This window comes from Spermophilus citellus (assembly GCF_964194105.1).
Source record: "Spermophilus citellus genome assembly, chromosome: 1".
Classification (NCBI taxonomy): Eukaryota; Metazoa; Chordata; class Mammalia; order Rodentia; family Sciuridae; genus Spermophilus; species Spermophilus citellus.
The window spans coordinates 145,608,894-145,679,370 of NC_138182.1; the positions used below are offsets into that span (position 1 = coordinate 145,608,894).

The window sequence follows — 70,477 nt, forward strand, 5'->3', positions numbered from 1 at the left end:
TGTCTCTGGCTCAAAGCGATGGGCTGGTAGGGAAGAACAGGCCTGTTGGGCCAGGGCTTGCAGGGTTGCACAGGTACTTAGAGTCCTGGGGGGTATAGAAGTGAGGGTACACTTCCCTGCTGTCCAGGGAAGCCTAGACCTTCTCCCAGAATCAGGTTGCTGAGTCAAAACCCTCCAGAGAAGGACGGAAAGCGTTCGGGGCAGCCCTTCCCCCATTGGTCATTCCCTATTCTGGAAAGCACTGTGGGTTATCCCTGACTGTCCTCCAGCTGTGAATGCCCTGCTGGCCTCTCCTGAGAGTAATTGTTACTTTTCTGCCAGCCTCAGCACCAATCCCACTGAAGTGCCTCCAGAGACCAGAGCCCTGATCCAGCTCAGTGGGGCCAGTGGGGTGGGTGGCTGCAGCTGCCTGCTACTTGGCTTAATGCAGTCAACAGGCCTGGGCTGTTCATCCCAGCAGGCATGAAGCCCTTGCAGTTGGAGCTCTTGGATCCTTCCAGCGGGAAAGCTGGTCACTGATGTCCCAGCCAGCTCTGGGCCTTGACCTCCAAACTGCCTACCTGGGCAGACAGAGGGAGCACCTGACAGATATGCTCTGCCTCTTCTTCTCATCAGGGTCCAGTTCAGATACTAGAAGGATCGAGCTATACATTGATGGTACAATGACAGGCTAACTATTTGGTCAGCCAAAGCAGCAGAAAATTTAAAAGACATGAAATGGGGCAGCTGCCTCTTTGCTCCACACTGAGAGGCTGGTGTCCCAAACCCTAAGGCCAATGGACAACTGATACCGGGAGGAGCTACCCTGGCCGCATGGCTGCCATTGTCCCTGGCTGAGCCTCCCAAGGCCATTGCTGGGTTCCTGCCCAGGCCAGGATGGGCCGGGAAAACTCAAGGAAATATCCTCAATTTAACCCAGAGCTCTGGAGTCCCTACACACATGCTGCAGGAACCAGAAGTCACCCTGGAGGGAGCACTGCTTCCTCCAGGTGTCTGGCTTCCTTTCCCAGGATGTTCCCAAAGGGAGCCCCCACAGAACACCAGTAGATGCCAAATAAGAGGGGCACTATGGTCAAACACATTCAGAAAATTTGTGATTAAATAAAACGAAGTGAGTTTCCCGTGGGAAGAATATCTGTGCCTTTATTGAACATGTTAATATGCATCTCAGAAATCCAAGAGAAGGGCACAGTGGGCTGTATTTACAGATTTAACCTAAACTTTTTTTTTTCAATGGAGTTTATCTCAAGACTAGGGTTTGTTGGAATCTCTCAGGGAAACTGCTTCTATACCTGAAGCTCCTATCACCTCCCACCCAGGGAACCTAGAGAACTGGGAGAGGCCAATGAAACACAAGGATTTAGAATTGCAGAGGCCAAGTTGGTAGCCATATGTGCCTATTTACATTTAAGTTAATTACAACTAAAGCTAATTTAAAATGCAGCTTCTTAGCCACGTTAGCCCCATTCTAAGGGCTCCATAGCTTCACATGGCTAGGGGCTACCATATTGGACAGCAGAGAGAGCATTTCCATCACTGCAGAAAATTCTGTGGGAAAATGCTGATCTAGCATCTCAGAGAGGCTAGGAGACAAGCCCAGAGCCACACACACACAGATTCTAGGAAAGGGCTGACCAGTCCCACCCTCCCACCCTTGCCCTTGGAATCCTAGAACTAACCTCCCTTGAGCCCAAAGCACAGGGAATCAAACACCAAGTCTGACTCTGCCCAGCAGACCAGACAAGTTTCACTGAAATCGCACCTGGATACCCAGGCTTCCTTTCCCCAGTGCCAGGGCAGAGCTGGCCAGCCCCATGCTCCCACACTTTGGTGAACACTAGGGATTCCTTCCCTGCACCTCCCCAGGCCTCCTGCTACTACAAGGAGAGGTGGGTCCTGGAAGAGGGAGGGGATATACTCCCCTCTGCTATGTTCCTCAGAGGAGTCCCAGTCCCAGAGTGCCCTTTCCCTCTGTGCCAAGGGACAAGGCATCTGCCCCTTGGCTTTAGCTTGACTGAGCAGCCCCAGTTGTGGGATTCTGGGCAGTATCCAGAAGCTGTCCCTGCCAGGGCTCTCAGCTTATCAAATCCCCATATTGGGGAAGGAGGCCACAGGCAACCCCATCCTCTTCTTCATCTAGCCTACCAAGGAGTCTCCGCTCTGCTGCTCCTGTCTTCTTCCAGGCAGATGCCACAATTGCCTGTTTGGGAGATGCAGGAAAAGGCCTGTCTTCCCCACAGACCCCCAGGCTTCTTATTGCCCAGGCCAGCCCTGCACTGAGGCCAGCTGGCTGGGCAGCTGGGGCCCTGTCTGGCTGGCCTCTGGCACGGAAGTGCCAAAATCTCCTGCCCACTGCTCCTCCCAGCTTGGGCTCCTGTGGAGGGACCAGGCACCCCTGGACTTCTGCATAGGGACACTGAGCCCAAGAACTGAATGAGCTGACCCCACTTCTCAGCTCCCTAGGGATCTGGGTCCCATCCAAAGATGGACCAGCAGACCTGATCAGGTCCTCTTTCCACCTGTCCTCAGGCTCCCCATAAGCCTTCCCTCCCAGGTCTATCTGCCCTGCCCCAGGCAAAAGAGACCCTGGGTATTCCCCCTCCAGGTACACTTAGTAGCCTGGGAAGGTAGTCTCTGTAGGAAGCCATGCCCAGGCCAACACAGACACTCTGTGTGGGCTGTCCAGCTCTGCCCAAATGTAGCTCAAAGCACACCCAGCTCATCACTGACCCTGCCCAGACCCGGATACTTAGGAATTCATAGGACCAGCAATAACAAGAAAGCAGAGACCAGTTCTAGCTACCCATAGCTGGGTCCATTTGAGTTGCCATTGGGCCACCACATCACCTAACTCCAGGGGGTAGGATGCCATTCACATTAGAGCCCATGTAAATGGCATTGCCTGTAAGTGTGCCATGTGATCCCAGGTGGCCACAGGCAGCAACCTGGAGCCAGGCTGATGGGATGACACCTCCTGGGGTGAAAGTCTTGCTTTCCAGATTGCATGACAGCAAGTCTGACCTTTCTCCCCACCAGCTCACTGCTGCATCAATCCAGAGCCAACCCAGAGGGGGCATCCCCAGGACATTTTCATGCTGTTCCCTAGTTCTGCATGAGTCCCCAACAGGGCCTCCAGCAGGAAGGGTCTGGGCCTTGTGGCTCTACAAAGCCATTTGAATCATAGGCTTACTCCTGTTCATCACCCTTACAAACACAAAAGCCTACCAAACCAAAGGAAAAAATGGGCAAAGGACCCAGAGAGGTGACATGAGGAATTGAAAGTTAAAAAAAAAAAAAAAAAGACTCTCTCATGTTCAGTATAATAAAGAAAATGCAAACACAGTCTCTCTCCTATCAGAAGGGAAAGATCAGCGTGTTTTGTAACAATACCCACTGTTGGTGAGGCTGTGGTGAACCATGAGCCCCTTGGCTGGGAGCTCCCTACCTGGTTATCACCATCACAAATCAAAGGCACATCCTCTTTGACCCAGCGATTCCACAGCTAGGAATTAGCTCCAGGTAGACTTTGCATATGTGTGAAATGATGAATGTCTAAGATCATTGATGGTAGCATTTTTTATTGCCCCACATGTCAGAAAAAACCTGTAGGAGAGCCAAAAGAGGGCCAGTTAATTTAATTGTAGGTAATTTAAATGCACACAATGGAATACTATGACATTCTTTACATAGAAGGGGATATACCTATGTACTGCTATGAAGCAATCTCCAGGATACAGTGTGAGGTGAGAAGACCAAAGTGCAGAACAGCATGTTTAATGTGCTATTTGTGTGGTGGGGAGAGGGGATGGGGAGGCCTATGTTTGTAGATATTTTCAAAAAAGACAAAGTAATAACAATGGACTGCATCAGGGAAGGAATGGAAATGATTTTAACTCATGTTTGCTTACACCTTTTGAACACTGTCCCATGTACCTGTAGAGGTTTTTTTTTTTTTTTCTTTTTTTTTCCCCAAAATATAAATGAGGGCTGGGAATATAGCTCAGTTGGTAGAATACTTGCCTTATATACACAAAGCCCTGGGTTTGATCTCAGCATATAATATGATAAGATATAATTAAAGCCCCTTGAGGTACACATTGCATATTTTCAAGTCCCCAAGCTGGGGCAAGCTTCACCCTCTCATAGATGTATAGATGTCCCCCAAGTTTGCTTCCATTTCTTTCTGGCCCTAGGAGCCTCCTGAAGATGACATGGAGACAACCCAGTAGAGGTTGGCCTCAATCCTTCTGAGGTGTAAGGGGCTGGCTGGGGAAGCACCCAGGTGGGGTGCTGCCCAGTTTCTGGGGAAGGAAGTAAGGCCAGAAGCCAGAAGCATTCTTGCATCTTGCTGGGAAGGCAGGCCCAGGGCCATGGATCCCAGTGCATTCTGGCAAAGTGTATGCCTGTCCTTCATGGCCCAGGCAAACACATCCATCCTTCCTAGAGGCAGTGCAGCTTCAGGGCTGAGGGCACAGACAGCCTGGCTCCAGGGCGTGTTTGGTTCTAGAGGAGAGAATGGAAGTACACACAAGGCTGTGTGACCTTGGGCAAGTCTCAGCCTATTTCCAGCTTGAAAAAATGGAAACTCAATTAAAATAATTCTGCCTATCTCACCCTGGGCTTGGGCGATAGTAGAGTACATTAGGAGTGTAGCCTCTCTGTAGTAAGGCTCAGCAAATGTCCTTTGCTGGTAAAAGTTTGCTTTGATCAATGTTATCATTGGAGAAGTTCCAGTGGTCTCCAGTTGGCTCCAGGTGGTCTCCTGCGCCTTTTATCCTTGGGTGTTGACCCCAGTTCTGCAGCTCCATGCTTGCATGCATCTGCCTAGCCATTGCCCAGGACTGACACCACTAGCCATAGAAAAGGCCCTGCCTGTGTAACAGGGAAAGGCAGAGGTCAGAGCCTTCCCAAGGTCTAGTAAAATATTCCTAGAAAAGAGAGGAATAAGTCTCTGGATCACTGGAAGTTCTCAGGAAAATCCTGGTACCCAGAAATTGCTAACTAGTGGAACACATAACTGGGCAGATGTGGGCCTTTTTTCCTAGTGCAAGTTCCCTACTTACATCAGATGCTCACGAGTTTAGCGCTCTCTCCTACCTCCTTTCTGGAACATGAGAGCTTCTGACTGTCTTGGTCCACGCTGCAGCCCCCTGTTGCAAGGTGGACTCTCCACCAGGCCTGACCACCCAAAACCAAGGCCAGATGAAGATGGATGGACACTGGCCACTAGATGCTCTAGTGTGAGTGAGCCCCAGAGCAACATCACCTCTGGGTGAATGATGGTTTTGGTCTCCTGGGCCTTTTGTCCTTAAGATGAGGTCCTGCTGAGCTTCCTTTCACCATTCTCTTCAGCCCTCTAGCAAGCCACCACTGAAGAGGTGTTCTGCCAATGGAGCTCAAGAAGAGATACAGCAGAGCAGACCTGGTGGGGAAGGGAGATGTCCGCTGTGCAGTTACAGGCAGCACACCTGGCACACTCGGGGCAGCCTCAGGTTTATAAAAAAGCAAAAATGCACTGAAAAGATAATGCAGAAAGAAGTCCACCTAAAGCTTAGCAGGAGTTACCTCTGGTTACTGGAGTTGCTAATTATTTTTATCGTATTTTCTATACTTGTCTATGTTGTTTCTACAATGAATGCACATTATGTTTAACTTGGTGGTTCTCCACTGGGGTAATTTTGCTTCCAAGAGGACATATGGCAATGTCCAGAGGCACATTGGGTCGTCACTTTTGGTGTGAGGGGTATGTTATGGGTGTGCTGCCGGCATCTAATGGGTCCAGCCCTGGGATGCTGCAAAACATCCTACAATACGCAGGATAGCTGTATGTATAAAACGTTAGCTGGTCCCAAATGTTGATAGTGCCAAGACAGAAAGACATCAGAACCTACTTAACAGAGAGCTGGGGCAAAGAGGCATGAGGCACTGCAAGCAGATCCAGCCTGTCCCACAGCCTGAGTGTCAATCTCTTCTCAACCCCCCAATCCCCACCATCTTAGGATAGGTATTTATGGACGCCCCAGCAGGCACCCTGAGGCCTTCCCAGAGACATGCAGCCCCCCTTTCAGGAAATGGGACCCAGCCCATGCCTAGAGGCTCATGGTGATCAGTGCTCATTCCCACCAACATGGGAATGTTGGTGGGAATGAGCACCTCTTTCCAAGTTTCACCTCTTTCCAAGGCACATCCAGTCTAATAAGCGACCTCGCCTTTTATTATCATTGACTGTCAGGATCCTGAACATTGCTGTAATCAACAAAACCCCAAGGTCCCCAACAGCCCATTTCCAATATTTTGACAATGACAACTTGGATTCGCTTTTTTAAAGGAAACTCTGGTTGGATTGATTAACAAATACAATTATCATTTAACCTTACAACTTGGTTTTGAAATTAACTCACAATAAAAGAAAAAGTCCAGGGGCTGGGGATATAGCTCAGTCAGTAGAGTGCTTGCCTTACATGCCCAAGGCCCTAGGTTCAATCCCCAACACCACATACACACACACAAAAAGTCCACACTAATCTCTCTAATTAGAGGTCAGAATGGAAAACACTGAGAAACAAAAGAGACCCAACCAGCTCACCAGCTGTTTCTGCCATGGAGAGCTCTGGCTACTCCCTGAGGGTCGGAAAAAAGCTTCTTAAAATCAGTGTATCAAGAACTTCACTGAGAGGGGAGGGGGGATAGTAGGGGATAGGAAAGGTAGCAGAATACAACAATTACTAATAGGGCATTATGTAAAATTGTGGATGTGTAACCGACGCGATTCTGCAATCTGCATTTGGGGTAAAATTGGGGGTTCATAACCCACTTCAATCTAATGTATGAAATATGATATGTCAAGAGCTTTGTAATGTTGTGAACAACCAATAAAAAAAATAAAATAAAATAAAAAGAACTTCACTGAGAACAGCCACAGCTCAAAATGATTTTATTTATTTATTTTAATTAATTTCTTTCATTTGAAGCACTGTGGATTGAACTCAGGGGCGCTCTACCACTAAGCTACATCCCCATCTCTTTTTTTTTTTTTCCCCATGAGACAGAGACTCGCTAAGTTGCCCAGGATGGCCTTCTCAAAACTTGTGATTTTCCTCAGCCTCCAGAGTACTGGGGCTACAGGTGTGCACCACTGCACCTGGCTGGAATGCTTTTATTTGTTCATCTAGACTTTCTAGATTTTATATTGAGGGCCCTCAGGTTGTACTGCTGTGTCCAAGAGGGGCCAGGGCAGGTCTCCAGGAGGAGGCGGGGGCCAGTGCTCTCCCTGGGAGCAGCTATGTTGAGTATTTTCAGGAAACAGAAGATACAAACCAACCAGAGCTACACAATCCCCTTTCAAGTCTCCCAGGGCACCAGCTCTTTGCATATCATTTGCATTCAATATATGTGACACAAAAGATGGAAAATCCCCCAACACTTGCTTTGCTCTCACGACTGCAGCACCCAGTGGCAGACAGGAGGTTCTGCCCTTCCTCTAGATCCGGGCTCCCCACATGCAGCCTGGGACCCAACCCACGGGCCCCCCGCCTCGAGGTGGTAGCTACTGTGAAGGTGGTGGTAGCAACAGACACAGGCCTAGCAAAACAAGATACTTTCACATGTGACTCACACAGAGGACCAGAAGCAAAGTTACAGTGTGAAAACCAGAGTGGCTGAGACTCCTAGGGGAATCCCCTCCAGCTCCCGCTCTGCTTTGCTCCTTTTAAAAGCCCTGGCCAAGGCCCAGCACTCTAGAACCCTGCAAGAAAGAGTCCACCTCCCATCTGTGATGGGTAGGGGTATGCCCCACACCCCATCTCTGGCCAGGTCCCTTGATTCATATTCATATTCATATTCTCTCTCTCTCTCTCTCTCTCTCTCTCTCTCTCTCTGTCTCAGTCTCTGAAAGTACCCCATAAGCAGAGAAATAGGCAGAAGGGTATTCAGCCCAGGCCCCACAACTGCTCCAAGCTCACATTTTTCTCAACCTGGCTTCTTCCTAATCCACTCTGCGAGCTATCTCACATGCTTCCAATAAATTCCTATTTTACCCAAGACCACCAGAGCCAATTTCTGTTGCTTACAAGCAGTAATTCTAGAACACACATTCCCTGTGATGGCAGGATGCCCTGAAGCCCTTGGCAAAGGCCACCTGAAGCTCCTGACACACCCTAGGATTTTCTGCCACCCCCAAGAGACCAGCCTGGCTTTAAAAGCTGCTCCTGCCAGCTACCAGTGGCCTGACCTGGGGCACTTCCTTCCCCTGAGCCCCTAGTTCCCTCACCTGTAAAATGAAGCTGTTAATTAAAATCATAGGATTGGGGTAGAGATTAAATGAGATAAAAGAAAAGCTAATATACGGATGAGGACTCAGCCAGCCTTAATTTCCTGTCATATTCCAAGTATACCGATTCTCTATTAACTTTATCTCCTGACTCCTTTGTTCCATTGTTATTGATGCTGTTGTTAGAAGCAAGAATAACATGGTCCATGCATGCATCACCCCGTTATGTGGCAAAGCATTCATTATCATTCCTGCTTCACAGACAGAGAGACTGAGGCCCAGAGTGTGATTTAGAGGGTGGACTCCCAAATCAGCCTCTCTGGGTTCACATCCTATCTCCAGCACTGCCAAACTGTGTGAACTTGGGCCAGGTCACTTCTGCCTTCGGGTCTCTACCTATCTGTAATATGGGTGCCTGCCTCACATACTAGGTAGGAATTATTAAGTTTGAGGTATGTGACAGTGACTTTGTCATTATGTTAAAAAAAATTGTTTATATTTTTAGGAATACATCAAGAAGCATGTAAGAATGGAATGTTGTGATTCTTGAACTTGCTCCAAAATATTTAATTAAAAAGAGGAAAGAGAGAGAAAGGAGGAGTAAGTGGAATAATTGTGGCAAAACCTTCATAATGGCTAGATTGGGATGATGGAATATATGTGGGCTTGTTATATTATTATTTTTACCTTTGAGATTTTTTTTGGGGGGGGAGGGTGTACCAGAGATAAAACTCAAGAGCACTCAACCACTAAGCCACATCCCTAGCCCTATTTTGTATTTTATTTAGAGACAGGGTCTCACTGAATTGCTTGGTGCTTCGCTGTTGCTGAGGCTGGCTTTGAACTCGTGATCCTCCTACCTCAGGCTCCCAAGCCACTAGGATTACAGGCATGGGCCACTGCACCGGGCAGGGGTTCTTTTTTTTTTTTTTTTTAGTTATAGGTGGACAGTTTAGTTATATATTTTATGTGGTGGTGCTGAGGATTGAACCCAGTGCATGCTAGGTGAGCGCTCTACCACTGAGCCCACAACCCCAGCCCAGAGATTCTTTTTTTAATGTTAAAATCTCAAAGATATGGCCAGGTTCGCCTGTAATCCCAGAGGCTCGGGAGGCGGAGGCAGGAGGATCACAAGTTCAAAGCCAGCCTCGGCAACAGCGAGGTGCCAAGCAGCTCAGTGAGACCCTGTCTCTAAATAAAATATAAAATTGGGCTGGGGATGTGGCTTAGTGGTCGAGTACCCCTGAGTTCAATCCCTAGTACCCAACCCCCCAAAAAAAGAATCCTTTTCTGTTAGCAGGTCTGAAATTCCGCTGGGTGTCTGAGGGTGTAAGTGGACACAGGAGGTATTCAGTAAACGTGCACTAATGCTGTTATTGTCATCATTGTTATTATCCAACCAGCCTGAGCCACTGATCCAGGACTTCTAGCTGTCAGGTCACTCTCAGGGACAACTTGCACTATTCCTCCCCAGGGCCTTACCAGCCATGTGTCACTGCTCTGTCACCAACACTGAAGGTGGGGCTAAGGCAGGAGACTTGGGAACAGCTGAGTGATTGCCTGGGCTCTGACGTGGCCTGTCACTCCTGTTAAGCCAGTGTTAGCATTTCATTCCAAAAGACCCTTTCTGGAGTCAGTGAAACCGACGTCTGGTCAGTAGGCACACTTCAGAGTCCAGGTGAGCATGCTTCCACAGCGCCCTGGTGAGTGACAAGAGACAGAGTATCCACCACCAGTATGTAATGGTAGCAGGGTAGGGGGAGGCAAGGAGGAGAAGGGGTTTCCTTTTGAGGGACCTGGAGTCCAGACTTCACCTTCTTTACTTCCCACCCCTACAGTTGAGACTCAGCCTGTTCCAGAGCCAACCACCAGGGGGCGTGGGCACGCAGCCCCTGCTGTTTGCAGGTGGGATCACCAGCCTCCAATGAACAGGAGAGGAGAGGCTGTGGAAGGGGCCACCTGTTCATGCTGGGCTAGGGCTGGTGAATACAGCAAGTTCCTCATCCCCACTGTCCCCCTCACACCAAAACTTTATTTCCATTTCCATTTTTCTATAATAATATTAAATGGTCGATTTTTTTTTCATTATGACAAAAGCAACTCAAGCCCCATACATGAAATGGGTGCCTTAGACTTTGTTTTACATTGGTACATGTTTCAAGATTTCCTGAGCGTCAGGCAGGTGGCTACTCCATTCACCGGTAGAGGAAGATCCCTGACCCTGGGCCCTATTTTCCCCTGGGCACATGTCTGGATGTCATGGCATTCTCCCTAAGTCTCTCAGAGTTCTAGCAGTCTCTTCAGTGCTTTGGTTCCAGAGAAGTGAAATGGGGAGAATCACCCCCCAGCCTTGCCCCACAGGCCCTGGATTTCCTTCCCTCCCCCCTCCACACACCTCCCCTCTCTCTCTCTCTCTTTCTTTCTTTCTTTTTCTGTTCCAGGAATTGAACCCAGGTGCACTTAACCACTGAGCCACATCCCCAGCCCTTTTTATATTTTATTTTGAGACAGGGTCTCTCTAAGTTGCTTAGTGCCTCGCTAAGTTGCTGAGTCTGGCTTTGAACTCGTGAGTGAATCTCCTGCCTCAGGCTCCTGAGCCTCTGGGATTACAGGTGTGTGCCACCTCCCTTTCTGACCATACTGATCTTGCGCTGTTCTCCCTCTGAGGCATGTACAGCGCAGTCTGCCATCAGGAGACATAAGGACCCCATGCCCTGTTCATACAGTGTTATTCTCTAACTTCTGGTTCTCTGGGTGTCCTGGCGGCAGCAGTGAAAAGTCAGGCCCTTCGTGCACCAGTCTCACAGTTTAGCTCCCCAAGCAGCCTGCAAGCTGGTACCTGGGGCGCTTTTGGGACTTTCTGTGGGTGCAAAGGAAAGACCAAGAGAACATTTCCCACGCTGACAGACGCAGTCTGTCTCACGCACTGTAAGTCCCAGGGCTGAAGGGGTTTGAGTGCTTTCTGGCTCAGGGCAGCACCTGGCTCTCAAACACAGAGCGATCCGAGAGCCGCAGGGCCGCGTGGGCATGCGCAGTTCAGAGGCAAGCCAGATTCCCACCTCAGCCTGGGAGGAGCTGGGGCAAGAAGCCTCGGACTTCTGTCCCTCCCCAGTTTGGGGGTCCTAGGAAGCAGGGCTGAGCAAGAGACAGGGAGTGTTTCTCAAACTCCAGAGAGGCAGAAATTCAGACTGATCTCTGAGGACCCAGTAGCTCCTCAGCTTCTCAGTTCTTGCCTTCCCAGAAACCAAAGACCAAGCACTGGCCCAAAGGGTCTAGATGGCAGAAATCTCCAAGCCCCAACTCAGGCCCAAGCCTGGAGCCTGAATCCACCACAACAGGCCAGTCTCTGGGGCCCAGGCTTCTGCAGCTGAGGAAACCCCCATCTCAACCTGTGAATTTCAGAAGGGGAGTTTTCTGCCACAGACCCAGTCCCACTATGAATCAGGATGAGCAGAGGGGCCCTGCTGACGCCTTTCCCATCCCTCACCTTGTCTCTGCCATTCATTCAAGATAAAAGGGGGTTAATCAGCAGTCAGCAGGTTCTGGGCCGCTAGAAGCACCCCCAAAGGGAGAGAATGTTGGAGGGAACAATGCATGGGTCACTGCTCAAAGGGGGCTAGAAGCACCAAAGTGCCCACATCCAGCAGCAAAAGGAATCCCTAGTTTAAAAAGGTACCCTTTCGGGGCTGGGATTGTGGCTCAGTGCTAGAGCGCTTACCTAGCCCGTGGGAGGCACTGGGTTTGATTCTCAGCACCACATATAAATAAAAATGAATAAAAAATAAAGCTCCATCAACATCTTAAAATAATTTTTTAAAAAAGTATCCTTTCTCCTAGACACTGCCGTCAGAATTGGCTCCACATATGGGTCCCTGAGCCCTTCTGGGGACAGGGACATGGATGTAACTCTTGCTTTAATTTCTTCCAAAAACCATGGATGGACTCAGAAGAGAAAAAGGAGAAAAGAGGGAATGGACAGAAGTTCTAAAATTATAAAAACAAAAATCAAAGTTTGACCGGGACGGGGAAACCCTTTCAGATGTCAGTAATAATAGAGTTGTGAACGAAAATAAGAAGAGCAATGCTGACGAGGAAAACCGCAATCCCCAGCAGAGGCCCACCAGTGACCCCAAGGTGAAGGACCCACTTTCACCATCAGAGCGGATACCGCTCCGAGGACCTAGCTCATCACTCTGTTCCCAGACAGACCCACTGGAGGCTGGAGCATGGGGACAGGGGCACCCGAAACAGTTCTTTGACATTCTGTCTCCAGGAAACAGAATGCTTTCCCCCGCAAATAAGGAAGAGGTTGCTACACCAGTGGATAACCATTTGCATCTGAGACACTCAATCACCCATCCAGAAGCCCTGGAGGCTGTGGCTCCGTTTGCTTGGTAGCCAATAGCACCATTTTCCCAGAACTTCCACCAATTGAGGGCTCCTACTGTCCCCACTATCCTCAGCCAAGGAAGGGGGAGATGTCTCTATGGGCTGCAGAGCTGAAGTCAATGTAGAGCCCAAAGACCGGGGTTTGAGTTGTTTGACCTTGAACGAGTCACTTCCTCTTTGTGAGCTGCGGTTTCCTCATCTGTAAAAGAGGGTTAAAAGACGGTACTGTACCTCTCAGGGTTGCTATGAGGATGGGATGAGATAACAGACGGGAAAGCACCTGTGAACAGCGAAGGCCTGGAATGTGTCTGGAGCCCAGAAAGTATTTATGGGCCATCTGCTCTGGGCCAGGCTTTGGCCCTGCCCAGGAACAGCCATGAACAAGGCAGACAAGTCCTGTGGGGGAAGAGGAGAAAGTGGGTGAGCAGGACACCCTAGGTCCACAGTCCACACCCATACCCAGAGAGCCTGTGCAGGGAACCCAGGTCTCCCCTGAAGCTGTGTGGGGTGACCCACCCCCTCAGCAGTGTCACCACCAAGGCAAACATAACCAGCCCCCTTCTGACTTTGGGATTGCCCAGCCCAGAAACCCCCTCCGTCCAGGTCCCTGCAGTGGAGATTACTCATCAGGGCTCCAATTTGTAACCAGAGTCACTCAGCAGTGAGTCCACAAATTAGAGGAGGGGAGGGGACTTGCTCTGACCCCTGGTTGCTGGTGTATTGTCACCCTGCTTTGGAGGCACTCTCCCTCCCATAAGAGGCCAACAGCAAAGAGCTCAGGCCCTGAGACAGACTGCCCTGAGTTTAGACCTCAGCTCTGCCTTTCACCAACTTGTGACCTTGGGCAAGGAACTTGACCTCCTTGGATTCACTTTTCCTAATCATAGCAATCCCAACCTCACTAGGCTGTTGTGAAGACTAAACAGGTGACTGATGTAAAGCCTCCTGTATAGATAGTACTAGACATAGCTGAGTTGCACAGTTAATTTTTATCTATTTAGCAAGCACAGGACTACAAACTTTTCCAAACAATAATGCATTTAATCCTCACAAGAATCCCCACAAGAGCTAGGTAGTATCATCATTCCATCTATAGGTAAGAAAAACAAAGTCCAGAGAGGTTAAGCAACTTGCCCAAAGTCACAGAGCTACCCATGTGGCAGAGTTAAAATTGAGAGCCCAGCTGTCTCCCTTTGTGTCTTCCCATCTTTCTCCTTCCAGTCCCGGATTTTAGAACAAGCTGAAGCAAGTGAGGAGAGGCTGATTTAAGAACAAGCCCTAGCCCTCAATCTCTGCCTTCCCTAACCCCAGGAGGTCTGAGGGAGGTACCTGGGCTCCAGGTTTCAAGCTGCCAACCACTGCACTAAATTGCCTCTTCAAAAAAGGTGAGGTTGTTGGTTAAGATCCCTTCAGACCAGCCTCTACAGCCATCACTCATTTCCAGCCTCTAGCCCCAGTGTGGAGTCAGAGGAGTCCAAACCTTTGCCCTCGAACTCACCTCTGTGCCTGCAGATGGTTAGAGGCCTTGCTATGGGCTCATCTGGGTCCAAGGAGGGACAGGGCCACCTAGAAAGAAGCAGGAACTGCCCACAGCCCTGGAGGCACCAGGAAGGTAGAAACCCCTGCAGCAGCTTCCCTCCGGAGAGCCCCTAGCCTCTGCTCGCACACCTCTGGGGACAGAGAGCTCACTGCCTCTGTCACAGACTGGGTGGGCCACGGTTGGCCAGCTCAGACTGGTAGACGTGCTTCCTCAAGCCGAGATGAAATCTCTCTGTGTAATTTCCTCCCATTAGCCCTGTCTCTGCCCTCAGGCCCCACAGGTCCAGCCGCTCCTCCAGCCCGCAGACATCTGGAGATGGCCATCTCTTGGCAGGAGGAGTCTCCACTCAGGCTGAACAGCCAGGCCTCAGAAGGCGGGGCTCCTGGTGCCCTCCCACCCGTCCCCGCTGTCCAGTAGTGACCAGCAACACTGCAGGATCACAGGGGCAGCCGCTTGCTTAGACAGCACCTGGGAAGCACCTCTCTGGGCTTGGCTCCGCCTTGCTGTCTGGGAACAATACTTGACAATGGTTGCCACTTAGCAGTTCCCTGCTCTGCACTAGACATTGTGCTAAGGTCATTACAAGCATGAATCATCGCATCTTCTCCACTCTTGGAGGTAAGTATTATTACTACACCCACTTAACAGATGAGAAAAAGAAGGCTCAAGAGGCGGGTAACATGCCCAAGGTCTAGGTCACAATGAGCAAGTGAAGAACCCCAACTGCACACATGACTGGGAGTTTCCGCTTTTGTTCAACAGGAGACAAAGACAGCAGCTGAAGATCAGGAGACTCGCTCCCAGGAAACAGCCCCTGGGCTCAGGATAAGCTGAGTGGCTTCAGTTCTCAGGGCAATGGGAGTCTGGAAGGGAGGGAAGGATTCCCACGAACCTACCTGGAGAGGTGGGGAACTTTCTGGATTAGGCAGAGACCAGAGATGGGCCTTGAAAATACAGACATCTCAGACACTGCAGAAATCCCAATGAAAGCAAAAAAAGAATGGAATCCCTCCAGCCCAGGAATGTGAAGAGCCATAGTAGATCTTAATTCAACAACTCCATCCTTTGGGCAGTGAGCATTTATTAAATGCCACAGTATGCTTGGTTCATGCTAATACTAGGCACAGATGAAAGTTCCACGATCCCAAAAGGCTGAGTGAGAATCCAGGAGGGCAGGAGTGAGACTGGTTAGAAATGTCAGGAGCACTCTGGGGGTTCAGCTCTTACTAACTTCCTCCACAAGAACACCAACTGGGAATACCTCCCTCAGAATTCCTGTATGTTTTGGATAAGGAGAGCTCCTCACTGCCCCCTGAAACCAACAGCATCCACGTTCCCCAAACTTTCAAGGGAAATGTATTGGTTTGAAAATCATATATGGAGCCAGGCACAGTGGTACATGCCTGTAATCCCAGATACTTGGGAGGCTGAAGCAGGAGGATCACATGTTCAAGGCCAGCCTTAGCAATTTAAGGAGACCCTGTTTCAAAATAAAAAAGAGGGCTGGGGAAGTAGCTCAGTGGTAGAGCACCTGAGTTCAATCAATCCCAGTTTCTCTCTCTCTCTCTCTCTCTCTCTCTCTCTCTCTCTCTCTCTCTCACACACACACACACACACACACACACACACACACACAGAGGGAACAATAGTTGTAGAATCAAATCACTGTGGGAGATGCTTGCCTGATGGAGGTCTCTCTTGCCCAGGACTTCCCAGACCCTTTCCTGGCTGTGGACACTGGGACAGGCAGTGGTGACAGAATCTGGCACAGGTCTCTCTGCCCACCATGTCCTAGTTGCTCCTTTCCCACACCCCAACTGCCCTGGGTTGGAGGACAAACGAAGCTAGAAAGGAGGTGCACTCTTCACAGGGCCCTGAGCTAGGAGAGTCTTGTCGCCCTTTGTGAGATGGTGGGCCATGCACAGGGGAGGTGGCTTGTTCTAGAAGATGTAGTAAACAGGGAGAGTTGGGGTTCTGGGGAGGGGATCCTTGGGAGGAATTGTCCCATTAGAAAGGATGGAGGGACTGCAGAACTGGGACATGAAGAGGTGCCAGTCTAGACAAAAGCTTAATGAAAAATCAAACTCTTCCCAAAGATGCCAGTTCACTGGGCCCTGCGGACCCTATGAGGTCAAAGTCCACCACAACACCGAGAGAGGGCTACAACCTCACCTGAAGAAGGCCCTGTCCTTTTTTATAATTACTTATTTTTAGATATATATGACAGTACAATGTATTTTGACATATTATACATACATGGAGTATAACTTCCCATTCTTATGATTCTACATGATGTGGAGTTTCACTGGTGGTGTATTCATATATGAACTTAGGAAAGTTATGTCTGATTCATTCTACTGTCTTTCCTATTTCCATCCTCCTTCCCTTCATTCCATTTTGTCTAATCCAATAAACTTCTATTCTTTCCTCCCCATCCTCATTGTATGTTAGCATCCACATATCAGAGAGAACGTTCAGCCTTTGGTTTTTTAGGATTGGCTTATTTTGCTTAGCATGATAGTCTCTTGTTCCATCCATTTACCTGTGAATGTCATAATTTCATTCTTCTATATGGCTGAGTAATATTCCTTTGTGTATGTATAGCACATTTTCTTTATCCATTCATCTACTGAAGTGCACCTAGGTTGGTTCCATAGCTTAGCTGTTGTGAATTGAGCTGCTCTAAACATTGATGTGGCTGAGTCACTGTAGTATGCTGATTTTAAGTCCTTTGGGCTATATATTGGGTAATGGGATAACTGATTCAAATGGTGAGTCCATTCCAAGTATATATATATATATATATATATATATATATATATATATATATGCATAATACCTCTATTTTTACTTTATTTATTTTTATGTGGTGCTGAGGATTGAACCCAGAGCCTGGCATGTGCTAGGGGAACGCTCTACCACTGAGCCACAACTCCAGCCCTCCTGCCATGCATTCCAAGTTTTCTGAGGAATCTCCATACTGCTTTCTAGAGTGGTTGCACCAATCTGCAGTCCCACCAGCAATGTGTGAGTGTAATTTTTCCCCCACATCCTTGCCAACATTTGTTACTTGTATTCTTGATAATTGCCATTCTGACTAGAGTGAGATGAAGTCTCAGTGTAGTTTTAATTTTCATTTCTCTAATTGCCATAGATATTGAACATTTTTTCATATATTTGTTGACCAATTGTATTTCTTCTTCTATAAATTGTTCAGTTCCTTTGCCCATTTATTGATTGGGATTTTTTGTTTGTTTGTTTTGTGTGTGTGTGCTAAGTTTTTTGAGTTCTTTTTACATCCTGAAGATTAATGCTCTGAGGTGCAAGTGACAAAAGATTTTCTACCATCTATGGGTTCTCTCTTCACATTTTTGGTTATTTCCTTTTCTGTGAAGTTTTTTAGTTTGATACCATCCCATTTATTGATCCTTGTGCTTTTGTTTCTTGTGCTTTAGGAGTCTTGTTGAGGAATTCAATTCCTAAGCTGACATGATGGAGAGTTCAGCCAACTTTTTCTTCTAGTAGGTGCAAAGTCTCTGGTCTAATGCCTAGTTCCTTGATCTACTTTGAGGTGAGTTTTGTGCAGGGTGAGAGATAGGGGTTCAATTTCATTCTGCTACATATGGATTTCCAGTTTTTCCAGCACCATTTGTTGAAGAAGCTATCTTTTCTCCAATGTATGTTTATAGGCTCTGTTGTCTTAAATCCCACCTGCCTTCCTAACTGCCACAGTGCATGCCATGACATGAACCCCTGGCTCCCAGGACCTCTATTTGGCTTGATGTCAGTGTGCTACATGGCAGGTTCCAGACAGCATGTTCTAGACCTGCTAACTCCTCCCCAGATTCCAAGTGATCACTGCTGTGAATGATCCATCTAACCATTCACTCAGCGGTCCATCCATCCAAAAATTTCTGAACATTGCAGTTTGCCAGCTCCAGGTTTGGCCCTAGGGATAAGCAGAGAACCCTGTCCCAAGAAAAAAGATGTACTGGTGTCTCTTTCCTAGTAAGACATTCCTACCTCAAGGGGCTGGAGCAGCCCAAAATGGGGTTAATGTGGGCACATTCCTCTGAGTTTGCAGGTGGTCCCACATCAACACAGGGGCTTGGCACACCCCGCTTCCTACTACATCTGTGATGTCTCTTCACCCTCAGCTCTGGTCTCATGGCTGTGGGCTCCTCCTGGCATGCCCAGTGTTAGCACAAATAACACAGCAAAGGCAAACTTCAAATCAGCAAGCTTTTCTTCATTGATCAAGCACCTGGCATGGCTCATTTGGGGGCAGAAAATGGCAAAAAGCTGAAGCAAGGGTCTGGGTTATATAGGCTTCCGTTAGGGTGGAAGGTAATTCCTGGGGTTCATTGTATTAGGGTCTGGCAGATCCATTAGGGTAGGACAGGAATGTGAATAGGAAATTTCCAGGGGCTTATTGTATTGGGGTCAGCAGACCTGTTAGGGTGGGGCGGGGTCAAGGTGCCAGTTAGGTGTAGAATCTTTTGTGTTCCTTCACTCTGGTTGAGGCCTGGGATTTTAATTTTACTTGGACCCTGCGGATAAGGGAAGAGCTGCAGATAGGGAAAATGTCCTTGGACTTATTCTCCATATCCTTCACCCGGAACTAGGTAAGGGACCCTTGCAGTTCTAGATGATTCTGGACCCAGAGAAGGCAGAGGATTTACTTGAGTTGCACCACAGCCAGTGGTGGTTTGAGTGTTCTTGGGTGACCAATGAACACTGATGGCCTGGCACCTGACAGCCACTCCCGGACCACCTTTACGCCAGCTACTTTGGCGTCTCTGACTCCAAACCCCTTCCTGTGGAAATCAAAGATGTTTTATCCTTTTGGTAAGTGAACCCTAGGCCCATTCATTGGGCAATGTTTGGTACAGTGTGGGAAATAGTCACAAGCTCTCTGAACCTACAGAGCGGATCTCCTTGTAATTCCCCCTCTCCTCAAGCCAATTTGGCCAAATGTTCTTGGGGTTTCATTAGGAAACACTAATTTCTAGCTCCATTGTTATATTTTAATTTTGATAGTAAGTCTTGGTATTGCATAAAATATGAGGGACAGGGGGAGGGGGAGAAGAGACCTACAGAGGTTTCCCTTCTTCTTTATAAAGGAAGAAATGGTCATTGGATGTTGCATCAAAGCCATCGTGTGTCTGCTGACATACGGGTCCCAGCCACCCACAGTCACACACACTCAAACACGCAGTTTCTAGAGAGCAAACTGTGTTTGTAGCAACAAACCACACTGACTCTGGGACTTGTGACCCGACTCTGCCCTGAGAGAGACACTCCACGGGAAGCCTTATAGGAGCCTGCAGCCGGGCCTCTAGGCCTCTTTTGGCAAGTCCCAACAGGATGCCAGGCAGGCTGGCAGGCAGGAAGAGACGCTGCTGGGAACCTCTCCCTGCTGTAATTTACTAAATCCATCTGGGTCTCCTTTGAGACATTTTCTGGAAATGCCACATTTCAAGGTTCTCCCTGTTTAAAAAAGGTCAGAGAGTTCATGGGGGCCTTTCATGTTATAGGAACTTGAAAGGAAAGGAAAGGAAATGTATATTTTCAGCTTTAGCTATGATTAAGCGGGCTTAGGCCATGAGAACATTCAGATGATTTACATGACGTTACATGAAGAGCCAATTAGCCTAACAACTTCCGAAAAATATCTAGCTCAAGAGCACCTATTTATTAGAGCGCTTGAAATGTGCCAGACATTATGCTGAGCTCTTTACTAGGATACGGTGATTTGCCTCAACCTCATGCCAACAGTCAAAGGCAGATACAACACCCATTTCACACAGGAGGAAACTGAGGCTAAGAGAGGGTCAGTGATTTGTCTGGGATCTCACAGCCAGTAAATTGCAGGGTAGGGATAGAAACACCCGTCTGCCCAGATCCAAAGCCGGAGCTTTCTTTCTCAGACCTTCAAACCTTGAGGGTCCTGACTTCGTTCTTTATCCAACATCAGTGGAAGGTCAGGTTTGCCTGATTAATTAGCATAAAGATGAAGCCTCAATAAAACATACCTCTGATCTGACTAATGAGTCCAGACCACTCTGGGTGGATTTGAAACTTGCTTGTAACCTCCAAGGGGGCAGCCACAGCAGGTCTCAACCACCACACTGTGGAGGAACTCCAGGGCCCATGGTCTTTGGGATCTAAGTCACTGACCAGGACAGGTAGCCCAGGGCAGCCAGGAGAGATGGCACAGGCTAGGGTCTGGGCTCAGAGAGAGGCTCTGGGCTCTCTAACCCAACAAGGGCTTGGGCCACCCATACATACCATCCAGGGTGATTATCCAATCTTCTTGATGGCCCCACCATGCAATGAGAGCCACCCAGAAAGTTAGGATTCTATATTGGTGACAGCTCATTCATCATCATTTGTCTGCCAAGACCACACAGCAGATAAGGACTCCTTTGGAATTTTAGGGCCATAATGGAATACTGGAGTGTGGTCATTAGGGTGTAGGCTCAAGAGTCAGACTGCCTGAGTTTGGAGTTCTGACACCCTTATTTTTAAGCTGTGAGATATTGGGGGATTTACTTAACCTCTTTGACCTTTAGATTCCTCATTAGTAAGACGGGATAATAGTCCTCATGTCACAGGGTTGGTGTGATGATTAAATGAGATATGTGTATGAAGCACTTGGCAGGATGCCTCGCACATAGTATTAACTCAGTATATGGGGTCATTGTTTGAATGACTATAAGGGAATGATAAAGGAACCGGTGCTGACCAAGGGCTCCTATGGGGATGTACCTGCCTTTTGGGAAACAAGTCTAAGCTCCTGTTCTCCTTGGCATTCTAGGCCCCGATGGAAACCACCTTTAGGAGGCCACCCTGACTGCCCCAGCCCACTGGAACTCCTGCCACTCACCTCTGTACAGGCAGGCTGATCCAGCCCCCAGCTTAGCTCTGACAAGTCCTCAATTTCTCAAAGCAGCCAGTGGCTCCCAGAAGGCACTTCTACCCCCCACTCCTCAGCCTGAGCCTAGGGCTAAGCACAGTAGTTGATCCCTCAGTGAGCTTTCAGACTGATCTCAGCGAGGCTGTGAATGCCTGTGACTCAGCCCTCCTCTCTGCATTACCCCTTCTCACACCCCTACTCTTCCTTCCCCCTCCCCTGTTCCTCCCAGCAAGGCAAGGAGTCCAAGCCAGGACATCAGAGGGCCGAGGTTCCCAGGCTTAGGGATTTCACAGCCCTATAAAATATCCAAAAAAACTTGAGAGTGGGGGAGTGAACAGATCAGAAAAAAATATCATTTTTCTTTAGCCAAATTAGGTCATTAAAAAAATATATTCTCACCATCATTTTAGTAAAGAAAGGATGCTTTCACACCAATAAAGCAGAAAGAACGTAATTTTTTTTTTTATTAAAGGCTAATACCAAACTGAAAAAAATTTACCCTTGAGGGAAAAAAAAGGACACACCTCACTTGCCCCTTCTGACTTCTTTCTTTTCTCCTTGGATTGGAGAAAACTTCAGTCCCCACCGGCCTGTGTCCACTGAGACCTCATGGATCTTACCAATTGTTCAGGAGGCGGTTCTGCCTAAGCTGTAATCACCCACAAACACAGAAGCCCCCCTAACCCCACCCCAAACGCCTTAGGGTTAGGCAGATACCTATTTCCATTCAACTTTCAGGGGAGGTTCATCCTAAAGCCAGACCCTACAACCTGGGTAGTTGATGGGGGTGGAGGGGCCGGGAGATCACGTGTCAGTGCTCTCCAGGCAGGGCGGCTTTTGGCTGGATCCCCTCCCCGCAAGATAGAGGGACCGGGATCCAATTGAGCACTTGGTCACACTTTGGGGAAGCAGGCTGGAGAGACCCAAAGGGCAGGACACCTTAGCCCAGAGGTGGGGGGCCGCGGCTCCCCGCTGGGCGGGCCAGATAGCATCTGAACACTGAGAAGGACGGCCCTAGCTCTTTGATCCGCAGCCAGCTAGGCTGGGCCTGGACCCGGAGGGGCGGCGCGGCTGTCTTCCGGCCCGGCTTTGCACCGCTGCCAGCGGTCCTGTGGGGCCCTGAGCCAGAGAGGCGAGGCGTTCAATGCCCCCTCCCCCAAATACCCTCGGTTTCAACTGCTCTAGAAGAGGAGGGAGTGTCTACATTGAATCCAGTACAGAAACCTGCTGGGGGACCTGCAGTTTACTCGTCCCTGATGGACCCAAAAAAACGCGATCCAAAGAACCAGTGTCTTTTTGCAGATGCAGAAGCTGAGCTGAGACCAAGTCACGGGAGGTCTCTGTGAATAAGGCTCCAGGTGCCAAGTAGATAAGATGGAAGCTTCTGCACCGACCATCGTTAATGGGCTTCAGAAAGCAACTTCCCAGATCGAGTTGCTGCGGGTAAAGGACCCCACGTCGGAAACCGTGGTCCACGTGGCTGCTCAAAGTCCCTGGGAAATCAGTCCTTGGGGTACAGAAATTCTAGGCGTGGAACTGAGCTGGGAAAGTCGTGGTGGGGGGTGGCTGGAGTTCGGCGGCGGGGTTCCTTCCTCCTAGTCTTCTGTGTTCGCACCTCGGAGCGCCACATGGTTGAGGGGCTTGTTACAGATGTGTGATGTATGAGCTCGCGCATGCAACAGATGCTCAATAAATTTGTGAGGATTGTATACTTGTTCTCACAGTGGGCGGGCAACCCTGAAGGAAGTTCCAGATTGGCATAGAGATGGAGAATGGGGCAGAGAATGGGCCTTTGAGAATTCCTAATCTTGACGGTTCCCTGGGTTCCGAGTGGCCCCAAGCTCTAAAAAACCCCCAGTTCAAAGCACAGGCCACACTGGGCCTGGGGCCCAGAGGCAGTTCATGCTAAGGCCGCGACTTGAAACCACACCCAAGTCCCAAGGCACCCTCACCCTACGCAAGTGGAAAAGAAACCTGGACGCGGGATGACAATATCTTGTAGGGAGAAAGCAGGGTCAGGAGTTTCCTTTAGGGTCCTGACATTACAGGAGAAGAGTGACAATCTTTAAGCTGCTCCGACGTCTCACTCAGGATTCACTCACGGAAAGCGAGCCCTTTAAGGCTGTGCCTAGTGGGTGCGTCCCGGCCTCTCCGGGGAGAGGAGGGGGCGGACCCAGACTACTCGACCACGCCCCCGTCGGGGCCCGCCCCCAGAGTGCCCGCCCCGCCCCCGGCACTCCGCCGGCGGCGCCTTTGATGTTCCGACCCGCCGGCTCCGGGAGCCGCTCAGCCCCGCGCCCTTACCCGGCGCCCACAGCCCGCCCAGGCGGAGTCAGCCCGCGCTCCGCCCGCCGCGATCCGGGCTCGGAGGTCCAGACTCCGGGCTCGCCGCCTCCCGGGCCGGCTCCGTGCCCCGCACTCTCCGCGCCCCGCGCTCCCTGCGCCCGGGCGGGCGGAGGGCACCATGCCGCAGCTGGACTCCGGCGGGGGCGGCGCGGGCGGTGGCGACGACCTAGGAGCGCCCGACGAGCTGCTGGCCTTCCAGGACGAGGGCGAGGAGCAGGACAAGAGTCGCGACAGCGCCGCGGGCCCTGAGCGCGACCTGGCAGAACTCAAGTCGTCGCTCGTGAATGAGTCCGAGGGCGCGGCCGAAGGCTCTGGGATCCCGGGTACCGGCGCCGGAGCACGCAGCGAGGCCGAGGTCGGGGCCGAGGTGAGCGTCTGCCCGCGCCCACTGTGTCGGGGTCGCCCCGCCGGGCGCCGGCTCGAGCTGACCAGCCCTCCCGCTTGCGGCCCTCCGGGTCTCCATCCTTCAGAGCCCTCCTCCCCGGCCCTGAGCCCCTGAGCCCCATGGTCCCCGCCGCCGCTCACGGCCTCTCTGGTTCTCCCTCTAGGCTCTGGGACGGGAGCACACTTCGCAGAGACTTTTCCCGGACAAACTTCCAGAGTCTCTGGAGGACGGTGAGTTTCTGCACGGCCTGGCTCCTCTTCCTCGCGCTGAGGCCCTGGCCTCGATGGGGAAACAGCGAATCCAGGGGGTGCCTCCCCCGGCTGCTGCTCGGGGAGGGGATAGAAGCCAGGGCGGGGGGTGGGGGAGTGGGGGGGCGGGGGGTGGGGGAGTGGGGGGCGGGTTTCCCGGGCGCTGCTGGGCTCGAGTCACTTCCGGTGCCCTGACCTTTATAGGAGTAAACAGACCCCCTCCATCTCCGCCTCCCCTCTTGCCCAGGTGACTGACTAATCCCCAGCCTTGAGGAGAAAGCGTTGGCCAAGGTTCCTTGGCTGGAGGACTGAGTGGGGGTTCTATTCGGGGCCGCCAGGGGAAGACCTGGATTCGGGGTCTTCCCACAAAACTTGGCACTGAAGACACCCGCATCCCGTTCCCTAGCAAGTCACAAACTCGAAGGAGACCCCTTGGCAATTCTTATTTTTTCTCTCAAGAGCAGACTGCCTTCAGCCTGAGCAGCTGCCTGGGCTGGTATCTGACCCAGCTGTGGTTTTTCCAGGCCTGAAGGCCCCAGAGTGCTCCAGCGGCATGTACAAAGAGACTGTCTACTCCGCCTTCAATCTGCTCATGCACTACCCACCCGCCTCAGGAGCAGGGCAGCATCCCCAGCCGCAGCCTCCACTGGTAAGTGACCCCAGCAGCCAGTGTCCCTAGCGCTTGCTTCTTCCTTTGACCAGGTAGGTAAGGCATGGGCAAGAAGTGACTTTTGCCTAGAAGAAATAGGTATGTGAGCATTCTGTGGTTGTCTTTTTTCCTCGTACACAACCAGTGGGATCTGAACCAAGAGGAGAATTCTAGGGGGAGGAAGGAGGGCCTGCCTTGGATCATCCCCTGCCCTGGAGCTATTGGCTTTTGTCTTCCCAGCACACTCATAAGCAGGTGCAGGCCTGGTCCTTGTGCTGCATGATGCTGGGGTGAACAACTTTTGAGCTGAGGTCACCTTCCTCTCAAGGTTGGTGTGTTTAATGTGATTTGAGCTCAGAGCTCTGCAGTTAGCTTTCTCCTGGGAAGCCCTGAGCCTGGGTGTTGGAGGGATGGGCAGAAAAGGACCTGATGGGATCTTCTGGTTATGCAGAAGAAAGGTTCTCCACTGTGTGTCCTTACTGGCATGAGTGTGCCTGTGCCAAAGGAGGACCCTACATACCAGGTGAGTTCTGAGGAGGCATACTTGGTCTCTTACCTGCTAAGAAAGGTTTGCAGAGATGTATTGCAAATCAGTGGTATCAGTAAGAGACCAGCTCAGTGAATTGTGAGTTAAATCCTTTAAGTACCTAGAGCTCTGAAAAGATTTCATGATCATTACAAACCATGCTTTTTTCCATTGGTCCAGATAAAGTGTGAAGAGCCTATTTGGAGTGCTTTTAAAGCTGCGTTTTTTTTAAAAAAAATTCACATTAATATTTCAGACAGTCCCCAGTTGACCCAAGTTGGGGGTGAGGGTGCATGGAAGGCTTGGGGAGGTCTGTGGTAGGTTGATATTGGGTGCAAATGTAAACCCAGCGCATGGGGCCACAGGCAAGGTCCACCCAGAAGGAGGACAGGATGACTATGAGGCTGGTTCAGATCAGGAGTGAAGAAGGAGGTTCTGAGAGCTATTTCCTGTTAAAGCTGGCGGGAGGTGAGAAGACAGATGCAGGCTGCTCTCCAGAAGCTCAGACCTAAAAACCTGGTAGACAGCTGACTTGAGAAATGAAATCTTTGCCCTCTGGACCCCTTCTCATCTCTGTACACCAAGCACGTTAGCTATTGAGAGGTCTGCTTGACTTCTCTGCTCTGTGATATAAAGGGTAATTCTCTTCTTTCCAGGTCTATGAGGGAGGGGGCTTCTTCCCCACCCTGCCACCTGATGAAGCCACTGTCCCCATAGCCCTGCATCCTGCAGGAACAGATGCTTTTTTGGATTCCCTGCAAGGTGTAAACTCTTTGAATTGGGGCCAGTTGACATAACCCACCATTTCCAGTCACTGGCATGCATCGATTGGACTGGGGCTATGGTCATCATAGTAACTGTGACTGGACAAGAGGCCTAGGCCCCAGTCCTGGCAGGGCTAGCTCCCAGGACTCCATGGCAGAGCAGAGGGAAGGCAGTGGTTCCTCTTACAGTGTGAGCAAGTGGCAGGAGAGTATCCAGAGCAGGAAGGGCTTCATTCTGCTATAAGGGTGTGGGTCATAAGACCATTTGGTGTCCTTTGGTTTATACTGGTCAAAGAGTAAGCAGAAGGTGGATTCCCACAGTCAGGATCAGCACCACTTACCTGGCTTGGGGCATATGTTTTTCAGCTTCCAGTTTTTTCCCAAGCTGTGGCAGATGCTTGTCTATGCATTGCACCCTCCTCCCCACCCAGCTGCTTCCCCCACTCCTAGTTTCTGGGAACATGGGAGGACAGGCTCTGGCACTGAATTTCTGTGTCCTGGCCTCAGCTGCTCTTTGGGGCTGGGGACAAGGACAGAGGCAGGGACCTATGTTAGAGTGACATAGGGTGAGGAAATGTACATGAATATAGGGGAGCCTGTTTTAAGCAAACTTGATAGTTATAACACATAGCAAATAAAAGTAGTTGTTTGAATTATGCAGAAAATTGTATGGACACTTCAGATATGGTTGGGTTTTACAAAGCAAAAGAGATTGGCTTCATATATTTGGAGCATATTTATCATCCGATTCAAAGTTCATATGTCTGGCCGGGTATGGTGGTGCATGCCTGTAATCCCAGTGACTGAGGAGGCTGAGGCAGTAGTATCACAGTTTGAGGCCAACTTCATCAACTTAGTGAGGCCCTCAGTAATGTGAGACTCTGTCTCAAAAGAAAAATAAAAATGGCTAGGGATGTGGCTCAGTGGTAAATGCCTCTGGTTCAGTCCCCAGTACCAAACAAACAAATAAACAAAAAAGAGTTAATGTGTCTGGAGTCAGGAAAAAGTCTTCTGTAGTAGGTTGGGAGCTCTAGAAAGGGCCCTGAGGGAAAAACTGTCATGGGAGTTTTTCCAAAGCTGGTCTTTATCAAGCCCATCTTTGGGGGACAGACTACCAAATATGCTACCAAGCCCTGTTAGCAAGCCTTAGAATTAGGTCTTCTCATCCTTTGTCCAGCCTCTCTAAGGACATGTAGGTGGTCAAAAATTTTGCTCAAGGGGCTGGGATTATGACTTAATAGCAGAACGCTTGCCTAGCATGTGTGAGGCACTGGGTTCGATCTTCAAATACCACATATGAATAAATAAAATAAATGTCCATTGAAAACTAAAAAAAATTTTAAAATAATTGGGTTCAAACTGGGTACAGTGGCACATGCCTGTCATCCCAGTGGCTCAGGAGGCTGAGGCAGGAAGATTGTGAGTTCAAAGCCAACCTCAGCAAAAGTGAGGTGCTAAGCAACTCAGTGAGACCCTATCTCCAATATAAAATCGGGTTGGGATGTGGTGCAGTGATCAAGTGCCCCTAAATTCAATTCCTGGTACCCAAAAAACAAACAAAAAATTGTGCTCAGGATCTAAGATGTTCAAGATGAATTGCTGGATTTCCATAGATAGCAGGGCAAACCCACACCAGAGACCATCTCCACTCACGTGTGGGAGGGATGTTCATGTGGCCACCACGTCTGAAGGCCTCCAAACAAGCAGACTTAAACCTTGCCAGGAGCCAAATGTCTGACTGACAACCAGTTGCCATGAGGCAGAGAGACACTTTTTTCCAAAAAAAAAGTTGCTTTTTGGTATTTGGTTTCTTTGAAGCTTTGTTTGGGGAAGGGGAAAGTTAAATCAAAGCTTTTTCCATGCAAGTTGTTTGCCAGGCATCTAATACAGGCTTGCAGGCAGTTACTGGCCTAGATCATAACTATTGTTTCTGTGAGTGTGAGTGTGTGTGTGTGTGTGTGTGTGTGTGTGTGTGTGTGTGTTTTCTTCTCAGTTCTGAGACCTGTAATGGGGTAGGAGTGGAGAGGTAGGGTAGTGAGCTGGTCCTGAGCCAGACTCTGGGGGAATTCTGAAATTAACATAATAAGGCAGCATTCCCAAGGGAAACTCAGGCGATTAGATGTACAAGACCACCAGTCTGGTTCTATCCAAAAAGGATATGAGGAAGCGTTGCTCTGTGGCCCTTTCTATGGGCCCCTCTTGGAGTCTGTGGCCTGGAAGGATTCTGAGCCTTTTGCTCAGAATTGACAGATCCATAGAAACAGAAAGTGGTTTGCCAGGAGCTGAGAGAAGGGAAGAGTGGGAAGTGACTGCCAATGGGCATGGGATTTCTCTTTGGGGTGACGAATACATTCTGGAATTAGATGGTGGTGGCAGTTGCAACCTTGTGAATATACGAAAAATCGCTGAATTGTACATTTTAAAATAGTGCATTTTATGGAATGTGAATTACATCTCAATGACCAAAAAAAAAAAAAAAAAAAGTTGTGGCTTTTGACTGTTGCAGAGGCTTAGGCCACACTCCCTGTCCCTGATCCCATAGTTATCCTAGTACCTGGGCATCCTTCCAGCCCAGGGATCAAGTGGCAGCTCTAGTGTGAGGGGCACAAGGGAAATGGTAGACTTATGTGTGGGGCCCTGGCCATAGGGCTCACCACTGAGTCCCAGGATTGAGGTCCTAGTGAGGGCATGGAAACAAGCCCTGAGGGAGCAAGAGGAGAGGGTTATGAGCAAGACCTGACTCTAGCAGAGGAAGTGCTGTTGACAACGGTCCCCCATCTGGGGAGCTGTGCAGAGAGAAGGTGTAGGAACACTACCCAGCCCTCCGCCCTGACAGAGGTGCACAGTGGGCTTGCTCTGGGATATTAGTGGCAGTTGAGCACCAGCCCAGGTTGGAGTGAGGATTGTGAGAAGGGAGTCTGTTACCAGGTTGCTACCAGGTTCTGGGAACCCAACACAGAACCAGGCTCAGCCCCAAGAGTGCCCAGCTGAGCTGAGAGCACAGATTAATAAATCCAGACAGGATTTATTCTGTTTGGAGAAGTACTGTCAAGTAGGCCTAGCTGAGGGGTCTGGACAGTGCTGGCCTCAGCTTGGGCTGTGAACCAGGGTCCCCTGAGCAGCATGCTGAGGGCTGCAGGTTGTCTAACAGATAAAGCAGGGACTGGCATGCTCCTGGGTGCATCCTAGATCTTCCACTTCATCTATGAGCACTCCCAGCCCTCATTATTTCCCATCCAGATGGCACAGTAGCCTCTTCCGGGGTCCATCTGCATCCTTGTCACCCTAACCCACAGTCCAGACTCCATGTAGCAGCCAAAGGGGTCCTTTAAAAACAAATCAGATCACGTCTCTCACCTGATTAAACTTCAGGGCCTTTCCCATTAGTCTTGGAGGAAAGTCCAAATCACTTACCACAGCCTCAGTGCCTCATTATCGGCACTACCTCCTTCCTCTCCCTCACAGCAGCCCCTCTAGCCTGGTGGGTTTTATACCTGGCCAGCTCTTCCCACCTCAGGACCTTTACATTTGTTCCCTCAGCTTGCACTTCTCTTCCCCAGCTCTTGGCATAGGTGCCAGCCACCTTCTTAATCCTCATTTGAGGCTTAATTCAGATAGTTGTCTCCTCCTCCGATCATTCAAGCGGGATCCTCCCTCATCCTGCCTCTGGGCCTTGGCTGCCTTACCCACCCCGGCAGCTCTTCTGGATGATGTGGTTACCATAGCTGTAACACACTTGCCATGCTTAGCCAAAGAGAGCTTGTCTGCAGAGACATCCTGGACCTTGTTTCCTGCATTTTTGCAATGGGCTCATGAGCCTTCCTTGTACTTTTTGGAGTGAGGACTAGCAGTTTTGCTAGAGAGATGCCCAGGGAGGTGCCAGCATAGCCTGGGCTGGGTGGGGACAGGCTTTGTCCATGATTGATCCCTTCTCCCTTGCTATCCTAGTTCTCGTGGGACCATTGGTGGCTTAGCGGGTTAGGCCCCCTGTGGACTCCCATCTGGAGGGCTGTATCTCCACTCTGGGCTACAGGGGTCTGAACCCTGGGACTGGGGACTCAGGTGTATGTGTCCCCTACTCCCTGCCTGACCTCATCCAGAGATTCTTCAGATGGGAAGTGCTATCCCTGGGACCAGCATGGGAGCCATAGCCACTTGCTCAATCCTGAGAATCCCTTTTCGCCACCCCAAAACTTGATCTGAAAGAGACTCTCCTTCCTCATCCCTTTAAAGCCCTTATATAAGGTGTGAGGAATTGAGGCTGTTTTGTAAGAATAAAAAGGGAGATGACCCTCATGGTCATTAGCCTGGAGCCACCCTTGGACCTTTGCTCACATGGTCACCCCTAAACGCACCCCCTTATTCTTGCTGTAATGCTTCCCCGATGTGTGGTGCAGGCTTCCAGCAATACCCATGCACATCATCTTTATTCATAGCATCCCTCCTGTGGCTCCTGGCTCACTCACAGGCCACCTTCTTTATCAGGAGGATGAGGCTCTGGACAAACCACTCCTTAGTTTCTGTTTTGATTATTTTCCTGGAGCATAATATCCCCTGAGAACTATGGGGTCAAGAAGTAGGAAGAATCACAGTGTTCTGCAGCCCTGTTGCCCCTGTTCTTTGTGGGTTCCAAGCCTGCGACTGTTCCCCAGCCCTTGAAGTGCCTAAACATGACTGATATGGAGTCTTGTCTTTGTCGCTCTTCATTTAGTCTGTGGTGGATAGTGGGACCTCAGTTTGTTTTGAAGTGCATTTCTTTCCTGACTCAGAGGCTGTGTGGGATTAGCTGTGGGATCTGGACAGTCTGTAGACCCTCTTCTGCTGCTCCCAAGCTGAGACTGTGCTTCCACCCTACTGCTGCCTACAGTGGGCCAGGGAAGCCCCATAAAGGAGGCCTATCCTGCAGACCCTGGTGAGAGCCAGGCTTCCTGCTCCACCTTGTCCACAGGGGCAGGGAGGAACGGTTACAACTTTAGGGCAGCCTGCTGACCTCTTTGGAAGGGTAGGGCAAGCTAGCTCAGCAGAACAGAGGCGGCATTCCCAAGGCCCCGGGGCTGACAAAGAGCTCTGGATCGGTTGCTAGGACCCAGTTCCCAGCTCTTCCTGGGTTCCAGTGAGCTGGTTTGAGCCAGCAAATGAGGATCTTCACACCAGTTCTGCCTACTTCCCCAGCCGCAGAGACTTGGGTGTGAGGGGAATTAAAAGAGGGAGGGTAGAAGCCCAGCGTGGTGGTGCATGTCTATAATCCCAGCGACCTGGGAGTTTGAGTCCAGTATCAGCAACTTAGTGAGGCCCTAAGCAACTTAGCAAGACCCCCTGTCTCAAAAAAATAAAAAGGGCTGGGGATGTGGCTTAATGGTAGAGGTTTAATCCTGGGTTTAATCCTCCATACCCAAAAAAAAAAAAAAAAAAAAAGGATTGAACATGGCCCCTCTGGGACTCTTGAGAACACAGTCCATCCCCTTCCTCTGCAAAAAGGGAGATTGAGTTGAGCTATAAGCAGAAATTCAGGGGTGCTTGTTGAAAATCACATAATTAGCCAGGCACGGTGGCACATGCCTGTATTCCCAGTGGCTCGAGAGGCTGAGGGAGGAGGATTGTGAGTTTAAAGCCAACCTAAGAAAATTAGTGAGACCCTAAGTAACTCAGTGAGACCCTGTCTCTAAATAAAATAGAAAAAAGGGCTGGGATGTTGCTCAGTGATTAAGTACCCTGGTTTCAATCCCTGCTGCCAAAAAAAAAAAAAAAAGAAAGAAAGAAAAAAAGAAAAAGAAAAATCACATAACCACTGAAGTCAGTTTGGGTCAGGGATGGGCCCAGAGCCTCCTGAGGGTCAAGGAGAGCCACAGCATCTCTGAGCCCCCTCCAGCTGCTGCGGTCCCAAAGCCATAAAGTCACACCCCCTCACACCTTGTGACTGGTGCTTCCTGCCACTGTGTACAAACAAGGCTCTGTTGGAGGAAACAGGTGTTTTATTAGGTCACAGGAGCACCCCCCACCCAACGGTACAGTACACAAATTCTCGAAGAACAACCTCTTTTTCTGCAGGTGGAGACAGTGATGTCAGATTAGGGAAGGCTGCTTGTCAAGGCCCTTTAGAGGAGTGGAGGGAGGGAAAGCATTTAGTCTACTACTGCATCTGCTACTCTGGCTGTGTGGCCCTGGGCGAGTTACTTTGCCCCTCTGGGCCTTAGTTTCCTCATCTGAAAATGAGGCTAATGAGGGTTCCACCCTTCTTGGGTGACTGGCATGGCACAGTGTAAGTGGTGCCCACGTATAGGCCACTGCTGGAAGACTAACACTGCATAAAGAACTCAGAAGCTCCAGTGCTGCTGAAGCTCAGGCTGGACCAGAGCCCTCGATGCTTTCCCTTCCCTGCCGAGAAGCCAGCTCCCCCAGGGGTCGCCCTCAGCCTTCCTGGCCCTCAGGCATTTAGCTGGGCTCAGCCCAGAGCCTGCTGGAATCTTGAGTCCAAACTGTATTTATTGAGCCCCTTCTGTGTACCTGATCTGGTTCTGCACAAGGGGAGGCTATGCCTGCCCTCCCAGAGCTCAGTCCTGGCAAGGCAAGAGGACCCTCATTGGAGGACCCATGTCAGCCCTGAAGTACTGCTTGAGCTGGATATAGGACACAGAGGTAGAAGAGGAGCCATGGGAGCAGCTTAGGAAGCTTCCTGAGAGGACTTTGTACAGCCGATAGTGGGAGAACACTCTGGGTGGAAGCTGAGCAAAGCAGGAGAGAGGCAGAGATAAGTGTGTTCCTGATCCCTGAAGGGCAGTCCCAAGCTCAGGGTCTAAGAGGGGCGTGAGGTGAGACTAGAAAGGTTGTCACTAAGGCCACAGCATGTGAGCCGATGCCCAGCAGTGCTGGTTCCAAAACCTGGGAGAGACTAGAGGGCACATGCAGTGTGTTGGCATCCTACAGGGCAGAGCAGTGTCCACTGCAGATGGGCTGAGTTGGACATGGAGGGCCAGGGAGGCCGCTAGGGCTGGGTGCTGGGAGGGGCAGGGGTATTTGATTTCGGGAATGAGAGCAGAGCTAAGGGAGGGGTGGCTTTGGACTGGAGAGACTCAAAGTACTGGCTAATCAAGGCAAGAGTACCCCCTCATAGTGCAGTTGCCATTTTACTGTTAGTTCATTTGAGTCCAGGGGCTTGGTCCCCTGTTTATTTGGGGAGCCACACCCCAAAGGTCAGTGGCTTGCTTGCTTAGGCCCCTCAGGGTGCAGAGAGCACCTCTGCCCCCCATTTCCTCCAGCAGGGCTCCGAGATCATCAGGGTCTGGAGAGGATCTCGAGAACCCAGCACATTGTCAGCTGCCTCTTCAGACACTTAGCGGCTTCATCTCAAAGACCTGTCATGCTTGAGGTTTGGACCTGGGAAACCACCTCCCTCTCTTAAAAAGGTGTGGCCCGCATCAGCCCCATCCTGCAAGCAGCCTTCTGCCTGGATGGTTTGTCCTGTCAGAGGTTTTGCACCTGCTCCCCTGCCCCTGGTCCAGCTAGAACATGGTTCTTCTTGTGGCTCAGTCCCCCAGTAGGTGGAGGGTATCTGTCATGCTGAATGGGGGACTAACCCTGGCGTGGGGCACAGCAAGGAGGGGTGTGAGCTTGGTGCTTCTCTGCAGGGAGGCTGTCCCACCCATGGAGATTGTCTGTTGAGCTGCACCCACAGACTTTGTTTCGGAGCCCAGAGCAAGCCTGGTGACCCAGCCTGTGCTTCACAGCCAGAACTCCCTGGAGATCAGAGGAAGCAGACACACTGCCAAATAAGCTTCCTCCTGCCCCCACCTTCCTCTTCCCCCCTTTAAAACAGACAGCTCTCTCCAAGGGCAAGGGAGCTGTCTGGGCCCCACACTGTCTGCTTCCAGATGACATGTGTACAGCAGAGGCTCCAGGCATGGGTGGGCAGGACATGGCCCTGGGAAACAGGGGTGTGGGTTTGGGGATTAACTTGGTATGGCTTCCCCTACGCCACCATGTCTGAGCTGGCCTGGTGCCAATGGTGGCAAATCACCCCTTCCCCAAAAATCCAGTTTTCCCATGGGAGCAGGGGACTTTGCTAGGGAAGGAAGCCACCTCCTCCCCTCTGTGTGACCTCTAGCAAATGGTTTCACCTCTCTAGGTCTCAGTTTCTTACCTTATAGTGGGTGGGCATTCCTGGCTACGGGGATTTCTGAGGTTCATAAGGTGGACTGGAGAGGCCTGCTGGTCACCTGCACCTCAGTTAGGATTAGCTGGGCATTGCAGGGACTACACCAAGGCTAGCCTCGCAATCATGTCACAGAGGCCATGCAGAGGGAGGGACAGGTGATGGGAGTCCATAGTGGGGACGCTGAGTAACTCTGACCTGGCTCTGGTGGCCATGGGCCCAGCCTCCTGGCCTGCTGGGCCGCCATCTGAAACGCATTACCGATGCTTTGTAAACTCCACATCATTTGGCCACATGAAAGCTTGGAACCTAAAAATAGCCGCTCCCAGAGGACGACCTGCATTGGTGGAGCTCAGCTGACCTATGCACGCACACCCACCACCATGCCAGCTCCCTTGCTGGGGAGCCCCGACTGGCAGGGCCACACCTACACACCCAGTGTAGGCAGCCACTGCCTCAGGCTGCTTTATCAGGGCACAGATCTCACCCAACTGGTCAAGGCTCCAGCCCTTGAGGCCTCACCCAGAGCAAAATGTCTGGAGGAGCCAAGAGAAAGCTGCTGAGGGTGTGGTTGGTAGCCTCAGGACCCTTCCCCAGACATGTCCATGCCTGGAATGCCCATGGGAAGGAGATTCCTTGGAACGCTAGTTGAGGCACCCTACAGATGAGGACATCGAGGCCCAGCAGCATTGAGGGAAGCATGGGAAGGGGGACCTTATACTTAACTGGCTACTGTCAGGTGGGGGACGGGAGGGCCACTGGCTGATATGTTGGTGAGAGAAGGGCAGGCCCTGCCTGGTCCCCTGGTGTCTGGTGGAGAGTCCGCAAGCAGGAGGGCCTCCAGGCTGCTTTCTGTGGGTTCTCTCTCCCTATGTCTCTGTGACCAACTGCAAACCACTCTTTTCCCTAAAAATAAACATGCTTATGGGATTGGGGGAAGCTTTGTAGCTATCAAAGGAAATAATAGGGTGTTTAAGAAAATTACATTGCGTTTTAAATAACCAGCATGAAAGTCATTAAGTTTGAAGTTTCATTCAAATCAGATGGCTCTGTGGCTGGCTCAGTGGCCAGGCAGGCAGAAGGTGGGTGGGCCCTCAGATGCTAAGAGGCACCCTGTGGAGAGAGCTGTGGCTGCAGCTAGATCTCTGCTGGATACAGCCGGGGTCCAAGGGAGCTGGCCAGTTGGTGTGTGCTTGGCTGTGGCAGCCACCCCAGAGCTTACTGGCAGGCTTTGAAGCAGTGTGCGGCCTTGGGGACCGCCCAGCTGTGGTGGACAACCCTGTGGGTGGAGATATGTGAACAGATGGAGTAGGGAAAGTAGAGGCGGCCATGTTGAAGTGAGGGCTTTCTGGGATGGTAATCTGGATCAGAAAGGGCTGGAGAGCATCCATAGGGCCCAGGCTACATCTGTTCCTTTCACCACTAGATTCTCAGAGCCTAGTACAGGCCTAGTTATAGTAGGTGCTCAGTAAACAGCAGTTGAAAGAACCACAGTCACAATAACTTGTGTCTAGAACTTTCCCAGTGCCAGGCCTGTGCCAGAAGCTGAAAAAGTAACTACTGTTATTAGCCCTATTCTTCAGATGGGGAAACTGAGGCTCCAGAGAGGTTAAGAACATGCTAGAACCTTGAAGTCAGGATTTGGACTTGGTCTCTTTTGCCCAAGGAGCCCATGCTCCTTGCTGCTCTGCTCCCTTTGCTCTAGCTTGTGTGTTGGTGAGAGCATTGCGGGCCAATGAGGTGTTAGTTAACCCCATATACTGTTGGGTTTGTGAGCTGGTCCCTCTGGTCCCTCCTATTATGTGCCATTGGCTTTTCATTGCCCTCCTTGGGTGACCTCCTAGCTCTGAATCTGGTCAAGGCTCCCTTTCTTTCTGGGAGTCCTTACAGAACTGAGAGAGCTGCCTTTTTCAGTTGGGAGGCAGGATCCTGGGGCTTCTAGGAAAAAATGCAGTGTTTAAAAATGGCCTTTAAGATTGATTCAGGTTGGTACATGACAGAAGCATGGTTAGGAACTGCCTGTCGTGGGTTCTTTCTTTTCTCCAGTTTTAGTCCTGACTCAGCCCAGAGCTTGCTGCTAGACCTCTCTGGGCCCAACCTCTTGCCTCCTTGTGTGCAGCCCAGTTTGGGCTAATGGGTTTCATAGGCCCTGAGTCACTGCAAATGGCTGGACTGAGGAAACAGAGGGAGTCCCAGGGCATAGCTGTGACACCCAGGGGAAAAGCTGCTTGGGAGCCAGAGCTGCTCTCAGCCTCACTGGGGTGTTTTGAGGGCAGATTCTTCTTAGTGCTGCCTCCCACCCCCTAGTTCTGGCATCACAGACCTGTCAGGAGCTCAGCAATCTGGTCCATGGTAATCAGGCTGCCGTCCAAAGGAAACCAAGGACCAGCAGCCTGGACCTGGCACAAATCTGGCTTTCCTAAAAAGTCTTTGTCTAGGGACATGCTTGTTTTTTCTTATTTTTTTTCCTTTACTTTTAGTTTGTTTTTAACTAAGCATACATAAAAAATATTAGCCCACACAAATATTAACTCATCTCCCTTCACCACAACCCCATGAGGTGATGGACTGGAGACCAGAGCCGCCAGTGTGGAGAGACTTGCATCTTTTAAGTGCTGGAGGAAGGATTTGAACCCAGGCATGCTCCTGGTTCCTCCTATTATGTGCCATAGGAATCATGTAATTGAATTACATATAGCTGGGTCCTCTTGGCTCCCCGATCCCACTCCTTCCCACTCCTCACCCCAGGAGTTTGGTATTTCACCCACTCCCCTATATCTACACACTGTTACACCAGGTGTGCATCTGGAAGAGTTGTTTGGTGTGGTTTGTGTGAAATCCCTAACTCAGCCTCATTAGTGGTGGTGTCTCAGATGGCCCCTAGGGTAGTTGGAGTAGTCCAGCCCCCCTCCCTCTGCTTGGGTGTGAGCCCCTTGAGTGAGAGGGGCTGGGGTGGCAGCATTCTGAGTCCAGAAATCTCCAGCTGCTTCTTTCCACACCTTGCCTTTCTCCCCTGTGGATAAACTGCTAGACTGAGTCCATTCAGAGCCCCAAGGGCCTTAACTGGCAGTAGCTGCAAGGGTTAGACCCAGGGAACTTCCAGATGTGGCCTCAGGGTAGAACTGTCCTCTTTGGGTAAGAGGCAGCTGAATAGTACATGTGACATGTAGACCCCTGTTTTGTTTTTGCTTGCTTTTTCTTATTTTTTTTCCTTTGCTTTTAGTTTGCTTTTAAATAAGCACACATAAAAAATATTAGCCCACACAAATATTAAATCACCTCCCCTCACCACAACCCCATGAGGTGATGGACTGGAGACTAAAGCTGTCAGTGTGGAGAGACTTGCACCTTTTAAGTGCTGGAGGAAGGATGTGGGCTCCTGGATGGCAAGATGGAATTGGGGCAAGAAAGCAGAGTTGAGCCTGGGCAGATTTCCAAGTTTCTTCTCTCCCACCCTTGAGCCATTGCTGACTGTCCTCCTAAGCCCGTGCCTTTCTGGGTCTTGTTTGGACTTTCCTGACTCTCAATCACAGGCATAAATAAGCCCTGGTGAGAGCCTCCCCAGCTTCTAGCAGCTTCCCACCCATCGTCTATCCGCATATGGAGTGGGAAGGCCACAGGCCCTCTGTAAGAGGGTAATTTAACCTCTCTTTGCTTCATTCTCTTCATCTGTAAAATTTGCACAGCAAAATGCAAAGTTGGGAAGACTGGTGGGATTCCAGGGTGGGGTGGAGCGCTGTAGACTGCTAGGCACTCAGTAGGCCCCTACTGGTGGCATCACCATCTCTAATCCTGTGCCTTTTCTGTTCTCTTCCTGCTTTTCTGCAAAGCCAAACTTTCTGCAAAACCTTCAGCTTTGCCCCCAGGGATACAAAGCTTCTGAACTGCTTCAGTGCCTCCCTCCAGAGCCCTGGTTCCTTTCCCTGCTGCCCCTTCCTTTCCTTCAGGCGAGGCTGGGCTGAGGCAGTGCTCTGGCTTGCCTTGGTCCATGGCAGGCTCCTGGATGGCAGGGTACTGAGGAGGAGCTCGGTGAATAACCACTTGGGCTAGGGGGACGCCCATTGCCTTGCTGCTTTAGAGTCCCCAACAATATGTTGCTAGCATCAACTAGCAGCTCAGCTGCAGCAGCTCCCGGAAGCTTATATTTTCCTCTGAAAACATCCTGTCCTGAGGGGCGTTCACCTCAAAGAGGAGGAAGGAAAATGCAAGAAAACGAATGCATAGAAACCACGAGAGGCCATGGGCCAGGCCAGGCAGCTCAGCAGGATTCAGCTAGCTTTGAGGGTGCCTCTAGAGCTGGCCTGTGGTTTTTGCCAACCCTGCGTGTAGGGACTCTAGTCCTCACCTCTGCTGTGGCAGGCCCTGTTATCTGATGTGAAGGCCAGGCGGACTGGCCACACACACCTGGCAGGGTTCTGTTACCATGGCAACAGCCTTGTTTCAACAGGTGGGACTGAAGCCTCCTGGTCCAGGAGGGTGTGGCCTAGCCATCCCCTAGCCCTTCCAGGTCAGCTGGCCTCATGGCCGTGGCTCTGTGCTCTGTGGTGGGCGTCTGGCACAGGGCGTCCAGCGTGCTGTGGGCGAGAAGCTTTCGGGCCGTCCTCTGGAGCACCATGTCCTGGGCAGTAGGGCCAGGAGCGGGGGCTGAGGATAAAAGAGCTTGAGTGAGGGCTCTAGCAGCCTCGTCCTCCAGGCCCCGCTGGGTATACCAGCAGAGGTGGGGTCTGCAGGAGCCCACAAATCAAGAATCTTTTGAAGGTTTAGGGGACCTGCCACCTTCTGGGAAGTTCGTTCTCATGACCCAGGCCTCAGAGAGCATCCTACCCAGCAATGACCCAGACTGGAGAATTTAAGCACCACTGGTTCTGGATGGTGGCTCCAGACACAGGCCTGAGAGGGCTGCAGGGCTGCCTGGAGCCAGGAAACGAGCCCCTGGAATTGATCAGGGTCAGTCCCTGGAGCCTAGTTCCCAGCAATACAGGCAAGAGAAGTGAGAATTGAAGGAGGCCTTTTGAAAGAGTGACTCTTGGGATACCCCAGAGGAACTGGACTGGTTTCTCTCCACAAGAAGAGGGTGTTTTCTAATTTGTACATAGGCACTGTATGAACTAGCCTTTGGTCATTCTAACTCCCAGAGCCAGTGGGGATGGGGAGGAGACCAAGGAGTCTTGGCTGCTAAGTGGGATGTCTGTCCCCTGACCCTAAACAGTGATCCCAGCTTCTCCCAGCCTCCAAACCTTTGTGCTATTGTGACACTATGCCTAGTCCCAGCCTAGATTGCTGTACCTAATGCTACCATGTTTCCCGAAGCACCCCATCCCACCCCCGTGCCTCCACACTGCTAGACCCAGCCTTGAAGGTTCGCTTTCATTCTTTCAATAAAAACAATGCAGAGTATAATCCCAGACCTAAGGAGGGGCAGGAGGCAGACAAGGACACAAGCAACTACAGCAAGGTGTGGTCGGTGTTGCAGTGGAGGTATAGCAGGACTCTCCTTAGACAGGAGGACAGGAAAGGCTTCCAGAAAGAAATCTCATTTATATGAGCCCTGCAAGATGGATAGGAATTGGCCAAGATGAGTTGGGAAAGAGTGCCCTGGGCAGAGGGCACAGCATGGTCTCTGGAGCCAGTAGTCCTCCATAGCTAAAGCATGGAGTAAGAGGAGGGCAAAGGAGAGAGTGTGGCTCTCTGGCACCCTTGCAGACCTAAGAACTCAGAACAGGGTGATGGAGTACTGTATGACACAGGCAATTTTCTCACCTCCCCAAGCTTCACTTCCCACGTGTATGAAATGGGAATATAAAATGCCAGCCTCACGTGGCTTGTCACATTTGGCATTTATATTACTCAGCTTCACCTCTGTGCACTTGCCAAGCAGAACAATAACCATAGCAATACCCACCCTTCTGTCTAGTCAGTGTCTGCCCCTGGAAGGAGCACAAGGCCTGAGGTGTGGCTCTGCCATTCCTTCCACAGACTTTTTCCCCAGGGTCTCTCCCCAGCTCCATGGCATGCATCAAGAACAGCCTTTTGACTGAGGAGCTTGAAAGATTTGAAGTCACAGTGGCAGATGAGTACACAGGGGCATGCAGAAGGTCTGGGGGGCACTGAGAATTCTAAAGGCCTTCATCCCACAAATCTTCAGTGAATGTCTGCTGAGTAGAGAGCCTGGACAGCAGAGGTATCTGGCAAGCTGGAGGCACCCCTACTATGCCACAGCAGGCCAGCATAACTGGGGTGTGATGGCTAGGACCTTAGGGCCATATCCAAATATCACCATCAGATGGGCTCCCAGTGCCAGTGGCCCTGGCAGGCAGGTGTGGCCAGAACTCATACCAAGGGTCCCTGACCTCTAGAGCATTTTTAGGGTCAGGAAAGCACTGGCTCAGTACTAGAGCACTGGCTCTAGGACTAGTACAGTGCCCCCCCCCCCAGCTTATTCTGTCCACAACAAGGCCCCAGCAGTGCAGTAGGTGACATCCTAGCTCTGCCACTGTGTGTGACCTTGAAGTTCAGTTTCTTTATCAATCAAATGAGGATAGTATCTATCCATGTCATAGATTTGTTTTAGGAATATCCTAGTTAAACTAAGGTGCTCAGGACTGGGCCTGTCATTCAGCTCAGCTGCCACTAGTAAATGCTCTTCTGGGCTTCAGTCTTTTGCTTGGTACAGAGTAGGAGCTCAGTTGTACACCTGAACAATCTCGCATGCTGATGGATCCTGGTATGTGAGAGGTTCTTTTTCTGCAGTCCCTGCCATAGGGAGGCCTTCTTGGGAGGGCCTGATTAGGCAGATCATGCTCTTCTAACCTCTTAGGCTCGAGCCCAGAGGAAACAGTAACTTTCTTCGCTGGGAAAGTGTTGTGGGGCTCAAGTGTTTGGGGGTTTTCAGAGTCAACCGTCAGAGGCGAGGGAGTTTCTCTGCTGGTGGTGGCAGGGGCTCTCAGCGTGCACACAGCTTGTGAGCACAGCAGACCGCTGCGGTCTGCAGGGAAAATGCCGACTGTGTTTATTTTTCACCTGAGCCTGCAGGAAGTGGGAGGGGGGGTTGGGAGGAGGCAGGGGCAGCCCAGCCAGACCCAAGATCAACTCCATAGCAGACACCTACCTCAAGAGTCCCCCATTTCCACCTCCCTCTGCCTGGCCCTTTCCTGACTCCAACCTGCAAAAAAAGAGGACGACACACTAGAGCACCAGATGAGAAATTTCTAGCCATCTGCTACGGAAAGTGTCCCTAAAAGGGAGGAGCACCTTTGGGATGGTAGACTTGAGTAGATGTAGAGAAAGGTCTTTGAGCAGTAAGAACAATGTAGCATCAGGAAGGACCACCTCTTCTGGGGGTGAGCCGGATCCAAGCATCCAGCAGGAAGCTGGACAGTATTGGTGGGGACTGATGGGTGACTCTCAGCCTTAGGGTCTGAGTCCTGGACCTGTCCTGAAGTGCCACAGGCTGGTGGGAGGGGCCATGAGGGCTCAGGCAAAGGCAAAGAACAGGGACCTGGGGTATCTTGAGAGAAGAGTACAGACATTACTTATGTATTAATGCATCCCATCATGCTCTAAGCCCTTACTGTGTACTCTGCTCTCAGAGTAAGAGAGATGAGGTTGTGCTCTTGAGGCACTCAGGGCCTGGTGGGGATAGTCCATCCAGGCCTGCCTCCCTTCCTTGGGGGCTGGGCATGGTTACCATAAGTGAACCCACCCTGTTTTCTGGAAGCGTGACCCTGGGATAGTCTTGTGCTGGAGCCCTGGAACGGGCAGAGGGAACAAGGGGCCCTGTGCTAGACAGTTCACCTCTGGCTACTACCACTAGATACGGAGAGGGCTGGGGAGTGAGGCTTGGAGGTAGCCTGCATGAGCATGGAAAGGACTGGCCACCCCAGGCCCTTCAACCGCCAGTAAGCTCTCTGCCCCACCCTGCCCACCCAGCACTTCTGTGGTTTGGCTGGAGGCTCCTGCTTAATGAGGCTTTTCCCCTGTTCCCAGGGAAGGTTGGTAGATAGGACAAACCCATTTTCCCCAGAACTCTCATCATTCCACTGCCTTGTCACGTGCATACATAGCAGGCCAGCAGCTATAGTTTGAGCTGTTTTCTCTGAGGTTCCACAGGCCCAGCCTGAGCTGTGCTGTGACCTGGGACAAGCCACCCTCTTGCTGCCTTGCAATGGCTCTGGGCAGAGTGCATAGGACTGTCTTCTTAAAGCTGGCACCTTGGATTCCAGGCCCTGCTCCTAAGGTTTTTCAGGGTCAGAGCTGTCCATATCCAGCTTTCCCTCTAAGCTACCCAGGCCTCCTCAGTCCTAAGGGTTAAGGAGCCAGAGCCAGGTTTGGATGGTAGCACCTTCTCTGAAGCAGGAGTGTAGACTTGAAAACCTCCTGATTCTGGAGGCAACTGTAGAGGTGTCATCCCACCTGGGGAGCTGAGGCTCCAGGCGTTTGTACCTTTAGATAGTGAATGGTGGAATGCTTTCTGCCAGGGTCTAATGTTCCTTTGTACCCAGTTTCCCTGCCCTCAGCTGCCAAAGCCTACCATCTGGTTAGTGCTGTTCTGGGAACCTGTTAGGACAAAAAGACCTCAGGGATTTCTAGGAAGCTTCTTACTTGAATAGATGCTTAGCTTCTTCTTCCCAACTGACTTCATATCAGAGGATGGAGAAGGATGCTGGAGGCTGAAACACCTATGGATAATCCTGGGTATTGTAAGCAAGAATAAGAGTGGAAGATGCCAGAGGGAGCCTTGCACAGAGCAAGTTAGGGAGGCCACTGGAGGATTTAGGCAGATGAGTGACATGACCTGACTTATTTGGCTATTGGAGGAAAGACTGGCAGAGGGGACAGGGAGGAGACTGCTGCAATTGTCCAGGTGAGAAGTGACAATAGCTTGGACTAGGTGGGGGACAAGAAAGAAGGTAAATGTAGGTGGATTCTAGATTTATTTTTTTTATTATTTTTATTTTTTTTGCAGAAATTGAATCCTATAGTACTCTCTCAGTTTTTTTTTTATTTTGTGACAGAATCTTGCTAAGTTGTCAAGGCTGACCTCAAATTTGTGATCCTCCTACTTCAGCCTTATGAGTAGCTGGGATTACAGGTACATGCCACTGCACCTGGCAGATTCTAGATTTTGAGGTAGAAAGTTGGTCACGGGGTATGAGAAAGAGAAGAATCAAGGACGACTCCAAGGTTTCTGGTCTGAGCAACTCTTCAGGTTGGAGTTATCAACTGAGGAAGAGAGGAGCATATGGAGTAGAAAGTCAAAAGTTCTGATTTGGATATGTTGAGTTTGGGGGGCATTTTAGACCTCCAAGCAGAGTTGAATAGGCATTTGGAATGTGGAGTCCCATGAGAAGTGGGTCTGGAGATAGAAATGTGGAGTCATTGGATGAAGATGTTTAAAGCAAGAGCCTGGAAGAGAAAGGTATTGGGGAGTCAGAAAAAGTGGGCCTGTGGAGTTGGAGGGAAATTAGGCAAATATTCTGAAAGCTAAGCAAAGAAACTCTGCTTCAAAAAGGAGGGAGAAATCAATTGTGTCTGATGCTGCTAAGAAATCAGGTAAAATGAAGACAGAATTGACCTGAGAGTTCAGAATTGTGGAAGTCATTGGGGACCTTGATAGTAGTTTCTGGTAGAGGAACGGGTTGAAGGAAGAATGAGAGCTGAGAACTAGAGGCTAGGCCTGCTGGGGTTTCTATAAAAGGGAGTGAGACATGAGTTGGTAGTTAGGGGAGGATTTAGATAGAAGTGGCAGCCAGTGTGCACTTTGGTAGGGATGAAATTGGACTTGTGAGGTGCTTGGCACAGTGCCTGGCATGTGGTAGGTACTCAGTGTCTGATGGATATCACATGTGTCCACACATCCCACACCTGCCCCAGCCTACCTCTTTACCTGTTGCTAGCCATCTATCTGGACATCAGCTCCTGTCTGCCTGGGGCAAAAGAACTGGTGCAGCTTATAGCCTGGAGGCAGGAATGCAGGGGCAGATGGCAGGCCAGGGCTGCTGCTGAGAGCTATGGGAGCCTGTGCCCAGCTGGGAGCTTCACTTCCTGGTTATACTGGGTCTCATACCCAGCTTTCCCTACATCCTTACCCTGGACCCCCAATAAACAAGTACCAAGGAACCTGTGCTAGGCTCCAGCCTTTACCAGGAGAGGAAACTGAAGATCTGAAAGAATCTGGTTAAATTCACCTGGCAGGGAATTTTACCCTAGGAGGCCAGAATACAACCACCTTCTCATTACTGTCTTGCCCCAAAAGATGTCCCCTCTTTCTTCTGTGCCACGGGTCTGAGATCACTCATCTGTACTCTTAGCCAGCAGCATCCCCAGAAACATTCTGAGTGGGAAGCTGAGTTTGACTGGATGATGAGTCTCTAGAGCTCTGGTCTGCGTAGGTGTGCACTGAGGACATGCAGAGCTGGGCCTTGGGCATGGCAGTGACTCCCTGTGGCTGGGTTATATAGAGAGCCCTTTCCCCCAGCCTGCTGACTGAGTCATTTCAGGACAAAGAGCTGTGCGCCTAGTGTGAAAAGTGAGAGTCCTGAGGAAAGTAAGAGTGCTGAGGAAACCGGAAGACTGGGGGCTGGGCAGGTTGGCCCCACCTCTCTTGAGTTAGGGGACCAAGGGGGGGAGGTCCTGCCTGGTGTCACCATAGCCAGTTAGCACTGAGGTGGGGCTAAGGGTCAGACTCAGGACCCCCAGTCTAGGGGCTGGAAGAGGAAAAGCTCTAAGCCTTACTGCCTGGGGCTGGTGGCTGTGAGTAGCCCTTATAAACAAGCCACTGGTTCTCAAACAAGCTGGATATTCTCTGGGAAAGGTAGGCTAGGAAGATTTCCCAGATAGGAGAGAGATGCCTCTGGGAACTGAGTGCCCAGAAAATCCAAGAGGTTTTGATTACTTGGGCAAAGTGTGGGGGCTAAAGGGCAGAAGACTGCGCTGCTGGACACAGGGTGGGTTGAGTGGTGGATGCCCTCTTCCCTGAGGCCTGTGGTTTTGGCTAGCACCACTTCTTTGACAGTTGAGCTACCCACACTGCTCACTGCAGCTCTGCCTATATGCATGTCCCTACCCTCATGACTTCCTCCTTCAGGACTCCCCAGGTTCACCTACCCTCCTAATTTTTCAGAACAAGGCCAATCAGCCAACCCACAGTGTCCCCCAACTGTCTCCTCTCTACGAACATTTCAGCAGTTCACACACCACACCTGCACCTTCGGACATCAACCAGAAACAAGGTATGGGCCTGGAATAGGGAGGGGTCTGATGCGAACAGCCTAAGGCCTTCTATTTTATAATGAGAGAACCTGAGGCTGTGCAAATCAAGGGTCCAAAGAAAATGCCAGAAAGATAATTTGGGGAATCTGAGAGAACCAGAGGACTGAGTAGATGGTGCCAGGTCAGAATATGAAGCCTTAAAGTTGGGGTAGAAGCCTGCCCCAGTGGCAGTGTGAGCTTCTGATCACTATGAGCAGCTTCCTGTCCTAGTGAGAAAATGGAAAGTGGTGGTTGTGATGGCTGATTCACCTCCCCTCAGCCAAAGTCATTCTGAAATCTATTGTCAGCTGTAGGAAACCTGCTGACTCAAACCTGGGGGACTGGTTAGTAGGGGGGAGGCCTGGCATCCCAGGTAAGGTTCCTCTCGACTAGGGCCTACCTCCTGGTCAGAAAGCCAGGCAGAGCCCCCAGCAGAGAGGCTCCAACTGCAGAGCTTCAGTGGCCCAGGGAATGGTGAGGCCTAGTCGCCACCTCCTGAGGACTGCCTACTGGTCAACCAGTGCCCTCTGGCAAGTCACCCAACCCCTCTGCCCTTGGTTCCCTTGCCTGTCAGAAGGCCACTGTTTTCATGCTGGTGGGATAGTCCTAAACAAACCAGTTTGTCTGGACCTCTAGCAAAGAGAGGTTGCTCTAGGACGCAGGAACTGCTGAAGTCACCCCCAGATCAAGCTAGCCCAGTTACTTGGCTCCTCTCCATGGCAGGAGTTCACAGGCCTCTGCAGACCCCTGACCTCTCTGGCTTCTACTCTCTGACCTCAAGCAGCATGGGACAGCTCCCTCATACTGTGAGCTGGTGAGTATGGGCCCAGTGGGAATGGGAAGGGGGCACTGTGTGGTGGTTGAACGTTGCCTGCCCTTCCATGTTCTTTACAAATACCATAGGATGACCAGCAATTGTATCCCAACCTGCTCTGAGCTAGGGGTTCTTGTGGTTGGTTCCCTGGCCCAGGGCATTCCCCAGAGAGCTTGACATATTTCCTCTAGAGAGGCCAGAGAGCTGGCTGTTGGTTCCAGCCCTATGAAACCTGAACTCTCCATCATGGGAGAACTCTGGAGCCATATGAGTATGTGAGGAAGAAAAGGTAGGCCTGAGCAGGGAGGTGACAGCATGAATAGCCACCAGAGAGGGTGCTGCTTCTCAGCTGCCTGGTGGGCAGGGGGACACTTCCCACTAGCCTCAACACCTGCTGTTGGCTGGTCTCTTCCATGGCTGAGCTGCTTGAACAGCAGGTTCCCCTTGTCCCTATGGTACCTGATTGAGCTCAAGCCCCTGACCAGCCTGCTTGGAGGGTGTACTAAGGCTAGGCTAGAAAAAGCCAGCCTGGACCCAAGTCAGAAGGCCTGACTGTGGGCCAAAGGATCTATCCTCAGCTTAAATGGGGTCTTCGCAGGCCACTTAGTCATTTACTTGTCACCCATAATGTTACCTGTACAGATAGGCTCTCTGGAGTAGAGCAGTCAACCAGCGGAAGGAAAAGTTGGCTTCCCAGGAAGGGTAGGGAAGGCCAAAGGTGCAGCATGCCCCCTTTCCCTTACCCTGCACCCATGTTCAGCACACTCCTTCATTCCTAGATTCTCTTTGGACAAAGTGCCATTATAAATACAAATCCGGACTATCCTCAGGATCAAGGTGGGATGACAGTGCTTAGGCCAGGCGCGGTGGCATACACCTGTAATCCCAGCGGCTCAGGAGCCTGAGGCAGGAGGATTTCGAGTTCAAAGCCAGCTTCAGCAACTTTGTAAAGCCTTAAGGAACTCAGTGAGACCCTGTCTCTAAATAAAATACAGAAAAAGGGTTGGCGATGTGGCTCAGTGGTTAAGTGCCCCTGAATTCAACCCCCAGTTCTCTCTCCAGAGTACTGTAGGCTAGTAGCTCCAAGGCCAAGAGACTTGAGCCTAGAGGGGATATTTACCCACTTAGGCTCTAATGAAGGGACAGGGAGGGAGAGCCCTATGTTCTTAGCTCTTACCAGGCAGCACTTGGCTGCCAGACTCTGAACTGAGCCTTACTGTGTGCCAGGTAGGGTTATGGGTGTCAGGGAAGCACTGCTTCAGCTGTCTGATCCTTAGGTCCCTGACCTCTCCAAACTCAGTTTGCCCAGTGATCCAGGCAAGAAGCCAGGCAGTTGCAGTACACTGTTAGCATTGCTTTGGATGGGGGCTGTAGGAGCCCATAGGGGTACCTTATCTAGCTTGGAATCTCTGGGCTTTTGGAGAAAAGAGTGACAGCCAAACAAAACCCAAAGGGTAAACAATGAGTGAAAGCAAGCAAATTGAAGCAGAAAAGTAATCCAGACATTATCAGTAGAGGATGAGAGGCCCTATATATATATACAGGTATCAGCCCTATATTATCAAGGAAATTTAGGAGACAGGCTAGAGGGGCCCCAGGAAGCCTGCTAAGCTGGGTCCCAGGAGAATAGCAGTTCCAGCCCTTAAGCACAAGCTGGTCCAGTGAAATAAGGGCAAGGTGAAGCACAAGTTGCCCCCTGGTGGCAGATGCCAGAAGTAATCCCAGCAGAAGCTAATCTGTTTCAAAGACTATGGGTCAGACCAAGAAGGTACAAAAGCTTTCCCCATGTCTGGTTGGCAGCCAGACTGCTAACAGCTGTCTCTCCCAACCACAGGCCCAGCCCTCCTCTCTACCCCCTGTCCCCTTCCTGCGGATATAGACAGCACTTCCCTGCCCCCACTGCAGCCCCTGGCACCCCCTACCCCAGGTGAGTCCCCTACCCCTGCAGCCAGGCTCCTGCTTCCTGTTGCCCAGGCTTAAGTGCCCACACAAGGCCATGCTCAGGCCAGTGCTTACCCCGTGTTAGTTGTTTGTCCATCTGTCTGCCTGTCATCCTGCAGCCCCCTGCTGCCCTAATGCCTGACAGCAAAACTGGTAGGAGTGTAAGAGGCCCCAGTCCAGGCCATATGTGCAATAAAGCAACAAAGAAGCTAGGATAGCAGTGTATGCATAGCTCAGCCAGTGTGCAGATGTGTGTGCACTCACCTCTGTTCTGCATCCCTACTGGGGCATCCCGTGAGCTCTGCCCAAGTTGAGGCAGCATCTTCTACATAAGTGTCCCCAGCCTCTGTCCTTCAGGGGGTTGCCTGCTCAGGGATCCTATACCTGTGCAAGCAGCAAGGGGCACAGTGATCTCCACAGAACAGTAAGGAAGTAAGCTGGGAGGTGAGTGCACAAGTGTCCTTTCATTTAGCTTATTCCTTCAGTGACAGACCTGGTGTCAAGAATGTAACAACAAGGAATTCAGCAGTCATTTCAGTTCCACTGGAGCTCCCAGCTCAGGGTGAGAGGTATAGATACAGCACAGCTATAAGTGGGCCAGTGGGTAATCAGGAAGCCCCCAAGGAGACTGCAAGCAGGCTTGATGGGTCAGAGAGCGCCTCATGGAAAGGGTTAACATTTCCTGACAGGGATAAAGGGAACAGCTGTAACAGGGCTTAGCTATGGGTGGAGAGTGCTGGGAAATGGGGTAGAAATGAAGCTAGAAATGTCAGCATGGATGCTTAAGCAGGGCTGTGCAGGACTTGGGGAAAAATCTGGATTTTATTCTGTGGGCAGTGGGAAAATTTCAGCATTCTTTTAAATGGTCACGCTAGCTGTGTGTGGAAAGGGCCCTGGAGGGGGTCAGGTGGGAGTGAGGAGGCCCACAGGCAGCCCCCAGCTCTTCAGCCTGACTTGGTGGCAGCAGGTGGGGAGAAGATGATACATTTGAAAGCTACTTGGGACTATTTAGTAACCACCCGAATGGCATATCCATGGATTTTTGCAGTGTCTGTGTAATGTGTGGGGAGCAGATATTTGTATGTATCTCTGTATGTGTGTCCAGGTCAGTGGGGATGGGGAATCTGTTCCTCTGTGTCCTTGTCTACTGTGCATGGGCCTCCATGTATGGCTGAAGGTCTGTCCGTAATTCCTGGCTCAGTGTTAATTCTCTTTCTGTTTCCAGGTTTACCCACCCATCCTTGATGCTGGGCTCTGGTGTCCCTGGTCACCCAGCAGCCATCCCCCACCCGGCCATTGTGCCCACCTCAGGGAAGCAGGAGCTGCAGCCCTATGACCGCAGCTTGTGAGTAAAAACACACTCTGTGGGTGAAGGGGAACAAGAAGGTATAAGATGGGCAAGTGAACAGATCTACTGTCAGCCAGGTCACACATGCCTCCCACCAGACCCAAGAACTGCCTGGTGGCCCCTCTAAGCCTTCTTGTGGCTCTGGCTACTGACCACTGTTTTAGCTCTCTGCTCATTCATTTGGGTCAGCTAAAAAAAGAGTCCATTTACAAAGCCTTAGAGGATCATACACTTATGCACCCACACTCAAGGAAGGTGTTCAGTGATTAGCGGGAAGGGATTTGGTTCTGAGCAGTCTGTATATCTGTCCCTTAGGAAGACACAAGCAGAATCCAAGGCAGAGAAGGAGGCTAAGAAGCCAACCATTAAGAAGCCCCTCAACGCGTTCATGCTGTACATGAAGGAGATGAGAGCCAAGGTCATTGCAGAGTGCACACTCAAGGAGAGCGCCGCCATTAACCAGATTCTAGGTCGCAGGGTGAGGCCATGGGGCAAGTGGGTTGGGGGGACTTCTGATTCCTTTCACCCTGCTGACTCTGTGATGCACCCCATTCCCCCCCACCCCTGCAGTGGCATGCACTGTCAAGGGAAGAACAGGCCAAGTATTATGAATTGGCCCGTAAAGAGAGGCAGCTGCACATGCAACTATACCCAGGCTGGTCAGCGCGGGACAACTACGTGAGTGGCCAAACACATCCAGCAAGGGTGGGCAGGGGAACCTTCAAAATACTGTGTCTCAGGCCTCAATATCAGGTGGAAAAACAGAGCTACTGTCCTGACCAGTACAGATGTGGTGTAGAGGAGGTAGGGGCATGGAGAGTCCAAGGCTCAGAAGAGGCAAGCCTGGGGAGCTACCCTAAAGCCAAGCCCACACATCCTGTTCTGCACTCTAGAATCCATTCGCACATGGGATGTTGCCAGTATTTGGGCCACATGGTAAGAAGGGGAAGGGGCCATTCAAATTGTAGACCAGATTGGGAGAGGGAAGAGCCCCTAAATGTACTCCATGGCAGCCTTGGAAGAACTGCAATCAAGAAACTATAGGACCCCCAGGTTGGAGGAGCGTGAATGTCCAGAATTCCAGGGGTAGTTAGGCTAGGCAGTAGCTGCAGATAGCCCAGTGTCTACCTCCCAAATCTAAGTATCCTTCCTTTTTTCCCTGCAGGGGAAAAAGAAGAGGCGGTCAAGGGAAAAGCATCAAGAATCTACCACAGGTGAGGCCTTGCCTCAACAGTAGTCTAGTCTCCTCTCCATGCTCCCATTTTAAGAGCAGCTCTGCTCTGGCCCAGAGGGGTTAGCAGAGTATTCAGCCAGGAACCTTCAGGGCCTGGGCCCTCTGGAAATGAAGGCCTGCATTTCACAAGTCAAATTCCCAAGCAAGGAACAGCTATACTAAATCCAAGGGAAGACCAGCTCCCCTTGACACCCAGGGGAGAGGGGTCTTCATTTAGCAGGTGATATATCCCCACTTTTGTCAGCCCTACCTATGGTTAAACTCTACCAGAAAAGCTGTTAAGTAATTGCCAGTGTGGTTCCAGGAGTAAGCCAGAGTATGCTGGCTGTCTAGTTCTGCTGAGAGGAGGAGCAGGCTGTCTGGGCAGAAGCTGACCAAGGCCCAGGCCCAGCCCAGGTCACACAGTCTGCTAGCTAGTGCCTGGCAATTTCTCCACCATCATATCCCCATCTCTTACCCTGGTTTCTCATGGCAATGTAAAATGCTCTGTGTAGAGATCCCAGGAAATCCACACTCTGCAGGTCTCCTTCCTGTGGGTGAATTCCTGCTTCACATGCGTGACTTTCTCAGCTGTGTTGCCCCTACAGTGGGAAGCTGGAAACTAGGATTGGGACTGTGCGGACAAAGTCTGCAGCTCTTTCTCTGAGGCTACACAGAGTGTAAATTGTAGCCTTAGCCCTTAAGGGAATTTGGGTCAGAAAGACTGGGCATTGGCAAGAATGAAGGAAAACTGGATAAAATAGGAAGGCAGTCGGGAAAGAGATGGACAGCCCCAGTGCAGAAAAGGCTGGATCCCAAGAGCCTCCCTGGGCTTCTCTGCAGTCTCCAGGTTAGAAGGGTTTCCACAAGCAAAAGAGAGGAGCCAGCCTGAGGATCCCTACCCCACCTCACCATTCTTCCCTCTGACTCTATTGCCCAGCTGGGTTACCTCCTTTCCTGAAAACTTGCTCTGGGGCCTAGGGCTCCCACTGGGGCTGGCTGTGCCATGGAGAGGTCCATTCTGCTTGTGGGGGCTGTGGGATGTCTATAACTGGCTAACACTGATATTACCTCTTCTTTCTGGGCCCTGCTCTGCCCTGCTGCCTGCCTGCTCGCCCTCTGCCCTGCTCTGCCCCTCTGGCATGGCTGTGAGCAGACACTGGCTCGCCTAAGAAATGTCGTGCTCGCTTTGGCCTCAACCAGCAGACGGATTGGTGTGGTCCCTGCAGGTGGGTTTGTCCCCACCATCACTCCCTTTGCTTCAAGCTGCTTCCCTGACTACACATGTTCTGCTGGGCCTGCAGCCCCCTCTGGTCCCTCAGCCCCCTGGCATACCCAAGAGATAAATAGGGGAACCCATGCCTCCTAAGAATGGGAGTGAACATTGAACACAGATTGTGACAGCACTTGGGTCTAGGTGGAAGCAATGGAGGAGGACATGCAGAATGTTCCAGAAAGGAAAGCAGACTTAAAGAGATGGCTCTGGTGCCAGTCAGGCCTAGTAGGTCCTTAGCAGACAGATCTGTCACCTATCACTCAGGAAGCCTAAGCCCCTAAATCATTATGGCTTTCCACTTCTTCAAAGTGGGACCCATGCCTGTTCCATCCCAAACCCTTAAATCTGAGAAAAACGAAATGATAACATCAGACAACCACCTAGACAACCTTGTCGCCAGGCAGCCTATGATTTTCTTTTTTTTTTTAATATTTATTTTTTAGTTTTCAGTGGACACAACATCTTTGTTTGTATGTGGTGATGAGGATCAAACCCGGGCCTCACGCATGCCAGGCGAGCGGGCGAGCGCGCTACCGCTTGAGCCACATCCCCAGCCCCCAGCCTATGATTTTCTTCTCTCATACCTACTGAGATCAGAGGGCTGGAGAGGTTAGGAGAGAGAAGCAGCATTACTCTTGGACTGTCTTACCCAGAGAGCCCTGTGGCACTAAACTTCTGTTTTTTATCATGGGTATGAAAAGTTTCATCCACCAAGTGGTTAAAGATGCCTTTTTTAGGCCATACCTGACAGAGCCAAGGCTGAGGGTACTCAGACAGTAAGGTCACTGGCTCTATGGAACACTTGTCCAGCCCTCTGGTATGCCTATCATTGTCACTATTCAAGGGCAAGGAGAAAGGAATTTGTGGGTGGAGGCACATGTGCATACATGAGGTCCTCATCATTCTGTTCTACTCAAAAGACCAACTGTGGCTTTGAGAATTCTAGATTGTAACATACAAGAGTCCCAGTCCACTTCTCCCCTTAGCCCTGCTCTGAAGACATGGATTGCTCAGCCAAGAACTACAGGCATTGCAGTCCTTTGCCTTAATGTAGATCTGAGTCCCCACAAACATGAAACAGAAGCTTAAAGACCCACACTAGGAGATGGCTTCCTTGGCGGGAGGGGGGCCCCCAACAGGCCAAGTTACAAAAGGTTCCCACCTTGTGGTTGTTCTGAAAACTGCACCTGACCTAATCTGGGCCAAACCCAAGAGTTGCAGGGCTGATTCAGGTTTGAGGACATAGGCACATCTATCACCCAAGTCATGGGAGAGAACAAGAGGTCAGCCAGCCTGTGCAAAGACAGCATTTTTTGGTTTTGGTGTATGACTGTGAATTCACCCTCTGTTTACAGATAACTCTCTTCACTATTCCTAGGAGGAAAAAGAAATGCATTCGGTACTTACCCGGAGAAGGCCGCTGCCCCAGCCCCGTTCCTTCCGATGACAGTGCTCTAGGCTGCCCTAGGTCCCCAGCTCCCCAAGACTCACCCTCATACCTTCTGCCCCTCTTCCCCACAGAACTGCTTGCTAGCCCAGTGGAGTCGGCACCAACATCCCCACGTCTCTCCACTATTCTCAGTCTCCCTGCCCCTGGACCACCACAGGCCCCTCACAGCACCCTGCAGAACACACAAGTACAGCAACAGGAATCTCAGAGGCAGGCAGCCTAGCATGCACAGGACTCCTGGCCTCCTCCAGAGGCCTATCCCTTTAGAGAAAGCAGAAGAAGCCCCAGTCATATGGAAACTGGCCAGCAGCCCTCCCAATGCTCCATGTAGGGTCCATGCCCTGAAGATTTCAGAGGCTGAACAACTTCTGCCTGAATGTGAGGCCATCAATTCAAACTTCAAGTGGTGGGACCATATTAATACCAGTGTGTCATCTCATTAAGGGAATCCTGATGCCTGTGGCAGCCTACATTGTGGTGTTCCCCACCCTGCTCCAAACCATGTGCTTTACTAGCCAGATACCCTTGTCTCCCTTGCTTTTCTGCTATAGGTCACAGAAGGGCAGGACTAAGCTCAGCTACATTCTCTACAGAAATGCCTCATCTGTCCTCCTCTGCCACACCCTTCCCACACCAGACACTTCCATGGATCAAGAATAACCTGTTGATTATCAAACAACATCTAAGCATGATCACAACCACAAAGCTCAAGATGACTATGCTTCTCCAAAGGGAACGGAGGAGCTGTTTACAGAAAACCAGCTGCTCTTCATAAGCTGGACCAGAGGAAGCCTCTTAGTATATTCTCAGGAGCTTAGAACAGGAGGAGGGAATAGAATAGGGTTAGGCCTAACAAGTTATCAGGCAAATGCGGGTTCCTGAGCAACTTAAGAAACCCTGACACCAAAGCTCAGGCACCAAATGATGCAGGCAAATAGTTCAAAGAAGTCATGGCCCAAATCTAGTATGTATCCCTCTCTCCATTCAGTCTTTTTCACAGTTGCATTTCCAGCTCATCCATGTCACTTGAGCCAGCTCTTGGGCTATTTAAGAGAGTAAACCCAAAACCTCCTCCAATAGCCAGAGCTTGCCTTCTAGCATTCAGACCAGGCCAGCTTGTTTTTTTCCCTTTGGGGCTGAAGGAAAGAGGACTGTTAAAACTAAAGGAGCCCAGAAACCTCTAGTGGTGGACATAGGTTTTCACCATAGCCTACTTTAATCAATTTTTGAGCCAAGCTTCAACCCTGAGCCTTGAGAAACAAGTCTTTTATTTTAATTTAACTTTTTTTTTTCCTTTTGCCTTCTCCTCATTGTACATAGCCTGAATCCAAAGAAAAAGGGCTGTCTGTGTACTCGTATACACCCTTACAAAAAGCCTTTAGTTACATATTTTAGCCACTGGTTTCTCAGAATCCAAAGATCACCTATTCTTGTGTAGTGTTGCAAAAAGTCTTGAGAAAAAAGGACCAATGTAGTGTTCAAAATATTTTTGTATTGTTAATGCATCATCAAAGAAAAACTTTTTTTTAAAACATGAGAATAAAGATACTTTTTACTGGGTTTGTTTTTCAGAGTCTGACCCTGATGTTTGGGTAACAGCATGACATTTACCTTTTCTTCTCCAGTCACAAAACTTGGGGGTTAATTGCCTAATATGGTGTATATATTCCCAAGACTTCCAACCTACAGAAACCCTTGTCATTTACCCTATAAGGACGTGGACCCCCACCCCTAAGGCTGGGCTCATGCTGAGAATAAGCTTAAGACTACAGACCTTTACCCCACAACTGATGCAGCAAAGCCTGTTTTCCAGTGCCCTTATGAAAAGTGATGAGTTGGAAACTGCTATCCTATAGACCCTGAAAACAAAATGGTTGCATATGATCACTAGGCTTTTTCCCTGAGAGCAGAAAAAAGATATCCTGTTTTCAAAGAAAATAAAAGCGATCAATCTCTTACAACTGTCCATCATCATAAAATCCTACAAAAAAGATTTTAATAGCACTCTTTGCTGGCAACGATTATGTCTATTAGGGTACTAAAAGTATTTTTCCTGCTGGGAGCGGTAGGCCCAAGCCTATAATCCCAGAGGCTCAGGAGGCTGAGGCAGGAGGATCACAGAGTTCAAAGCCTCAGCAATTTAGTAAGGCCCTAAGCAACTGAGACCCTGTCTCTAAATTTATTTTTAAAAAGGGCTGGGATGTGGCTCAGTGGTTAAGTACCCCTGGGTTCAATCCCCAGTACCAAAAAAAAAAAAAAAAAAAAAGATTTTTCCTATTTTCATAAAAGACCTGTTTAGTTTGATTGCTGATCTATAGTATGCTTTTTACAAGGCAAATACCATGCTAAAATACACTGCTAACTTCCTGAGACCTACTGTGAATGTGAAAGAGATCATAAAAACCACTCTGATAGATCAGTTGGCCATTAGATAAATGCTGGGCAAAAAATTTCACAAGGCACAGCCACTAAGCCACCATTATGCATTGTTTTTTCTTTAACATCTTCTAGAGTAGTGTTTCTTTAAAATAGGCCACTGGAAGCTATAATCCCAGTCTTTCTTCTTTGTGGGAGGGTGCTACAGGAGACCAACCATTCTCTGGACATCTGTCCCATTTTAAAGAATTCCACTCTGGCTACTGGCCTAGTTGTTTCAAAAAATACATTCTAAACAGGGCTTCTTGCAAGGCTGGGTTGTTGCATCTGATTTGGTGTCTTATTTAGAGTACACTGGATACCTAAACAATGCACCCTTTGTATAGTGGTGGTGGTGGGGGCGTCCTTTGGCAACTTTGTTAGACCAGTCTTTTAGGAAAAAAGAAAAACCACAAAAACCACCTGATTTCCAAAAGGAAATTCAAATCCTCCTAACTCACTCCACCATGTTCCTATGAAGCCAGAGAGTGACTTGAGATTGCAAACCCAAATTCAACTTCAAATACCATACCAATTTCCCCTCACCGCTAGCCAAGAATCAACTATGTTTTCTGAGACATCACAGGACAGGATACCCTTATACATTCCCAGACAACTGGCAGACTTAAGCCTTTCTTGAAACTTAAGCCTTTCTTGACTGCTCCCATCTACTGCAACTGCCCCCCATCCTGTGCTAAGTAGATTCAATGAAGGCTCAGCCTAGCAAGTTAAGCAGGGCATTCCCATGTCTTCTTTTTTTTTTTTTTTTTATTGGGGATTCAGCCCAGGGCTGTTCTACCACTGAGCTACATCCTCAGCACCCCCACTTTTTTAAAAAGACAGGGTTTTGCTAAATTGCCCAGGCTGCCCTCAAAACTTAAGATCCTCCTGCTTTGGAGTCACTGGGATTACAAGTGTGTGTCACTGCATCCAACTCATGTCTCCCAATTTGAAGGTGTTTTCCTCTTTTCTAATTAGCCCAGTGACTACCCTTGAGCTTTTTTTTTTGGGGGGGGGAGGTGGGGGGGTGGGCTGGTTCCATAACCTAGGGCCTCATGCATGCTAGGCAAGGAGTCTAACTGAGCTACATTCCCAATCTTTATAACTATCTTTTGAAGGACTCCTGTGGTCTCAAGTTCTCTGGCTGCAGAATCCCAGGCTGGCATAGAAGTACTGCGTCCCAGCTCTGTGCAAAATAAGCCTGGCTAGGAAGGCCACAACCAGAAGGAAGCAGAATGAATGGTCTCTACATTCTGTTCCAGAAAGGAAGGAATCAGTTTCTGTATCCATTTCTAGGAAAACAGAGAGGCAAAGGTAACAAGGCCATGTCAAACTCCTGCTTGCCAAAATTTTTTAACCCAAAACTAGTTAATTATATAAAAGCCAAGTTGGCTTTGCTTTTGAGTTTAGAAAGTCTGCACTGACTCTTAGGTCTCTTCAGAGTTCTTTTTTTAATTAGTGCTGATAACTGAACCCAGGGTCTTGCACATACTAGGCAAGCATTCTACCACCGAGCTGCATGAACTGCCAAAATCCCAGCTCTCTTCTTAGTCTTCTTGAACTTTTTTTTAAAATTCAGGCTCCTGAATTCTCTCACTTAAAGAGATACCTTCATGAATCTTGAAGTATAAAAATTATAAAGCAATACCTACTTTGTACATTAAGGACAGACAAGAAAGTGAGCCAATAAAATACAACACATCAAAAGAAATAACTTGTTTTTACAACATAAGAATTATTAAATCCGAGGGGGTATGTCCTTACTATGACAGTGTTAGGGAGAAAGTTATAAACTAACATTCAGGAAGGATATGGTTTACTTTTAGATCCCAAGTGACAAAGACATTCAATGAAAAACTGATAAGCCCAAGAATTGTCAGAGGAATCATAATTACCTTTAAAAAAGCACATCGTATTGCAGGAGGCAGCTATGCATTTTCTATGATATAGAAAAAAATTGTCATGACAAAGTTCTTTGGTACTAGCTGGCAGTCACCCAAATTTGCCAAATACCTACCCCTCATTCTCTTTCCTGACAAAATAAGTTAAGCCTTGAGGTTAACCAAGAAAGGATTTCTCCCCTCTCCCTATGTATATTAGTAATTGAAGAATGGCTTTATGATTCATCATCACTAACCAGTTTCCAAACCAAAGCTATTAACCAGTTCTCCTCTCTCATGCACTGAAACTGCTCAATTTCTTTATGCTCCATACCTGCATTTTATGGGACTCTTTATCACTAATGTTCTTTATTCAGAAATATATGGAGCAGTGCTGCTAAATAAAGGTAAGTCCTGCCAGCAAAGGGCCTGTAATTAAGTCCTGGAACAATGAATATAAAGCAGACTGCATCAGACTGAAATTCATAGAAGCTACTATTTTAACTTGTCCAAGGCCATGTAGGCACTAAGCAGCAGAGGAGAGACTCCAACCTTAAAGTATAATCTTCATGCCACATTTGTTTAGCATAATAGATAAAAATATAAGCATGAATATACCTTTGAAGACTGAGGTATATCTGTTAAAGATAATGGGAAAGAGGTACTCACTACAGGTGTGAGCCTGGAACACTCCTGGTAGACAAATTAAAGGAATAATGAGCATATAGAAGGAACAGGGAAAAAAGGTTAGGAAAATATTACTGCAGCCAGACTGAAAAGGGTTTCTTAATACCATGCCTAGGATTTATCTGGATAAATATCCACAAATACCCTATTTTTTCCCAGGATGAGTTATCATATTCTCATTAATCCGTGAGATTACCAGGATCTTCTGTTTAAAGACTAGGAGGAAAAAAAAAATGTTGATAGTGGCTGGATATGTAGCTCAGTTATAGGTAGCATGCTTGCCTAGCATGTATAAATTCTAGGTTCAATCTCCAGTACCACAAAAAGCTATCTGCTGAGTGAGCACAGTGGTACACGCCTTCAATCACCCCTATATAATGGGGAGGCCAAGGCAGCAGAATCACAGGTTCAAAACCAGCTCACAACTTAGCCAGATCCAGTCTCAAAAATAAAAAGGGTTGGGTAGAGCCTCCCTGGGTTTAATCCCCATACCAAACATATACATGCACACACAAAGACTTAGGGCCATAATTAAAAGTCAAGAATGGAACAAAAATTTACACTACCATGTTGTCTTTTCATTCATCTTTCTGAAAGACTACATTATCCTTTAAATATGAATAATGATGTTATTTATGCCTGTCATTCTAACTTGAAGCGTCATGCATGCAGATCAAGAGCTAATGATAATAGGCTTCCATTTTCTAGAAGCTGAAATTCCTTTACAAAATTCAACATGGCATATGCTAGTAATCTTAGACCTTCAGTGAAGACCTGGGCTTGTCAAGATACTACTAAGGTTACCTGAGATGGTAAAATCTATTGTAGGAGTTGATCACTGCAGCTTGGACTGGACTCTTGTTACCTTCCCCACTGCCCAGGGCAAATGGAAAACAAGTGACAAATTGCAATGGTCATCAACTTTCTGCAAAATGTCAGAAGATATTTCAGGCTTTTTGGTCAAAACAGTCTGGGTTTTTTTGTTTGTTTGTTTTAAAAAACAAAAATTATTTTTAGCTCAAAGACTGTAAAAACAGACTGGGCCAGATATGACCCACATGCCTATTGTAGCTTGCGATCTCTGATAAAGAAAAATAAACCTAGAATTATGTGAGACAACAAATGGAACTTACGTGAGACTACATATGGGATTTTATTAGGCAAGATGAATTTGGAACAAGTGGGAAGAGAAACAAACAAGCTATTGTCATGATAACCTACACCAGAACAACTCACAGTAAGTGTGAAGAAAATACAGTAAAATTACATATGAATACAGATAATAACAACTAGTAAAGATAAAGGGAACATAGTAGGAAAGGAAAAAAATCTGTGAAATATCTCAAGCCATCAAAAAATTTTCATTCTACTGTAGAGGGAATGGCATGCGGTTTTGTGTGAAGAAGTGAAGCGCTGGCTCCAGTTAATCACATAAATGACAAAGACAGAAGTCATTAGTATTGTCTGGTTATGTCAGTAGCCTTCAGTGAGCTAGAACATGAACTGCCTAAAAAAATTTTTCAAGCTAAACCAAATATAACCAAATTTAACCCATTTAAAGTAAGTGAAAAGACACATATAAGTCCACAAAAGCAAACTATTTACTACCTACTACGTAACTTACTTTTTATTGAAAGTATCTTGCACTTATGATGTTTTCTGGATTTTGCCACATATTTCAATGTTAAAAGTTACTTTTTACATGCAAGTAGTATGAATAGTTTTCTCCATATGGGAACACTGATTTATAAAAGATGACATACCACATGAATGAAGTGTCTTTTTTAATTGAAAAGCTATCAAACTGTCTAGTTACATTTCTCCCCTCCAAATCCACAAACTGGGTAATAACTGAGTCTCTAGGCAACATATTCAAAACTGATTAAAAAAACAAAAAACAAACTAACAAAAAACCCGAGTCCTTCGGTCCGATTAAGGGAACCCTGCTACATACAGGCAAATCAATCCCAGTGGTACTGGGAAGAAATCCTAACAACCCCAACTCAGAACATTTACTTCAAGTAGCCTTTTTCCAGTTTCCAACTCATGAATAAAGATAATATTTTGTTAATTCTATTTCAGAAAACTTTTTGCAAGTTGTTTTATTTACAACGCCAACTTTTAAAAGCTCACTAAAGTTAACTGGACAATAAACTAGGCAGAAATCGCTTTACAAAAGGAGGGAAAGCCCAAAATGCCACTTTCTACAGAGAACCCACAGTTCAGTTTTATTCAGAGTAAAGAAAAAAAGAAACTTTCTCTCACACTAAAAGAAATTCAGCCATAGGTTTGGAGTCTGTACTCAAACTACACATGCAATAAGGACAATATTATGCTAATACAATTGATTTGCTGCTGCATTTGTCTACTGTTTGTCTAATATTAACAATTATAAACAGAGCAGTGCAACTAGTATTTGGAACAATCCTTATAGTGTTACAGTGTCAGGTACAACATTTCACTTCTCTTCACACCACTGGTTCTCTTTGCGTACCTAGAAGAAGAGACAGACATAAGGAAGTACCTTAACCTGAGTAGTCTTCCTGAGACTTGTATTACATACTGATTCCATCAACAGCCTATGAGGTAAGTCAGAAGGACATGTAAAAACCAGAAAAACAGCCAGGTACGGTGGCATACACCTGTAATCCCGACGGTTCAGGAGGCTATGGCAGGAGGATTGTGAGTTCAAAGCCAGCCTCAGCAAAAGCAAGGTGCTAAGCAATTCAGTTTTACTCTGTCTCTAAATAAAATACAAAACAGGGCTGGGGATGTAGCTTAGTGATCAAGTGTTCCTGGGGATGTCCCTTAGTGATCTAGTGTCTTCAGAACCACCCACCACAAAACAAAACAGGAAAATATTAGGTTAAGAGTACAGTTTCTGACTCCCTTTGTTTACCTTCCCAGATCTGTATTCTAGTCCTGCTGAAATTATTAAAAACAAACAAAAAATTCAATGGTAATTCACTTTAGTAAAAATTGAGAGAGCAAATTCAACTAGTTTATTCATATAATTTTGGTTCATAGCCACGCCAACAGTTTGTTCATTTCTTCCCCATTCACTAATTTGCTCAGAAATATTCTAGCCTACACTCTTCCTTTGGCTATGCTTTTCTGAGGTCAAATATGTATGGTCTATATATCCCAGGTACTAAAATTAGAAAGTGCTAATGAATTAATATGAAGGAACTCTTTGGTTTAAAACTCATTTTTTCTTATAGTATTATCTAAGTGTTTAAACTCAGAGCAGTAAAAGTATGTGTAGAACTCAAAAGGTAACTATTATCTCCCCTCAAGTTTCAAGATTCCTTGATAAAAGCACCTCTTTTCTTGTTATGTTAATGGGTTTTAGTCTCTTGAAAATCATGTGATCAAAGACAAACTTCATGCTACCCACCTGGGCTTCCTCCTCTTCAGTAAAGTCATTTTTGATATTGAAGGTTTTGCGAATCTCCTCAGGAGTTTTCCCCTTGATCATATTGGCAACAGTCTTGCACGTAACATCAAGCAAACCTTTGATGTCTAAGTAGTTTGCAGCCTGTAAAATGATAGCTGTTTTCACCCAAGTATATTAGATGTTTTAAGCTAAAACCAAAGTTAGTGACTGACAATCTACATTAATTAGCTTAAAATGCTAGTTAATTCTGCCAGGCACAGTGGCGCACACCTGTAATCCTAGCTGAGGCAGGAGGATCACAAGTTCAAAGCCAGCCTCAGTAATGTCAAGGCACTAAGCAACTCAATGAGACCCTCTCTCTAAATAAAATACAAAATGGGGCTGGGGATATAGCTCAGTGGATGAGTGCCCCTGAGTTCAATCCCTAGTACAAAAAAAAAAAAAAAAAAAAGCTAGTCAATTTTAAGACATTAATTCTTACTCTTTTATACTCATTCTTCTGCTTATTATGAGCTATTTCATCTTTCACTAGTTTAAGGTAGAAGCTTAGCTTTCTGGCTTGAAACTTTTCTAATCTAAGTGTTTTTAGTACTATCAATTTCTTTCAGGTATTAATTTAGCTGTGCCCAAGAGATTTTTTGGTGTTTTACTTGCAGTTCAGCATACTTTGTTTGGATTTTTCCTTAGACCTATGAGTTACTTAGAAATGTGTTTGTTTTCAAATACTTGCAGATTTTTTCAGGTATCTAATTAATTTCTAATTTAATTCTATTGAAGTTAAAGAACCCATTGTCTAACTTGAATTCTTTTAAATTTGACTTGTTTTATAAGTCAGAATATGGTTCATCGTGACAATATATATAATGTTCTTCAGATGTCAATTAAGAAACCCTAGTAGTGTTAGTTTTCCATATCTTTACTGTTTTTCTATCTATAAGACAGATATTGCAATGATAGTTTTTTTCTTTTTTTTCCAGTACTGGGATAGAACCCAGCGCCTTGAACACACTAGGCAAGCACTCTACCACTGAGCTACACCCACAACCCACAGATTTGTATATTTCTTCTTTTTCTTGGATATGCTTCAATTTTGAGTTATGCTTTCTTAATGAACTGATCCCCTCATTATAAAATTGCCCTTTAACCCTGTTTATATTCTTTGATCCAAAATCTATTTTTGTAGTCACTCCTGCCTTCTTGTCTAGTGTTACAGCAATATTCTCATCTTTTCCCATCCCAACCCAATTGTGCCTTTATATTTAAAAAGTGTGTTTCTTACAGAGTGCATATAGTCAAGTCTTGATGGACATCGCTGCTTTATAACTGGTGTTTGGATTAATTACATTAAATGTAATTATTAATATGTGAATTTAAATATAGTATTACATGTGAGTTTAGAAAGTATTAAAATTGAATATCAATGAATTTAGCAAATTCAACTCTGTAAGAAGTGGTAAAAGCTCTAGAACAATTTTATACATTAAAAACATACCAGAATAAGTTCAAAAAGTGTTCCTTGGTCAACTTTCAGGAATTCTTGGTCCCAAACAGGGATATCGTCTGTTCGCTTTTCTTTGTTCTCATCATCCTCAGGAGGAGGGGGGTCATCCTTGTGGTGTGTGCACCACTGAATGACCTATAACAAAGAAAGTTCAATTCCTCTGGGACATTCTGTCACTCCACTGCTAAGACAGTATTATTCCTATATTGGGATAATAACTATTTAGCCAAGCCTGAATAGAAAAACTAAAACCTGAAGAATCTTTACAATCTTAGAGTGTAGAAGTTTTATTAGATAAACACAAACTATGCAGACATTTTTTGAAATGTACAAAAAGAATCATAAAGTCTGACAGGTTAATGACTGGAAGATACCAGCAACATGTACAACCAACAATGGATTAGTTTACAGAATATAAAAATCCTTTTTTTTTTTTTTTTTTTTTTAGGTGTGGTTGGATACAATATCTTTATTTTTTAATTTTTATGTAGTGCTGAGGATGAAATCCAGTGCCTCACACATGCTAGGCAAGTACTCTACTGCTGAGCCACAACCCCAGCCCAAGAATATAAAAATCTTAATCACTATAAAGAAATGGGTTAAAAATATATACAAACAATGGGGCTGGGATTGTGGCTCAGTAGTAGAGCACTCGCCTAGCGTGTGCAAGGTGCTGGGTTCGATCCTCAGCACCACATAAAAATAAATAAATAAAATAAAGGTATTGTGTCCAACTGAAACTAAAAAAATATTTAAAAAAAATACACAGGCAATTAACAAAAGAAATCTGAATAGTCAAACATGCTCAGCCTCACTAGACACAAAAATAATACTAAGTCAGATACTACTCTAAGAGAAAAATAAATCAAAATTGTGGGGATACTAGTTACTAGCAGTATTTAAAGGAAACTCAGTCATCTACTAGAGAGTATAAATTAATATTAAACTCCCTTGAAAAGTAATTTAGCACTACCTAATAAAACCAAAATGTACATTACACTTATAACCAAGCAATTCTAAATAACCCAGAAAAGAGCATATAACTACTGATGTAGGACAAAGCAGAAAAATCCATGTTCTCTTGGTGGCAGGGAATGAATATAAAGTTTCAGAAAACTGACTATTCAAATTATGTACAGCAGCATAAAAACCAATAATCAGTACTGGAAGTGTTAAGTTATAGACTCTAAGTAGTACGTAGATGGCTGTTTGCTATGTAATTCTTTCGACTTTTCTGTATCTTTAAAATTTTTTCATAGTATAATGCTGAGAGAAAATGACACAGCTGGGCTGGGGATGTGGCTCAAGCGGTAGCGCGCTCGCCTGGCATGCATGCGGCCTGGGTTCGATCCTCAGCACCACATACCAACAAAGATGTTGTGTCTGCCGAGAACTAAAAAATAAATATTAAAAATTCTCTTCTCTCTCTCTCTCCTCTCTCACTCTCTCTTAAAAAAAAAAAATGACACAGCTGAGAAATTATAGTGCCAGGACGGACGGATGGACAGACACACAGGGACGGACACACACACACACAATTATTTCAAAAAGGAAAAGCCAAGCATAAGGGATTTCAGTAAATTAAATAATTGCTTTTTAAAAAGTATTTCAATGCAAATCAAAACCACCCTAAGATACCATCTCACTCCAGTAAGATTGGCAGCCATTAAGAAGTCCAACAACAACAAGTGCTGGCGAGGATGCAGGGAAATGGGTACACTTGTTCATTGTTGGTGGGACTGCAAAATGGTGCAGCCAATTTGGAAAGCAGTATGGAGATTTCTTGGAAAGCTGGGAATGGAACCACCATTTGACCCAGCTATTCCCCTTCTCGGTCTATTCCCTAAAGACCTAACAAGAGCATGCTACAGGGACACTGCTATATCGATGTTCATAGCAGCACAATTCACGATAGTAAGATTATGGAACCAACCTAGAAGCCCTTCAATAGATGAACGGATTAAAAAATGTGGCATTTATACACAATGGAGTATTACTCTGCAATAAGAAATGACAAAATCATAGAATTTGGAGGGAAATGGATGGCATTAGAGCAGATTATGCTAAGTGAAGCTAGCCAATCCTTAAAAAACAAATGTCAAATGTCTTCTTTGATATAAGGGGAGTAACCAAGGACAGGGTAGAGACGAAGAGCTGGAGAAGAAGATTAACATTAAACAGGGATGATAGGCGGGAGGGAAAGTGAGAGGTAAGGGAAATTGCATGGAATTGGAAGGTGAGCCTCAGGGTTATACACAACTACATACAAGAGGAAAGGAGGAGTAGGAGAAAAATTATATAAGTGGAAGAAACGATTTATAGTAGAGGGGATGGAGAGAGGGGAGGGGAGGGGAGGGGAGGGGAGGGGTGACAGTGGAGAATGGGATAGACAGCAGAATACATCAGTCACCAGAAAGGCAATTTGTAAATCAATGGAAATGTAACTGATGTGACACAGCAATCTGTATACGGGGTAAAAATGGGAGTTCATAACCCACTTGAATTAATCTGTGAAATATGGTATATTAAGAACTATGTAATGTTTTGAACAACCAACAATAAAATAATTAAAAAAAAAAAAAAGTATTTCAATTATGTAAGAAGCAGTAGTGGTGTACTCCTGTACTTCCAGCAAACAGAGACTGAGGCAGAAGGATCCCAAGTTTGAAGTCAGTCTCAGCAACTTAGCAAGACCCTAACTCAAAGTAAAATACAAAGAGGATTCAAAATGAAACCATTTCATTTCATGCAGAATGAAAGAGCAACTATGAGTTCCTGCCATCTCAATACCCTGTCCAGAGCCTGAGAGCTAAAACACTCTAGCTCTGCCTCAGATACCTTTTGAAAACTCCATTTAATTAATGGCAAATAAATGGATTCCTGCTCCATAAGAGCACTGACTTCAATAATTCTACCTTGTTTGTGGGGCAGTGTCTGGATTGAACAGTCAGCAAATTTGGCAGTGGTAGAGTTTATGCATGCCCCCTGCATTGGGCTGCCACTTGACCAACTTGTCCAAGGGTATGACAATCAATAGACACTACAGTGGAATAAACATTATAGCCACCAGGTTTGTCCTGAAATAAACTTTTATGCTTGATCATAGAAACACACGTGTATTTTAGAGGTTTTGTGCTCTGTAAACAGAAGCTACACTGAAAGAACTAGTCCCAAAGGTAATTCAAATAAAGATAGCAAAGGTTGTCTGATATTCTTTCTTACAGTTACAAACTATGCAATGTACAAGTTGTGAGCATCAGATAGCCTTAAAGTTGGTCGTGACCTTCCTGTACATGACTCTCACATCCAAGAGGTGATTTAAAAAAAAAAAAAAAAAAAAAAAAAAGCAGTCCAAAGTGAACAAAGAAATAGAGACCTTAGGCATAAAGGAAAACATTTGTGGTTCCCCATTCAGGTCTTCTTCCTATCCTCCAAGGGCTAGTGAGTCCTAGAGGTGTTTGTTCTGTTCTCATGTTTGTGTTTTGTTTAAAAGAAAAGTGAATGATCAATAAATAACACACATTTTTATAATAAAATCATCTTTTCATACTCAAAAATGTGCTAATACAAAAGACCAGACAACTCAAATATTTATAAGGCCTTGATAAATAAACTGCAACAACTATCTATAGTCATGATCATACTACATAGAATTTTAAAAAAGGATGCTATGAGTTGAAAGATCACCATTTTATTTAGTTATATGGATAAAGAAAACATTTGCAAGTATATAGTCTGCTACCTTAAGAATGAGAAGTAATATACTTATTTGTTAATTATCTGCAACACAAAATATTGGAAGACTAAATGATTACCTGAAGAAGGGGGATCAGAGTTAACAGGGAAATGAGAATGAAGTGTTACATGTTCCTTTATTTTTGGTTTTAGTCATTTCAAAAATATAACTCTAGAAAGGTAGGCATAATTCCATGATGCTCTGAGAAATATTTTTATGAAAGGCTATTTACCAATATCTATGAAAATTTAGATGTATAAACCATCTTGTGACCCAGATTTCTTACTATATCATCTACATAGACATAGGAGTACCAAGTATAGAAACCTTTCTGTAAAGCATGTGATTACCATGCACAAGGCTTCAAGTTCCATTCCCAAGACCGCAAAAAAAGAAAAAAAGTGTTTCTAATAATCAATGACAATGATCAACGGTGGCAACAAAGCAGACAAAACTTCTTTCTGTATAGTATTGTTTAAAATCATTCAAATAATTGTTGAACAGTCAAATTTAAAAGTAATTTAGGCAGTAAAGTTCTAATACAGGCGGTTAAGTAGACTTAACTGATGTCAGGAAAACACTGATAGTATATGCCTCAATAAAAACTATACCAGAGTAAGTTCAAGTGTGGTTGAGTCTACTTTCAGAAAATCTACCCAAAATTAAAAAAAAAAAAAGAGAAAAAAGAAAAAGAGAAAACTACATTTACCTATTTCAGGATTAAAAGCATCATAGGCTAGATGCGGAACTACTCATCTAGACAAAGAACAATGAAAACATGTAGAAGCTTAAAAGCTAAATTCACTGAAGACCTTAAAAGATGCTGGGAATGCAGCTCAGCGGGAGACCATATTTTTAGCATGCTCAAGGCCCTGGGTTCAATCACCAGAATGAATGACTAAAAAAATAAATGAAGGGGCTGGGGATGTGGCTCAAGCGGTAGCGCGCTCGCCTGGCATGCGTGCGGCCCGGGTTCGATCCTCAGCACCACATACCAACAAAGATGTTGTGTCTGCCGAGAACTAAAAAATAAATATTAAAAATTCTCTCTCTCTCTCTCTCTCCCCCCCCTCTCTCACTCTCTCTTTAAAAAATAAAAATAAAAAATAAATAAATGAAGACCTTACCTTTTTTAATATTGCTGCATTAACATTTGGTAGAGGAACTGGGTCATCATCTCCTTCATCATCCATTCCCAAATCTAAAAAAACCGGAAGAGTGACCATTATTTCCAACTCTCTACTCCCAACTAGGCTATATTTAAAACTTGCAAGGCATACTGTCTGAAAGAAAACACAAAGTACTTTACTAAGAATAGTTATAAGAGCATTTAAAATTGGTGGTTCCCGACAATGGGTCCATGATCCACCCAAAAGCTGTGTGAGTAGGACGAGAATATAATAAAAGAGAAGTTTTTAATTAGATTTAACAAGAGGGGCTAAATGAAAAAGTGACTTAAGATAGCCAGTCATCAGGAAACAAAATTAAGGCTAGACCCTTATTCTTACTCTCTTTATACCAAATTCTCTAGATGGACTGCATTTAGAAAAACAATGAAAAGCATTATAAGTAATAAAATTTCAATCCACTGAAATATGAAACCCATGTGTTCCATCCCCAGTACTGCAAAACAAAAAATACAAGAGTTTAAAGGTGTACACACACACACACGCACGCACACTCGCGTGAGGTCATGCAGCTACTGACAAAAACAAGGCAGACAACCCATATACACTGGTATGATCAAGAAGCCAGATATAAAGATAAATGTTATCTGAATAAAAGTGGAAATATGCTTACACATTTGTCTAAAAATTACCTCCAGAAAACTTGAGGAACTGTGAACGATATTAAGTCTAAGGAAGTTAACAGAGAATGTGGGTTGAGGGACTTACTTTCAATATATACCCTTGCATTTAGTCTATTAAGCACTTATTACCTAAAATAATGAATCTACAAGTCTCTCTGATAACAAAGGTCTAACTCGAATTCTCAAAATGGTTGGTGAGCCAGATGCAATGGCGCACACCTGCAAATCCAGCGACTCAGGAGGCTGCAGCAGGAGGATCCCAAGTTCAAGGCCAGCATGGGCAACTTAGCCAGATCCTGTCTCAAAATAAAAAAGGGCTGGGGACATAGCTCAGTGGTAGAATATCCCCCAGGTTCAATCCCCAGTACTGCGTGAAGGGTAAAAATAGTGAATCTTTTTTGTTTGGGGGGCGGGCAGTACTGGGGGTTGAACCCAGGGGTATTCTACACCTGAGCTATATCCCTGGACTTTTTTTCTTTTTTTTGGAGAGAGGGTCTAGCTAAGTTGCCCAATCTGGCCTCAAACTTGGGATCCTCCAGGTCCAGCTTCTCAAATAGATGGGGTTACAGGCATGCACTACCATACCTAGCTTGGTTTAAAGATTCTGAATAGAAATGTTTTTTTTTTTTTTGACCTATTCTTCAGTTTCTATACAACTAAAGAAGAGCTCCCTAACAAAATAATGTAATTGTTACCAAGTACCAAAATTAGAGGCCAAAAGTTATCGTGCTGTATGGTTTTAACAGAGTTATTAGTGATGCAACACGGCCAATACTTAGTCAAACATTTAAGTACCTAATATACAAGATGCTGTCCTAGGCAGGAGAGAGTCAGCAATGAATACAGGAGCATGGTGAGTGGGGAGTTGAAATTTAAAAATTTCTCCTAAGATTATCCTAGTAAAATCTTAAGAGGCAAAAATACCTGAAGCACAGGGAACAGCAAATGCACTAAGGAGTGCCTGGAATGTTCTGAAAACACCAAGGGCTAAGCACAGTACACTCCTATAGTCCCTACTACTCAAGAGGCTGAGGCAGAAGGATCATTTGAGCCCAAGATTTTTAGGCCAGTCCAGGCAATTTAACTAGACCCGATCTCAAAAACTAAACAAAATAAATATAAACACTAAAGAATCTAATATTATTAGATTGGTGTTAATAAATAGAAGTGAAGCAGATAAGAACTGAGTAATAGGGAGCTAAATAGTAGTAAGATACTCAGCTTTCTGGCATAAGAGGAAGCAGGAGGGAGAAAAGAGGGAAAACAACTCTGGTTTTGATAATTGAGGAACAAGTCATCAACTTGGACAAGGTTTGTACCTAACAAGGAGTTAAGAAATGGTTTACTCCTATATGCATTTTGAAGAAAAAGCCCAAAGAATTTGCCAAGAAAATGGAATATATGAGGAGTCAGAGAAGACTGAGGTTTATGGCATGGGAAGGATAGACCTGTCACTGGTAGCTGTTATGCAAGATGTCAAAACCAGGCACTGTGGCACACACCCATAATCCCAACAACTTGGGAGGCTGAGGCAGGAGGATCTCAAGTTTAAGCACAGCCTCAGCAACTCAGCAA

General features: G+C 47.7%; 2 protein-coding genes across 19 annotated transcripts in view; one reads left to right on the top strand and one right to left on the bottom strand.

Annotated features, from left to right (window-relative positions):
• Positions 1–23,119: 23,119 nt before the first annotated feature.
• Positions 23,120–55,982, top strand: TCF7 (transcription factor 7). Of its 16 annotated transcripts, XM_081280234.1 has the most exons (12): positions 23,124–23,830; positions 24,012–24,078; positions 24,621–24,745; positions 45,307–45,415; positions 46,158–46,248; positions 48,083–48,175; positions 49,415–49,534; positions 49,853–50,015; positions 50,108–50,215; positions 50,703–50,751; positions 53,405–53,425; positions 53,548–55,982. In XM_081280234.1, the coding sequence occupies exons 1-12, from the start codon at positions 23,582–23,584 to the stop codon at positions 53,697–53,699; spliced, it is 1,347 nt and encodes a 448-aa protein (XP_081136360.1). In that variant the 5' UTR covers positions 23,124–23,581; the 3' UTR covers positions 53,700–55,982. The 16 variants fall into 16 exon arrangements, with proteins under 16 accessions (XP_081136364.1, XP_081136370.1, XP_081136367.1 ...); XM_081280238.1 differs by having other exon boundaries at positions 23,120–23,830; positions 24,561–24,745; positions 50,108–50,473; positions 53,405–53,616; XM_081280244.1 differs by having other exon boundaries at positions 23,120–23,830; positions 24,561–24,745; positions 53,405–53,616.
• Positions 55,983–60,655: 4,673 nt separating this feature from the next.
• SKP1 (S-phase kinase associated protein 1) overlaps positions 60,656–70,477 on the bottom strand; it is a 17,144-nt gene continuing 7,322 nt past the window's right edge. For all 3 annotated transcript variants that reach the window (XM_081301406.1, XM_081301405.1, XM_081301407.1), the window contains 4 exons: positions 68,220–68,293; positions 63,348–63,491; positions 61,856–61,996; positions 60,656–60,952 (listed from right to left, as the gene is read on the bottom strand). In XM_081301406.1, coding sequence (XP_081157532.1) covers positions 60,917–60,952; positions 61,856–61,996; positions 63,348–63,491; positions 68,220–68,293 — 395 coding nt within the window. In that variant the 3' untranslated portion in view covers positions 60,656–60,916. The remainder of the gene's footprint in view (positions 60,953–61,855; positions 61,997–63,347; positions 63,492–68,219; positions 68,294–70,477) is intronic.

Bases quoted from the DNA above. Each gene is read 5' to 3' on its own strand.
- TCF7 (XM_081280229.1), top strand. From the start codon at position 23,582: ATGCCGCAGCTGGACTCCGGCGGGGGCGGCGCGGGCGGTGGCGACGAC. The intron at 24,079-24,560 runs GTGAGTTTCTGC...TCTCAAGAGCAG, and splicing joins TCCAGAGTCTCTGGAGGACG to ACTGCCTTCAGCCTGAGCAG. The intron at 50,216-50,702 runs GTGAGTGGCCAA...TTTTCCCTGCAG, and splicing joins GGTCAGCGCGGGACAACTAC to GGGAAAAAGAAGAGGCGGTC.